Source organism: Budorcas taxicolor, chromosome 21, assembly GCF_023091745.1.
Source record: "Budorcas taxicolor isolate Tak-1 chromosome 21, Takin1.1, whole genome shotgun sequence".
In the NCBI taxonomy this organism is placed as follows: Eukaryota; Metazoa; Chordata; class Mammalia; order Artiodactyla; family Bovidae; genus Budorcas; species Budorcas taxicolor.
The window spans coordinates 27,040,169-27,112,257 of NC_068930.1; the positions used below are offsets into that span (position 1 = coordinate 27,040,169).

General features: G+C 44.0%; 1 protein-coding gene across 1 annotated transcript; it reads right to left on the reverse strand.

The window, feature by feature from the left end:
- Positions 1-19,510: 19,510 nt before the first annotated feature.
- BNC1 (basonuclin 1) lies at positions 19,511-46,493 on the reverse strand. Its single transcript, XM_052659999.1, is given in 5 exon segments — positions 19,511-20,192; positions 24,600-26,464; positions 28,844-29,079; positions 30,130-30,229; positions 46,395-46,493. Coding segments are annotated over 5 exon segments (2,982 nt in total).
- Positions 46,494-72,089: the final 25,596 nt, after the last annotated feature.

Here is a 72,089-nt window from a genome sequence, read left to right on the forward strand (position 1 = left end):
TAAAATTGGCAAAGTAAAGGCATTTCTTTTTCTTCCCCTCCTATTCCCCACCTCAAAGCTCATCAAAAGCAACCATCAAAGAGAACGTGTTCTACACTGTGCAACGGGCATAACACTTTCTATGTTTCAAAAGACAGACCAGGACTTCCCTGGTGGCCCAGTGGTTAAGAATTCGCCTGCCAACTCGGGGACATGGGTTCGATCCCTAGGCTGGGAAGATCCCATATGCTACAGGACAGCTAAGCTCGTGTGCCACAACTACTGAAGCTTGAGTGCCTAGAGCACGTGCTCTGCACAAGAGAAACCACTGCAGTGAGAAGCCTGAGCACCACAACTAGAGAGTAGCCCCTGCGCTCTGAAACTAGAAAAAAGCCTGAGCAGCAGCAAAGACCCAGCAAAGTCAAAAAGAAATAAATATTCAGAAAAAAAGAGAAAACCCGCTTATTAAAAAAAGGGAGAGAGCGAGCCTGGGAGGAAGCAGGCACTTTGTGGATTCCATTATCTGGAAGGTTGTCTGGGGAGGGGTCTGGCCTTGGGTGCAGTGTGGCAGAATTTCAGGGCATCCAGAACCAGTGACTGAGGTCCCAGCTGGTATGTGGTCTGCAGTAGTAGAAGAAGAGAGGTCTCTGCTGGGTGAGTCGCCTGTGTGGATAGGCAAGCATTGCTCCTGGCTGCGGAGCCTCCAAACCTGACTTGCTGTCTGGTTCCCCTGGCGGTTTTTATCTTCTGATAAATTCCTTTTCCAGGTACAATAGCTTGAGTGAGTTATGTAGTTAATGACCAAGAACCTCCTGATCTGAGAAGGATCAGAGACCTCAAAGTTCATTGCAAGGGGCAGTCTTCTCCAATTTTTTTTCCTTTTGGCTGCGCTGGGTCTTCGTTTTTGGGAGCTGGCTTTCTCTAGTTGCAGCAAGAAGGGTCTACTCCTCATTCTGGCGCACTGGCTTCTCATTGCAGTGGCTTCTCCTGTTGCGGAGCTCAGGCTCTGGGTGCACGAGCTTCAGTAATTGCGGCATGGGCTTAGATGCTCCACGGCATGGGGAATCCTCCCTGATCTGGGATTGAACTGGTGTCCCCTGCATTGGCAATGGATTCTTATCCACTGGGCCACCAGGGAAGTCCTTCTCCAAACATTTTTGATGGTGAAACCACTACCAGAATAAAATAGACGCACTGCAACCCCAACACATATTTATTACCTGTGATTTATATACAAATATTGGTATGGTCATGAATGATAAAACAGATTAAAGGAGAAAATTTAAACTGATGAGATTTAATTGGACTAAAAAATATTTAAGGACAGATCATTTTAATTTTACTTATTAACAGTACATATTTACTCATATAAGAATCCATGCATCAGATACTTTTTTTTTAAGATAAAATTTGGCTTTTTCTTTTTCAGTATATCTGACTAGGTTGTCGTTTTTACTCTGGAACATGGCTGATGAAAAGTTCATTTCTAATAGTAAAAGGGTTGTTATGTTGGCTATTTTTGAATTTTGCCCTCTTTTTTCATATTCTTTTCCATTACAGGTTATTATAAAGTATTCAGTGCAGTTCCCTGTGCTATGCAATAGGTCCTTGTTTATCTCTTTTATACACAGTGGTGTGTATCTGTTAATTCCAGGTTCTTAATTTACTCCTCCTACTCGCTTTCCATAAGCTTGTTTTCTATCTGTGAGTCTGTTCTTGAAACTACTGCTACTTGACTAACTCCACAGAAGTTCCAAACTCCTTCTTTGTTGCCACTTCCCCTATGTTGTTGTTGTTTAGTTGCTAAGTTGTGTCTGAGACTCTTTGCAACCCCATGGGCTGTAGCCTGCCAGGCTCCTCTGTTCACAGAATTTCCCAGGTGAGAATACTGGAGTGGGTGTTCATTTCCTTCTCCAGGGGATCTTCCCTATCCAGGGATCAAACCCACATCTCCTACATTGGCAGGTGAGTTCTTTACTACTGACTATAGAGAAAGTGGGAGTGTTAGGTCGATCAGTTCTGTCTGACTCTTTGTAACCCTATGGACTGTAACTCGCCAGGCTCGTCTGTCCATGGAATTCTCCAGGCAAGGATACTGGAGTGAGTTGCCACTCCCTTCTCCAGGGGATCTGAACCTGGGTCTCCAGCATTGCAGGCAGATTCTTTATGAGCCACCAGGGAAGCTTGGCTTTAGAAGAAAGGAGAACTAAATATTTGCTTTCCCTGCTTCCCTTGCTGCCAAGTATGGCTATATGACATGATTCTGGTCAATGATCCATAAGCAGACATCTACCAGGGCCTTCTGGGGGAACTTTTGTTTTTCTTGATGATACAGAGAAACATACTTTGTGCCACTCCTCTACTCCTCCCTGCTACCTTCAGCTCAGGTGTGGAGGCTGGAGTCAGAGCAGCCTCTGTGTCCCTCTGAAGGACCAATGGAGGAAAGGTCAAGAGAATTGCATTGCTGCTGGCCCTGGCCAGGCTAGGCCACTAGACAAACCCCAGCAGTTACTTATGCTTGAATTTCTTGATATTTGAAATAAATTCTGTCTGTTTGACACTGATTTTCTGAATTTTCTCATGTATGCTTCAAAGCATTCCTAAGTGCTACAAGACATCTCGTTATAGACTAACATTGCAGAACATTTCATGCACACACATAGAGCATGTCTCTCCATTTCCTCCCTCCTCTTGCCACTCATCCTCACTCTATTCTTTAGCAAGTAACCAGCCCCATTCAAAGGTGAAAAGTCATCAGAAAGAACAGTGCATGGCAATAGCAAAAGCAAAGTGGGAAAGGAACATAGGCAGTTGAAAACCATGCATCCCAAGAAGAATTACTCCTCTGGAATAAGGAGCTCTTAGAAATAAATAAATATAAATATCTATGAGAATATAAACATAATAGCCAGAATAAATGTTACTTAGATAAAAATGAAAAGTAAATGATTAAACAGATATTATTTTTTTAACAAAAGAAAGGAAAAAGATGGAAGAATGTTGGCAGGGTGGGATTTTTTAACTTGTATCTTTTTCTGTGTTTTCATTTACCTTCAGCATCCTGCACCTAATGAGTTTCATTATTTTGCATTCAGAAAAACCCCAATATTTAAGAAACACTGTCACCTTATTACGGGCTTCCTAGGCAGTACAGTGGTAAAGAAACCACCTTCAATGCAGGAAACGTGGGTTTGATCCTTGGGTCAGGAAGATCCCCTGGAGTAGGAAATGACAACCCATTCTAGTATTCTTGCCTGGGAAATCCCGTGGACAGAGGAGCCTGGTGAGCTACAGTCCATGGCGTTGCAAAGAGTTGGACACAACTTAGCAACTAAACAACAACCACAACAACTACTTTATTATATTCTCATGTCTGTACTCTGGTGGCTTGGATTTTAGGTCTGAGGAGACCCCTTTCTTTACCGAAAGGCATGCTGTCCTGACTGTGTTTATTTTTTTTACCCAAGGGTTGTGCAACAGCTTTCCTCTTCCGTCCCTCAGGTAGGTGTGTGGGCACATCCCACCTTGGATCCTGACCTCAAGCCATCTTTGCCAGCACAGCCCTCACCTGAGAAGCTCTGGGAGATCCAAGTGGGGTCTGAACTGTGGGCAACAGAGTTAACACCATCCCTATAAAAATTCCAATGACATTTTTTCATAGAAATAGGAAAACAATCCTAAAATTCGTATGGAACTATAAAAGACCCAGAATAGCTAAAGTAATCTTGAGCAATAAGAAGAAAACTAGAGGCATCATATTTCCTCACTTCAAACTGTGGTACAAAGCTATAATCACCAAAACCATATGGTCCTGGCATAAAAATAGACACATAGACCAGTGGAACAGAAAGCCCAGAAATAAACCCATGCACATACAGTCAACTAGTTTTTGACAAACATCAATAATATACAGTGGGGGAAAGAAGAGTCTCTTCAATAAATGGTGTGGGAAAACCGGACAACTACACGCAAAGAAATTAAACGAGACTCATAGTATAAAAAAAAAGACTCAAAATGGATTATATTCTTAAAAGTAACACCTGAAATTGTTAAACTCCTAGAAGAAAACAAGGGAGAAGCTCCTTGATGCTAGTCTTGGCAACGATTCTTTGGAATTGATTCTCAAAAAATTAAAAATAGAACTACCATGCGATCTAGCAATCCCTGCTCTGGGTGTATGTCCAAAAGAAATAAAATCACTATCTTGAGGCAACATCTGCATTCCTATGTGTGTTGTAGCATTCTTCACAGCAGCCACGACATAGAAACAACCTAAGTGGATAAAAAAGACGCATGCGTGCGTGCTAAGTCCCTTCAGTTGTGTCTGACTCTGTAGCCTGTCTGACTCCTCCTCTGTCCATGGAATTCCCTAGGCAAGAATAGTGGAGTGGGCTGCTATTCCCTCCTCCAGGAGATCTTCCTGACCCAGGGATGGAACTCAAATCTCTTATGTCTCCTGCATTGGCAGGCAGGTTCTCTACCACTAGCACAACCTGGGAAGCCCCAAAGAAGGTGTGTGTGTGTGTGTGTGTGTGTGTGTGTGTGTGTGTGTGTGTGTGTGCATGTTGTTTAGTCCAACTCTTCTGCCTGTCCGACTCTTTTGTGACCATTGACTGTAGCCTGCCAGGCTTCTCTGTCCACTGGATTTCCCAGGCAAGAATACTGGAGTGTGTTGCCATTTCCTTCTCTAGGGGATCTTTCTGACCCAGGGATTAAACCTGTGTCTCCTGCATTGGCAGGAAGATTTTTTACCATGGGGTTGCAAAGAGTCAGACGTGACTTAGCAATTGAGCACACAGCACATACTCTCATACACACACCCATATATATTCCCTTTTTCTTTTTAGCAGAACACAAAACAAAATATTAAAATCTAGTATGTGAGAACAGAGAGAAGGGCAATGAACTCCTCTGGTGGTCGTTGCCCACCTGGTTACTCCTCATACCTCCTTTGACTTGTGGGGCCCCTTGAAGTTCCTAGAGCACTCTGAAATACAGTATGAAACTGCCATGTGATAGACAGAGAAATGAGGCCTCCAGGCGTGAGAGATGTTTAAGGCCCCACAGTTAGTGAGGGGCAGAGGTGGAAGTTGAAACCAGGAGCCTGCAGGCCCCAAATGTCATCTCCACCACATTATTCCTCCACGTGTGGGCTGACTGGAGAGCAGGTGGGCCTCTGGTTTCACCTTCCTTTAAAAATTTTTTTTTATTTTAAATCATTTATTTATTTGGGTCTAAGTTGCAACATGTGTGATCTAGTTCCCTGACCAGGGATCAAACCTGGGCCCCCTGGATTGAGAGCTCAGAGTCTCAGTCACTTGGTTTTTCTTTTGGCTCTAAGGAAGGCATGTGCCAAACTGTGAGTGACAGAAGGAAGCCTGTGTGAACTTTTCCCTGAGACCAGTGCCCTAGGTGGAGGCACTCAACTCTAGGAAGCGGGTTTAACAACATTCAGGAAGCATGTCTTTTTAGCTGGATTTGGCATTGGAGGTATGCAAGTCACGAAGCAACAGTTAGAATTGGACATCGAACAAGAGACAGGTTCCAAAGGGGGAAAGAAGTACGTCAAGGCTGTATATTGTCACCCTGATTATTTAACTAATATGCAGAGTACATCATGAGAAATGCTGGGCTGGATGAAGCACAAGCTGGAATCAAGATTGCCGGGAGAAATATCAATAACCTCAGATATGCAGATGACACCACCCGTATGGCAGAAAGCGAAGAAGAACTAAAGAGGCTCTTGTTGAAAATGAAAGAGGAAAGTGAAAAAGTTGACTTAAAACTCAATATTAAGAAAACTAAGATTATAGCATCTGGTCTTATTACTTCATGGCAAATAGATGGGGAAACAGTGGAAACAGTGGCAGACTTAATTTTTTGGGGTTCCAAAATCGCTACAGATGGTGACTGAAGCCATGAAATTAAAAGGTGCTTGCTCCCTGGAAGAAAAGTTACGCCCAACCTAGATAGGATATTAAAAAGCAGAGACATTACTTTGCCAACAGAGGTCCATCTAGTCAAAGCTAAGTTTTTTCCAGTAGTCATGTATGGATGTGAGAGTTGGACCACAAGGAAAGCTGAGTGCTTGAAGAATTGATGCTTTTGAACTGTGGTGTTGGAGAAGACTCTTGAGAGTCCCTTGGACTGCAAGGAGATCAAACCAGTCAGTCCTAAAGGAAATCAACCCTGAATGTTCATTGAAGGACTGATGTTGAAGCTGAAACTCTACTTTGGCGACCTGATGTGAAGAACCGACTCACTGGAAAAGACCCTGATGCTGGGAAAGACTGAAGGCAGGAGAAGAGGATGAGGAGAAGGACAGAGGATGAGATGGTTGGATGGCATCAGCGACTCAATGGACATGAGTTTGAGTAAACTCCAGGAGTTGGTGATGGATAGGGAGGCCTGGAGTGCTGCAGTCCATGGGGTCGCAAAGAGTTGAACACAACTGAGCAACTGAACTGAACTGAACTGAACTGGCATTGGAGGACAAGAGGGGAATTTCCAAACACATTTCCCAGATCAGACAGGACTCCAGTAGCGCACAATGCCAAGTGCAAAACCAAGAAATTCCAGAAGAGGGCACTATTCACCAACAATCTGAAAGGTGGCTTGGCATCAAAGATTGGAAACCCAAACAGCTCTTTAAAAAAAAAAAAAAAGTTTGTTTTTTTCTTAGTATTCCCAGCCCTCTGCAATACAGACCAATTAAGAATCAATCACAGGTTTCTAGGCTGTAGCTTTAAAAGCCTCAGGTGACCAATAGACATTCAGTACTTTGTACATTTTTTCTGATGCCACTTTTTTTTTTTTGCAAGCCTACTAGTTTTTATTCATTTTTTCTTAATTTATTTTAACGGGAGGCTAATTACTTTACAATATTGTGGTTTTTGCCATGCATTGACATGAATCAGCCACGGGTGTACATGTGAAGCCACTTTAAAAGTTTCTTGAAAAATATGGTTTGAATGAATAGCCAAGAGTAGACCTTGCAAAGAAGGAGTTGTGGGTGAGGAGGGAGGGTGACAGGGGCTGGACTGCTTGTCAGGCAGAGATTCAGAGACTTCTTTCTTTTTTTTCCTTCTTAAATTAATTTATTTGGCTGTGCTGGGTGTTAGGTGTGGCTCGCAGGCTCCTCCTGTGTCGTGCGAGACCCTTTGCTGCAGTGCACAGGCTCTCTAGTTGAGGCACTCGGGCACAGCTGCTGGTCGCTCTGGGGCATGGAGGATCCTAGCTCCCTGTCCAAGGATTGAACCTGAGTCCCCTGTGTCGCAAGGCTGACTCTCAACCACTGGACCAGCAGGGAAGTGCCCAGACATTTCTCTTGCACCCTGGCAAAGCCATTTCCTCATGAGTAAATCAGGGTTCAAAGATGTTGCCCGAGAGCATCTCAGGCTCCTTTGTAGATGCCCCTCCCAGGATCTGAGCGGGTAGGAGGGGAGGCTGAGAGAGGCTGCCTGAGCCAGAGGTCAAGTCTATTCTCCCCAGGAATGGGATAACTCACAGGACCATCCCGTTTAGGAATGGTCTAGATCAGTGGCCCTCACCTGGGGACTATTTTGCCACCTACTCCCACCAGGGGTCATTTGGCAATCCTGGAGAAATCTTCAGTCATCAGAATTTTGGGGGTGTCACTGGCACCTCGTGGGTAGACACCAGAGAAGCAGGTGAACATCCTGCAGGGCACAGGGCAGCCCCCTACAGATAATAAAGAATTCTCCAGCCCCAAATGTCAAGAGTGCCCAGACTGAGAGACCCTAGTCTAGAGACAAAGAATTCTCGGAGCGTGGTCCCCAGTCCAAGTACGCCAGCATCACCTATTTAACTGTAGATTCTCTGGCTGTTTCTCAGACCTGTGAGATCAGAAGCTCAGAGACCCACTCATGCTTCATTCAGTGAGCCCTTGAAATGATATAATGCACGTCAGGGGCTTCCCTGGTGGCTCAGTGGTAAAGAATCTGCCTGCAGTGCAGAAGATACGGGTTTGATCCCTGGGTCGGGAAGATCCTCTGGAGAAGGGAATGATTACCCACTCCAGTATTCTTGCCTGAGAAGTCTCTTGGATAGAGGAGCCTGGCGGGCTATAGTTCATGAGGTTGCAAAGAGTCAGACACGACTGAGAAACTAAACAATGCATGTCTCGTTTGAGAAACACTTGTCCAGGGGCGATCCTGCTTGAGATTTAGGAGTCTAAGTGTGCTTCTAAGACATGTGTGTGCTTACAATCCCCGTGAAACTGTTAAAATGCACATTCTGGTTTAGCAGTCTGGGAATCTGCATTTCTTACAAGCTCCAGCTGATGCTGATGTGGCTGGTTGAGGCCCACACTTTGAGAAGCAAGGATTTGTGATACGGCTTCCAAAACCTGCCAGGTCATGAGGGAGACCTGAAGTGTGTGTGTCGAAACTTCAGATTCTCAGGCTCCCCCTCAGGCCCACTAACCAAGCCATCTCCAGAGAATGGGCCTGGGAATCAGTATTTTTTAGTAAGTGTCTCAGAAACTTCTCATGATCAAGCAGGTCTGAAAGCACTGACTTCTGACAGTAGGTTCAGGAGTTATCAGTTAACGATGTCATCTCTGAGTCCTCTTTGTTTATACTGGAAGTTCTCAACCAGGGCTGAGGAGAATCATCTGAGGAGCCTCAGAATCCTCCTAGCAAAGGCCAAAAGGCAGATTGATTACATCAGAACCTCGGAGGATGGGACCTAGGAAGTGGTACTTTAAAAAAAACAATTATTTTTAAAAATTTATTTATTTTAATTGGAGGCTAATTACTTTACAATATTGTAGTGGTTTTTGCATACATCGACATGAATTAGCCACGGGAGTACATGTATTCCCAATCCAGAACCCCCTCCCACCTCCCTCCCCATCCCATCCCCCAGGGTCATCCCCGTGCACCAGCCCTGAGCACCCTGTCTCATGCATTGAACCTGGACCAGCAATCCGCTTCTATACATGTTTCAACGCTATCCTCTCAAATCATCCCACCCTCGCCTTCTCCCATAGAGTCCAAAAGACCGTTCTTTACATCTGTGTCTCTTTTGCTGTCTTGTATATAGGGTCATCGTTACCATCTTTCTAAATTCCATATATATGCGTTAATATACTGTATTGGTGTTAAAAAATAATTATTTTTAATTGGAGGATAATTGCTTTTCAATGTTGTGCTGGTTTCTGCCATACAGAAATGTGAATCAGCCATAAGTATATGTATGTCCCCTTCCTCTTGAAGCTCCATCCCACCCCTCTAGGTTGTCACAGAGCCCTGGTTTGAGCTCCCCGAGTCACACAGCAAATGCCCACTGGCTATCTGTTTTACATATGGTAGAGTATATGTTTCCGTGCAACTCTCTCCATTTGTCCCAGGCTCTCCTTCCCCCACCATGTCCATAAGTCCATTCTCTATGTCTGTGTCTCTAGTCCTGCCCTGCAAATAGGTTCATCTGTACCATTTTTCCAGATTCCATAAATGTGCATTAATATATTATTTTATTTTTCTTATGGGCTTCCCTGGTTGGCTCAGACAGTAAAGAATCTGTCTGTAATGCAGGAGACCTGGGTTCGATCCCTGGGTTGGGAAGATCCCCTGATGAAGAGAACGGTTATCTACTCCAGTATTCTTGCCTGGAAAATCCCATGGACGGAGAAGCCTGCCAGGCTACAGTCCATGGGGTCGCAAAGGGTCAGACATGACGGAGTGACTAACACTTTCACTTTCTGATCTAGGAAGTGGTACTGTTAAAAGATGCCCAGGTGATTTCAATGTGCAACTACATTTAAGAATCAGTGCTTTACCTATGGGACTCCCAGGTGGCACAGTGGTAATGAATCTGACTGCCAATGCAGGAGACATAGGAGACACAGGTTTGATTCCTGGGTCCAGAAGATTCCCTGGAGGAGGAAATGGAAACTCACTCCAGTATTCTTGTGGGGAAAAATCTCATGGACAGAGGAACCCGGTGGGCTACAGTTCATGGGGTTGCCAAGAGTCAGACATGGTGGAGCGCACACACACATGACCTTATCTATAGCAATTATAATGTTAAAAAAAAGAGTGAAATGGAGGATGAATCTATGACACTTAAGAAACATGTTACTGCAACTAACACAACATTGTAAATCAACCCTACTCCAATAAAACTTAAAAACAAATCTCTACACAATCCAAGCAATACGGGTGCATGCTGAGTTGGTCACGCATCTCACTCTTTGCAATCCCTTGGACTGTAGCCTGCCAGGCTCCTCTGTCTGTGGCATTTTCCAGGCAAAAATACCGGAGTGGATTGTCATTTCCTCCTCCAGGAGATCTTACTGACCCAGGGATTGAACCCATATCTGCATTGGCAGGGGATTCTTTACTGCTGAGCCACCTGGGAAACCCCTCCAAGGAAAATATTTTGTATTAAAAATGTGGTATTAATTGAAATATGACTGGAGATATTCAGATAAAAATAAACTTAATCTATTAAGAATTCTCATAGAATTTTAAAATTATCAAAGAAATCCATAAAAACATATATGTGAAATGATATGTATATATAATAAACTACATTTATATATACAATTTTTAAAGTTTGAAACACACACACAAAAAGAAACATGTTAAGCAATCACAGTGCATGGCCTTTGCTTAGATCCTAATTCAGTAAACAAAGAGTAAAAATTAAAAAAAGAATCAATGATATTTAAAAACAGTCCCCAGAATACCTCAAAAAGTTAAACACATTGTTTCGATGTGACCCAACAATTCTACTCCTAGGTACATACCCAAGTGAACTGAAAATGAAAGTTTACACAAAAAGTTGTATATGAATATTCATAGCAGCATTGTTCAAAGTAGCCCCAAAGTGGAAACAATCCATCTGTCCACCAACTGAGGAGTGGAAAAACAAATTAAAATAGTTATGGCATATCCATATAATGGAATATTACTTAGCCGTGAGAAGGAAGGACATATGTTACAACATATATGAACTTTGAAAATATTGCAGTCAGTGAAAACAGCCAGATGCAAAAGACTATATTTTATGACTATACTGTATGATTCTCTTTATATGACATATCCAGAATGAGCAAATTCATAGAGGGAGAAAGCACATTAGTGGTTTCCAGGGGCCGGTGTGAGGGGCGATGGAGAGTGATTATTAATGGGTACAGTGTTGTGTTTGGGGGTGATGGAAATATTTTGGAACTAGATAGAGGTTGTAGTTGCAAATATTGTAAACATACTAACTGCCACTGAATTATTCACTTAAAAATAGCTAAAATGGTAATTTACGTTATGTGAATTTTATCTCAGTTAAAAAAAAAAAAGAATCAGTGACCTATACAATTTCCTGATAGAGTTGAAGAAATCCGGAAAATCTGGATGTGAGGGGAATTAGTTCATTCAGAATAAGCCCTAAGATAGGGTCATATTTACCCTCCCCATGGTCTATTTTTTTTTGGGGGGGGGGTTCTTTTTTAAATGGAGGACAATTGCTTTACAATGTTGTGTTGGTTTCTGCTGCACAACAACGTGAATCAGCTGTAAGTATACATCTATCCCCTGCCCCTTTCCCACTATCCCACCCGTCTAAAGCGTCACAGAGCATGGAGCTGAGCCCCATGTGTTATACAGCAGCTTCCCACTAGCTATCCCTTTTATACATGGTAGTGTACATATGTCAAAAGCTACTCTCTCAATTCATCCCACCCTCTTCCTCCCCTACCGTGTCCACAAGTCCATTCTCTATGATTCCCAGTGGTCTTTGACCCTCTGCTAGAGGAGAGAGTGAATGGTTTTTGGAAGCTTGATTGCAGGAGTAGATATGATCAGATCCCTGTGACCAAGGGCAAAGAAGCTAGTTTTCATCTGTCAGTTGAAGCTGTATTGATTTGAGTTTGCTCGCAGAATCTGGGAAGCTCAGGCTGTTTTTACATTCAAAGGCTGATGGAGAAAGTGACTGCTGAGATGAGTTCTCTTCAAGTGTGGGACTTCTTTAATGTGAATATAAACAGAAGGGTGATCCACACAGCTGCAGGTTTAGGGATGCGCAGCAAATTGACAATTAAGTTACACTGATGCAGCCACATGTCCGGAGGGGAGACAGGGCACCCAACCTCCAGAAGGGGAGGTCACGGGGAGGTCATGACCCCATGCCCTCAGTCAGATGCACACAGCAGGGAGGGCTGCTAGGGAGAGAAGTTGTACAGAGACCTCTTTTCTGGAAATTCCACCTGTATATATTTTTTTTAATTTTTTGGTTTATTGTCTGTCTTCCTTGTTGTTCAGCTAAGTCGTGTCTGACTCTTTGCAACCCCAAGGACTACAACATTCCAGGCTTCCCTGTCCTTCACCAACTCCTGCAGTTTGTGCAAACTCGTGTCCACTGAATTGGTGATGACATCCAACCATCTCCTCCTCTGTCGTCCCCTTCTCCTCCTGCCTTCACTCTTTCCCAGCATTAGGGTCTTTTCTAATGAGTAAGCTCTTCGCATCATGTGGCCAAAGTATTGGAGTTTCAGCTTCAACATCAGTCCTTCCAATGAATATTCAGGGTTGATTTCCTCTAGGATTGACTGGTTTGATCTCCATGCAGTCCAAGGGACTCTCAAGAGTCTTCTCTAACACCACAGTTCAAAAGCATCAATTCTTCAGCACTCAGCCTTCTTTATGGTCCAACTCTCACATCCATACCTGACTACTGGAAAAACCATCCCGACCTTTGTCAGCTAAGTGATGGCTCTGTTTTTTAATACGCTGTCTTGGTTTGTCATAGCTTTTCTTCCAAGGAGCAAGCATCTTTTAATTTCATGGCAGTCACCATCCACAGTGATTTTGGAGCCCAAGAAAAAGAAGTCTGTCACTGTTTTCATTGTTTCCCCATCTAATTGCCATGAAGTGATGGGACCGGATGCCATGATCTTAGTTTTTTGAATGTTGACTTTTAAGCCAGTTTTTTCACTCTCCTCTTTCACCTTCATCAAGAGGCTCTTTAATTCCTCTTTGCTTTCTGTCATAAAGGTGGAAAGTGAAAGTGAAGTAGCTCAGTCGTGTCCGACTCTTTGTGACTCCGTGAACTGTGTAGCCCACCAGGCTCCTCTGTCCATGGAATTTTTCAGGCAAGAAAACTGGAGTGGGTTGCCATTTCCTTCTCCAGGGGATCTTCCCGACCCAGGGATCGAACCCGGGTCTCCCGCATTGTGGGCAGACGCTTTACCATCTGAGCCACCACGGAAGCACATTAGGGTGGTGTCTGTCATCTGCATATCTGAGGGTATTGATATTTCTCCCAGTAATCTTGATTCCAGCTTGGAATTCACAGCCCAGTATTTCCCATGATATACTCTGCATGTATGTTAAATAAGCAGGGTGAGAATATTCCAGCCCTGATGTACCCTTTCCCAATTTTGAACCAGTCTGTTGTTCCATGTATAGTTCTAACTGTGGCTTCTTGGCCTGCATACAGGTTTCTCAGGAGACAGGTAAGGTGGTCTGGTATTCCCATCTCTTTAAGAGTTCTCCACAGTCTGTCTTCCTTTCTGGGATTAAATTCCACAAAAGCAGGGACTATGTCTACTGCATTTGGAGTTCTCTGCTGATTGAGAGCCAGAGGCCACAGATAAAGCCCTTGGTGAGGAGTGAATGCTGACAGCAGAACTGCCCCGTGAAGGTCTGGGGGCAGGGGAAGGCAAGCCAGTGAGTAAACCTGACTACCCATGGGTGCCTAGAACCGGCTCTCTTCACTCAACACCAAGAGGGAGACAGAGGGAGGTTGCCAGGGGCTTCTGAAAGTGATGACACCTGAGCTCAGTCTCCAAGGAGGACCAAGGGTCAGTGGGTCAGAGACTGGAAAGGCAGTCTCTGCAAAGAAAGGAGCAGTTGCAGGGCGTTCGGGACCTGACCAGCCTGGGGACGGTGAAGCAACTGCAGGGGAAGCACCTGGAGGGGGTCACATCGTCAGACCTTGGACTGCTGTCTGGAGGATGGGCTTGAGAGAGAAATAAAAGGAGGAGGCCGCTGAAAGACTCTCAAGAGAAGGGAGTGGAGGATCTCCTTGATGAACTGACGTTGATGGTGAACAGGAAAAACAGGGAGGATGTGAGTGTTTTTTAGAAAAATTTTTGGCTGTGCCAGGTCTTCATGGTGGTGCAAAGGCTCAGTTGAGGTGTGCAGGTTCAGTTTCCCTGAGGCATATGAGATCTTAGTTCCTGCACCAGGGACTGAACCTGTGACCCCTGCGGTGGAAAGTGGATTATTTTTTAAAGTTTATTTATTTTTAATTGGAGGATAATTGCTTTACAAGATCCATGGACATGAATCAGTCATAGGTATACACATGTCCCCTCCCTCTTAAACCTCCCTCCGACCCCCCACGCCATCCCACTCCTTGAGGTTGTCACAGAGCATGGTGTTTGAGCTCCCTGCTTCCTATTTTACATGTGGTAATGTCTAGGTCTTCATGCTACTCTCTCCATTCCTCTCATCCTCTCCTTCCCCACCATGTCCACAAGTCTGTTGTCTAAGTCTGTGTCTCTGCTGCCCTGCAAATAGGTTCATTAGTATCGTCTTTCTAGACTCCATATATATGCATTAATAATTATTTTCTCTTTCTTACTTACTTCACTCTGTATAATAGGCTCTAGGTTCATCCACCTCATTAGAACTCAGATGTGTATCATGGCTGAGTAATATTCCATTGTGTATATGTGTACCACAGCTTCTTCATCCATTCATCTGTTGATGGACATTTAGGTTGCCGGAAGGCAGATTCTTAACCACCAGACCACCAGGGAAGCTCCACATTGGAATATAGTTGCTTTACCATGTTGTTAGTTTCTGCTATACAGCAAAGGGGATCAGCTGTATGTTTACCTACCTCCCCTCTTTCCTGGATTTCCTTCCCATTTACTGTAAGCGTTTTTTTGTAGATGTATGTGTTGAGATTTGGTGACTGACTGCTGCTGTTGAGAGCAAACAGTAAAGTCTAAAAGAGGAATGATGTTATTGATGAAGACAATGCTTACGGCTGAAGTTAGATGAGTGTGTACATGCCAGGCACTATGCTAAGTGCTTTGTGTGACCATGTCATTTGAGTCTCATCATGAGCCACTGAAGCAGAGATTATTTTTGTACCCATTATACAGATGAGGAAACTGAGACCCAGGGAAGCTATTACCTGGCCAAGGTCAGTCAGAACTAAAGAGCTATGCTCGTAACCACACTCATGATAGTCCCCAGGGTTTTAGTTTGGTTTGGTCAGGTAATGGCACCACTCCCTCAATTTGAGGAAATGGAAAGAAAATGGTTGGTGGGGAAATGACAACTGAGTGGAGGACAAGTTGAGCTGGAGATGCTGTGGATTATTCTGTGGTAACCAATAGTCAAGAGGGCAGCTCTAGAGGGATCCTGCTGGGGCTGCTGATTAAGGAGGTATCAGCCTACAGAGAGCAAGTAGTCTGAGTCATGGGGATAAAGGAGCCAACTAAGCAAGAGAGTGAGGGACAGACCAGGGTACAGCAAGGAACCAGATGTGTCCTATAAACATGACCATCTGGGTGTCACTGGGAGCAACAAGTGTGCAGTGATAGGACAGCAGCAAAATCCACTATTATGGGACTTTCCTGGCAGTCCAGTGGCTAAGATTCCATGTTCCCAATGCAGAGGGCCTGGGTTCAATCCCTGGTCAGGGAACTAGATCCCTTATGCTGCAACTAAGAGTTTTCAAGCCGCAAAGTTTGCATTCTTTGCATGCCTCAAAGAAACCACAGGACACAACAAAGATTGATGATCCCATATGCCACAGCTAAGATCCAGCACAGCCAAAATAAATAAATATTTTTAAAAAATCTACTAAAGTTCTTGGCTGCACAAGGAGGAAGAAAGCAGAGTCACCAGAAGGGATTGGGGAAGAGGGGACAGAGAGTAATTTTTTCTTTCTTTTAATCATTATGATGAGAGAGATTTGCAAATGTTGCAGGCTAGAGAGACAGAACCCTTAGAAAGATGAATTTGATAATCAATGGGAGAGAGGAGTGACGGAGTGACATCCTTGAGGCAGCTGGAGGGATGAGGTGGGAGCATCAGTCTTCAAAAGGAAAATGAACACTTGAGTTCAGAGGAAAAATACAGGTTTAAATCTACCTTGAACAGGCCCTGGGAGCTTTAGAAAGGGAAGGGTTGGCCAAGGGCTCCAGCCACCGGGATTTATGTCCATTGCTGCATTTCCCATGGGCTGCTTGCAGCCAATGATGAAGCATGGCAGGGACCCGATTTTCAGGGAACCCACCTTGGGAGGTAGGAGGCTGCTCAGATGGTTCATCTGGGTTCAAGGACTTGCTAAAGGCCTGGCTGAATCTTCCTCAGGTACAAGCAGGCTCACATACTTTCACCCAACCTTCCCTCCTTCACTTGGGGTCAGACCTGCATTGTTTGCCGGCTCCTCCAGCTTTTTCCAGCTTCCTTCCTCTTTTCTCTCAACTGTCTCTTAATATAATCTGTGCATGTTTATATCTACCGTGTCTATTTAGATCTACTGGCATCTGCTTCTTGGAGGACCCAGACTAACACAGCCACCCACAGGCACACAGGTAAAATCAGAAAGCCTGAAGGACGTTCCTGGTGGTCCACTGGTGAAGACTGCATGCTCCCAAAGCAGGGGGCCCCGGTTTGATCCCTGGTTGGGAAACTAGACCCCGCAGCCCACAGCTAAGAGTCTGAGTGTTCCAACTCAAGAGTTTGCATGTAGGGTCTTCCCTGGCAGTCCAGTGATTAGGACTCTGCCTTCCAGTGCAGGGGTCAGGACTCAATCCCTAGTCAGAGAGCTAAGATCCAACATGACTTGGGGCCAAAAACAAACACAAAAACTCCACCAAAACATGAAAGAGAAGCAATATTGTAATGAATTCAATAAAGGCTTTGAAAATGGTCCACATTAAAAAAAAAAAATCTTAAAAAAAAGCTTGCATGCTGCAATGAAGATAGAAGATCCCAAGTCCTGCAACTAAGACTCAGCACAGTCAAATAAATAAATAAATATTAAAAACCATTCCCTCTGATGAGGGGCTTCCCTGGGTGGCTCAGCTGGTAAAGAATCCACCTGCAATGCAGAAGACCTGGGTTTGATCCCTGGGTCAGGAAGATCCCCTGGAGAAGAGAATGGCAATCCACTCCAGTACTCCTGCCTGGGAAATCCCATGAACAGAGGAGCCTAGCGGGCTACAGTCCATGGAGTTGCAAACAGTCAGACACGACTTAGTGACTAAATCACCAACAACATATAATGGAAAGGTAGAAAAAAGACGTGAAGAAGTTGAAAGATAATAAAAACTTTAAAAAACTGAATATTTAAGAAAGAAAAGGCAATGGCACCCCACTCCAGTACTCTGGCGTGGAAAATCCCCTGGATGGAGGAGCCTGGTAGGCTGCAGTCCATGGGGTTGCTAAGAGTCGGACACGACTGATGCACTTTCATGCATTGGAGAAGGACATGGCAACCCACTCCAGTGTTCTTGCCTGGAGAATCCCAGGGATGGGGGAGCTTGGTGGGCTGCTATCTATGGGGTCGCACAGGGTCGGACACGACTGAAGCGACTTAGCAGCAGCAGCAGCAGCTCTTTAACTGAATTTCATTTTGAGCATTGGCCATAAGGCGTATCTTTGACAGCACAGTGTTTTTAAAAATCCAGGTATTTTCCCTTGATATTTGATACCAAGCCCCTCCTCCCAGGGAAGTAACCACTTAATATCTTTGGAACTCACGACCGCTGCAGTTCCTGTGTGGACGTGGTGTGCGTGTGCATGCTAAGTCACTTCAGTCACAGCAGTTACTGATTCCCGGCCACCAGACCTCCCCTGAGTGGCAGGATCTGTCAGATTCAGTGTGTGTGTGTGATGACACACTCATCACACTCGTATGACATGCAGGATGCACTCATATGACAGGCAGGATGTATGACAAAACTGCTCTGACAAATGTCTGCCTTTTTAAACAAAAAGTGTGCCATATATTTTTATTAAATCATAGAAAACTCATTTGTATACAAATTCTTCCATTTGGGGGACATTGGAATATGAAACAGCTGTGTAACAAAACATTTCAAAGATACATCTCACTTTAAGCAGAGACAAAGTTTAAGTTGTCACATTTATTTTTTTTAAAAAATGTTGAAATAATCATTAACACATTATTGGCTTTTTTTCACCTTTGGGCCAGAGGAACGGTATCTCTTTTGACTCCCCGACTCTCATTACTCAAACCAACCATGAGTTTAAAAAGTGATTAACTTGAAAGTTTAATACAAAATCAATTTCTTTTTTGCAACCATGGGCTTTTAGGGCAAATGCCGAATTTCAGGAGATGGTCTCCTTTCACAGGACCTGTTAAGTTTCTTTTCTACAACAGCAAACATGTATAATGGTACAGAATATATTTCAGAATAAGTTAAATATTAAGACATACAGTATGGCAATAATGTCCTACTTTTCTTTCAACCATGTAAATTCCAAAGTTCATCCTAATCTTACACATCTGTAAAAGGGTGAAGACTGAGGGATCCAGTGATACTGAAAATACACAACAACTGTCAGAACCACATTCTCTAAATGCTTTGGCTGATTATATACAAATGGTCCTGCCAGCATCACGCCTGCATTCGTTCCACGGGGGCTCTAAATGAACAGATACTGGAGTTCACCAAGCAAAAACAGGTTTTGAATTTTAGGCTGTCACTCACTCTGCTTCTGAGCAGAGACTCAAAGGTCACACTGTGACATGTCTGCACTCACCCCAAATACTCACATAACATAAACACAAATTAAATACTATCAAACTTATTTTAAATTAAATTGAAGACCACTATTTTTAAGTGCATGAAGTACTCCCCGCTAGCTTCCTGAATGTGTGTTATGGAGCAAGAACATCCCAGGGAACATCCGTGTTCCTACATATTAAAGAGGCCAACCCGCTTTCTCTGAGAACTCCCTGGAGTAACACATGAGACCTATAGGGGGAAGAAAGCAATTCTCCAATCTAAATGGAGGGAGAGTCTCGGTCATTTTCCCAAACTCCAGTTTGGATTTCAGACTCACTAAGGCAGGAACTCAAAAATGTGATCTTTGGGACTGGCTCCTGGTGTCACCTGTGGTGACAGTCTGTGTCCTCAGGACACTTCATTGACCCTTAATACTACAACCTCCCTTCCAGCTCCCCTCTGGGTCCTGGGCCCCTGTGGTCAAGACACAAACCTGGCACTGTCCCAGGTGATGTGTAAACAAATCTGGGAAAACCGCATTTCTGCAAGTGTTTGCTCTATCAGTGAAAAACCTCTTGGGCTGAGAAAGATAACAGGAAACGCTGCCCCTATGACAGCTTCTCACAAGGCCTCTCTTCTGTTCATCCTGCTCTTGAAGACTATGAAGTCAACCCACACACTCTTTGCCTTCCTTGCCCCAAATGGTATTAAACATAGTGAGAAACTTTGGACTACCTTATTCCTGAATTCTGACCAGTGCTTATTCAAGCCAAGTCATCTACCGTCTTGTTACCGCAGGTGACTAGGAGAGGAGGTGAGGCTTCTGTGCAGGTTGGGGTTCTGGCTGTGTCTGTTCCGGCTGCGGACAGATGAGAACATGGTGTTGCAGCCGGGGACCTTGCATTTGTGCAGCTGGCGGAGGTGCACGGTCTTGTAGTGGGCCCGGAAGGTCCCCTTATTGCTGTATGTCTTCTGACAGAGGTGACACGTCAGGGGCAGCCCGGAAGGGAAGCTGGTGAGGCTCTGGTCAGCCTTCCCCATCAGGACGCAGAGTGGGTAGTCCTCCGCGGGCACCAGGCCTGGCCCATCACAGCTCCCGTCGCAGTCCTCCGTGAGCACAGCGCCCTCCTCGCTGGCCCCATCTGAGTCCCAGGAGGAGTGGCTGCTGCTCTCCGACTTTACGCTCGAGGTAGTGCTCAGATCCAAGACGGTGCCCTCGCTGGGCAGACCAGAGGCATAGCTCTGTAGGCCGGCACTGTGGACCTGGGCTAGTGGGTACACCAGACTGCCCATCCGGCTCATCCCCTTGAAGATGACAGACGTCTGGGAGGCTTGTGGTGTGAAGGCTGCCTCTTGGTATGTCTCCTGGGCTGTATCTTTCAGGAGGTAAGCTGCCCGGAAGGGGTCTTCACTGCTCTCCAGCGCTTCTTGGGGCAATACTTTCTGGTGGAGGTTTAGGTTTGAACTGTGTCTACAAGAGTGAAAAGGTGGTTAGCAATGGGTAGGGCTGTCATCTTTGTTGTTTTAAAGACAGTCTTTGTTCTGAGTAGAGACACTAGGTAGATACCGGGAAAGCTTGTGGCGTGAGGGAAGTGACGCTAAGGGGCTCAGGATGCAGTGCCTGTATGGTAGACACTGCCCACTGCCGTCCATCGCTTGTCCCAAGTCAGCATCTGACCAGGGGAGTTGACAGAATGTGTAGTTCTCTTCAGCTTGCACAGTTTGACTGACATGTAAGTTCCTGTACCTCATCTTTGGAGAATGGCTAGACTGCTTCAGTTAGGCCCATTCAACTGGTACACTAAAACCAGGAGATCCCAGAAGAAAGCTGGTCACAAACAGTAAAGAACTAAGCAGAGGACTTTATTTCAATGAAACCAGGAGACACGCTCTTCTAGAGCTGTACTATCCCAAATAACGGCTACTCATAAGCAGCTACTGAGCGCCTGAAAGGTGACTAGTGTCATATACTGAAATAATATTTTGAATAGACTGAATGATAGGAAATACATTACTAAATTTACTTGTTTCTTTTCATTTCTTTTTTTTTTACTGTGGCTACCATAAAACATTAAGATTTCCTATGTGGCTTGCATCATGGACTAGAGCATCTGAATGAAACATCACCACATGGAAGTTCTTCAGGTGAGAGGCTAGAAGTGGTATATATGTGTGTGAGTGTGCGTGTGTGAAATTTAGTTCATATTTGCAACATTTCACTATATACCAGACAGGAATTTTGCAAGTGCAGCACTGTGAGCACACTGCCAATCACCCACCCAATGGTTAGTCCTGAAGGGCAGATAATGAGTATCCATTATGACACACGCCTTTTACTCATAATGTATCATTTGGATGTAACTTGTCAATCAATGCTGGCCTTGCTCAGAGATCCCCTAACTTCTAAGAAGCAAAAATATCCCTTACTACAAGGGCATATTCTCAAAGGTAGCTGGAGAATTATTCTGAGCAGGGAACATACCTCTTCCAATACAGATCAGGATGCATGCCAGGGTCAAACTGGGAAAAATATCCTCACCAAAATAACAAGAAATCTCCAAAGATGTCTTCAGTGGGGGGCTGTGGGGGGGATGTTACTCCAAGTGCATGAAATTTGTTACTCAACTTCTTTTTAATCCTTGTACACTTTCTTTTTTGGGGACATAATCAGAATTATATTCCCAGATCACCCACTTTGCAAGCAGCCCTTTTCCATTGCAACTCTGCCCTGTGATTATGTCAGCGTCCTGGGTTGAAGGGGCAGGTATGTCTCGGCAAAAAACCAGACACTAGATTGACAATTAGATTCCAGGATATACAAGTGGTCAAAAAAAGGTCAGACAAACACATTTACTGGAACCCCGTACAGATGTAAGAGGGATGTAACAGAGGGATGTGATGTAACAGAGGGAACCTCTGGGTCCTGTGCTCAACTCCTGAGGATTCTATGAACACCAAAAGCTAACACGTGGGCAGCGCTCTCTCCTTCTTAACCATCCTGAGGGTTAAATGCACTTTCCAAGGTGCCATGTCCCCTAAGGCCAGTGACAACCACATCTGCAAAACCCTGGGACCATGTGCTGGGCTTTCTGCTTCCAGGACTTTGCTAATGCTGTGCCTCCTGCCCAGGTCTGCATTTCTTCACTTCAACCTCAACCTCACACTCCAACTCTCCCCTCCCCTGCTCCTGACTATGTAGCTTAGCTGATACCAGTGGGTTTCAAAGTGTGATCTGGGTACCCTGAGTGGTCCCTGAGATCTTTTCAGGATGTCCCTCAAGTCAGACTCGTCTCATAACAATACTAAGACATGATTTTCCCTTTCAGCCTCATTCTCTCACTGGTGTGCATGTTTGTGTGCTAAGTCACTTCAGTTGGGTCTGACTCTTTGCAACCCCATGGACTGTAGTCCACCAGGCTCCTGTGTCCATAGGATTCTCCAGGCAAGAATACTGGAGTGGGCTGCCGTGCTGCTACTCCAGGGAATCATCCCACGACTCTTAAGTCTCCTGTACTGGCAGGTGGGTTCTTTACCACTAGTGCCGCCTGGAGTGGTATTCCAGAGGCCACATGACATGTGCTATTTCAATAGACTGAATGCAGAAGCTGACATGAGAATCCAGTCGTCTTCTACTAAAGATACTAGCAAAGAGTAAAACAAAGCCGCTTCTCACTAAAGCTCTTGATCCGGAAAATGTAATTTTTCATAAAATTGTAATAAACTGATTTATTAAGTGATGTGATGTACGTATTAATTTTCAGTTTTAATTTCTGACAGTAAATATTGATAGATATACACCCAAACAGACATAAGTTCTTGAGGTTTTAAGAATTCGTAAAGGGGTTGTGACATCAAAACTTTTGCAAGTGGTTGGTTTAGACATAATGCCATGTAAAAATGATTTATGGGAACCATCCCTAACTTCTCGAAGAATTCGGTGAGATGCCCTCCCACGTGCCCATTATAGTCTGTATCCCCCCAGTTATAGCAGCCTCCACAGTCAGTTGTAATCACCCGTGTACTACTGCCTCCCCACTGGCCTTTGTGGGCAGGGACTGTGTCCAGAGCACTTAACACAGGAGGTGATTAAACACTTGCAGTCCAAGTACCCACAGTGCTGTGGCAGTCCCCTTGATGGGTCCTAGGAAGTGCTGTGGGCAGTAGCCGTGGCTTGAAGACAGGAAGGCAGCTTCCCTCACAGCAACGCAATTCTCATCTCTGACTCAGAAAAATGGTGGTGGACCTGGGACTGCTAGCCAAGTCCTGTTCAAGATGGTATCGTTTTAATCACAGATTCCAGGGAAAACGCAGTGCCAGTTCTAGATTACTAGAATTAGTGGTTTACATTTAGCATGCAAGATGATTTCCTGTGGTGTGGGGAGGAGGCTCGCATCTCAGATAGATCCAAAAACAGGAAAATATTAAATATGTGAAAAATAAATATGAATAGTATCTTAAATACAATATGCCTTCTAACTTAGCAGGTGATGTAGGTCAGAACAATATCATAAATAACAAGGATAATCTGACTGACAGGACTATCCCTTCTTTATAACAACAGCTTATTCATGAACAAATTCTTCTCTCAGAGTCTGGAGGAGGAGGACCAGCTCACTAATTAGGTGTCCTGGAGGTTGGGTGCAACATCCAGCAACGGAAACAGGAATTTTAACAAATATCACCCCTGCCCTATCCTCTCTGCTCGAGACAATGAGTGTGTCCCTGTCCAGGAATGTGTGTGGGAGTCTATACCTTTTCGCCCTGTTAATAAATTAGGGGCTACAATTTGGACTAAGGCAATGGGGATGTTGAGCTGCTTGAAATAAAGCTTGTTTGGACAAATGCAACATTTTAATGTTCTGTGAACCATTTAGCATCTCTAACGCTGCAGGTGAGGGCTGGTTTCATCAGAGGGCTGGTTCTCTCCCTAAAGCCTCCTGGTATCATCTTTCGGTAAGCCTCCTCTTCCCTTTACAGGCTAGGGAGGTAGGCGACCTGAAGCATGTTTCTGCAACCCGAGTTCATCAAGAAAAATAAGACAGGAATGCCAGTGCTGTGTAACCACAGTGATGAGGGGTACTCTAACCCCTAGCAGTTGGCGAGCAGTCTGATAGAAAACCCAGCACCGACAGACCTCTCATCTTTCAACTACATGTCACAGACATGGAAATAACTTGTTAATTGCCTTTACTCTTTGATAGCTCAATATTTCAGACATCTTCAATCAGGCAGTTATTCTTCTTTTCAAATAGAGCAATTAAGTAGAAATCAGAGAAAATGCTTCATTCTGTGGACTTCAGTTTGAAATGAAAGTCAGACAAGCTTTGGGAAGCTACGATCCTAACGTGAAAAGCTCCCTGCCTCCCTTGCTCCTCTAATGTGTGACCTAGTTCATGGTTCCTGATATCCCAAACCACTGGGACCAGATGTGTTTCTGAATCCAGAATTCCTCAGGCTTTAGAAAGGCAAAGTGATGCATACACTGTGATATCACGGTAATGTCCCCATAAGAAATCCATTAACATTTCTGTACTGAATATATACAAAGCCCCACACAAAGGGAGACTCTAAAAGATCAGAGAGCCTCATGTCATTTCATGTCAGGTCTTGTGACTGAATGAGTTTAAACACTGGAGCTGAAGACGCAGGGACCTGGGTCTACAGGACACTCTTCTCAGACCATGGCCCCTGGAATAGCTCAGTGTCCCCTGGGAACTTCGCAATGCAAACCTTCATATCCAGTCCCAGACCTGCTGTGACAGAAAGAGTAGGGGTGAGGCTCTGAAGTCTGCTTTAATGACCCTCCCGGTGATTCAGGTGCATATTAAAGATTAAGACCCATTGCCCTGGAAGCAAAGATCGCCGCCAGGTGTCTTACCTGTCCCTGCTCCTGCGGGAGGGGAAGGTAGCCTTGCAGCCCTCCACTGTGCACGTGTGCATTTCCCGGGAGTGAATGTTTTTCTGATGCATCTTCACACCGCAAGCGTTTTTAAAGGTCTTCTTGCAGATGTCACATTGGAAGCGATTCTCCTCCTTTGACCTCACTGATGCTGGCTGACCCAAGTGCTCCGGCTCTTTGCAATCTTCAAAACAAGGAAAAGCCATTCCTTGGGTGGACAAGGCACCAAAGAGGCCCCCAGCCAGCAGGTGCTGCTGCAGTTTGATATAGTCGGGAAAAGGCATGCAGGGTTCCAGCCTGGGTGTGAGGTGAGGTTCACGGCCATCCTCCTCTGCGTCCCGTGGCACAGTGTTCAACACTGACTTCTGCCCAGTCTCCCTCTCCAAGTTGTGCGTGGCCTGCTCAGGAGTCTGGCGGATGGCTCCACTGGACTCAATTCCTGGCCCGAGACAGCAGGGCCTCTCTTCCTCAAGGCGAGGCCTCTCGGAGCTCCCTGCTGGCGTGTGCAGCTCCTCTGGGGCTCCATCTGACTGGGGGCTGCAGGTCTCCGGCTCGTCTTCACTGACCACCTGCAGGGGCATGTCTTCGTCAGAGCTCAGAGGCTGCCCCTTCTCGTCTGCTGTCTCCACGGTCTCCTTCTCTATTTTGATGGGCATACTGGACTTGCGGGATTTCTTCTTGGGCAGGGTGTCAAATGGCGCTTCGTTGGAAGCCAGCTGTTCCGGGATGGACGAGGACAGCAGAGGGAGGGAGGGCAGCATCCCAGGGGTGTTGGCCAGCTCGGCCGGAGTGGCTGGGCTGCGGTAGAAAGGCAGGACTGGCTGGACAGTCTTCAGGTTGGGGAAGAGCACCCCGTTGTGGCTGAGGCTTGGGAAGGTGGGCTGGCTCCGGGAGTCTTCCACGGGCCCCACGTAGCTGGGGAGAGGCCGGCAGTCTGGAGGGGTCACCCTGCGGCCGGGGCGCCTGGTGCTCTCCGGGGCAGCCAGCGTCAGGCCGCTCCTCAGGTCTCTGTCCCTGTTGTTTCTGTTCATTGGCATGTGCAGCCGGGGATTGGGGTTGGCGCTGTGGCGATTGCGGCTCCTCAGGGAGCTGAACACCATGTTGCAGCCTTCGATGGTGCACTTGTGCTTGATCTTCAGATGGACGGCGTTGTAGTGGATCTTCAGCGTGCCCTTGTCATAGAAGGTCTTCTCACATGCGGTACAGAACACCCGGCCTTTCTTTGTGCCCAGGCTGTTCCTCTCAGGCTTCACTTTGGCCTCTGGGGACAGCTGTGTCCTTTCAAGCTTCGTGACTATGCTGTATGAACTGGAGTCGCTGAAGTGGGTGCTGTCTTCCTTTTTGGTGACAGCATCGGGACAGTTGAGACACGGATCTTTTTCAACCTGAAATGGGGTAGAACTGGAAGTGAGGAAGCTGCTGTCAGGGAAGGCTCCATGGACTTCCTGTTTGGGGTCCTGGCTTTGGTCTTGACTCTGCTCTAGCACATAGGGATCAGGCAGTGACCCTATCAGTGCTGGGGGCAAGGGGTTGAAGAACTGGAAAGGCAGCATGAAGGTCATGTTGTTTATGAGGTTCTCGAAGGGGTGCACGCTGCTGGGGTTTCCTTTGTCCACGGGAGTGGGGAGGCTGGCACTCCGATGGCTGCAGCTCTCGATGAAAGCCCTGATGTCGACATTGGCTGAGGAAGGTGGGATGACAACAGACTGCTCTTCTTTCTCCTGAATTGCCATGAGCTCAACTATGGACTTGGTCTCTCCAAAACGAAGGAACTGCTGTAAGGTGGCCACCTCCTCCTCACTGGTCATGATGCTCCAGTGATCCAGCACTTTTCCCGATGCATCCTAAACCCAAACCAGAATTTAAAAGGACAATTAATTTACTGTTCCTTACCCTTCCCAGGTGGCTCAGCAGTAAAGAATCTTCCTGCAATGCAGGAGATGTGGGTTTGATCCCTGGGTCAGGAAGATCCCCTGGCATAGGAAATGGCAATCTACTCCAGTACTCTAGCCTGGAAAATCCCATGGACAGAGGAGCCAGGTGGGCTACAGGCCATGGGGTTGCAAAACATTCAGATATGACTGAACAACTAAACAGCAACCACCACAACCCTTTTCTCTAAGCAAGCAGTCATGCCATGTGGTTAGGGCCTCCACTAGCATCATGGGACACTTTTGTATATATTAGAAAAAGACACCCCTGGGAGTGCTGGGCTCGATAAGTTCAGTCCTCACTCACCCCACTTTCCTAGGAAAGAAACTCTCTGTGGAAAAATAAACCACAAATGTGAGTGGTGGTCCAGAAGATAGAAATAAAATTATATCACCCAAGCCTAAGGGAAGTTTGGTGATTATTTTCCAGTCTATTTCAAACCAATTGGTAGTCTTGAATTAGGCATTCAATTTTCTCCCACTAAAATTAAAATATGTATCATTTGAACAACAGTAATTTCTTTATCTAAAGAGTATAGATGGGAAATCAGGCCTAGATATAGCTCAAGTATTTATTTGCTGCAGGTTGAATGATCTTTCCCAAGCAACTAACATCAAAATACAAATGAACCTGTATTGATCTATTGCCTGCGTTCACAAAGCAGAGCGGTAATTACACTGGAGTGTGGGAGATTTTTCAAACTCTAGCAAGACCTAACTTTTCCCAAAACTACAATAAATATTTTATCACAGAACATGTATTTGATGGCCTACTGAGATTTTTCACAGTGCATGTAAGAGTTTTGAAGATGATGAGGAATGTAACATCATAAATTTTTCATGCGCTGGAGGTTCAAGGTAATTGATTCCATATTTTTAATCCTAACACTAGAAAGCAAGATTATTAGGATCATTAAATATTGATCTATGTCATAATGTAAGAGCATAATGCTGCTCTACATAAAAGGTGGTTTCTGGCCTGCTAGGGGTCCTGCACTCGAGGTGAGCCTACAGGGTTCCAGAGGAAGCCTGCAGGTGTTGTCAGAGTCAGAGAGAAATGGGTTCACATTTCCAGTCTGCTGCATGCAAACTGAGGGACTTCAGCAAGATCCAGAAGCACTCAGCCTCTGTTTTCCCACCTGGAAAATGGGGATAATCGACCTACCTTGTGAGATGACTAGAAGAGGGACTAAGTCAGTAAATGGTGGTTTTTCGTGCTTGTTTCAAGTTTATGGCCTAGCTGAGTTGGACTGAATGTATGTGAGTCTTGGAAATACATTCATCTGCCCATCTGATTGAAATTTTTACCAAAGTCAGCTGACATTTTCTAGCATAGTGACAGGGAAGAAATGCTGTAGCTGTTTCCTATGTCAGAAAAATCCAGGAAACATGTTCTTTGCCTGTGAAAACACTTTGACAGCCTCTCTGGATAGGAAGCATAAGGTCAACCCCTGGAACACAAAAGAGAGGTGAAACCACTCTGCAAAGAAGAGAGATGAGAAAAGGGATGAAAGGCATAGGATGATGGAGTGATGCAGAGAAGAGGCAAGAAGGCTGGAAGAGAACTGGTAGGAGAGACAATGAGCGAGAGCACGCCCACAGAACTATCACAAGTCACAGAGGCCTGGGAAGGATGATCACCAATTAGGTGGATGGCAGAGGGCTTTAAAGGACAGGGAGGCATGGGATGAAACTGAAACTGTCTGCTGTGCCTTTCTGCAATGTTAAGTTCCTCAACCCCCACCCTCAGTAAAACTGGAAACCAATGATGTCGTGTGTCAGTAAATGCTCTGAGGATGATAAAAGAAATGGAGCAGTGCCAAGGATGGGGCCAACGGCTGACTGTGCGAGTGAGTGTGCAATGTTGACTGTGCAAGCTGGCAAGTGAAACCCAAATCAGAGAACATGTAATGGTCCAACTCCCTGAAGTCTAACAGATACCAGTGCCTGTGTGCTCAGTTATGTCTGACTCTTTGCGACACCACGGACTATAGCCCACCAGGCTGCTCTGTCCATGGGATTTCCCAGGCAAGTATACTGGAGTGGGTTGCCATGCCCGCCTCCAGGAGATCTTCCCAACCCAGGGATCGAACTCACATCTCCTGCACTGGCAGGCAGGTTCTTTACCACTGTGCCACAAGGAAAGCAATGGATTTCTCCCTGAATGTGAGATAGGGCTGGGGCCAAGACGAATGACAATGAAAGGGAGGGATGACTACCGGCAGCTGGAGCACTGGTGGCACTGGGTTACACCTGTTCTGCTCTCGGGGAGTGGCACCCACATCCCCGTACCTGCAGCACGTATCCTCGGATGTAATCCTGGAGGGTCCAGTCCAAGGCGTGCAGGATCTGGAGGACTTCGTCTTGCTTCAGCACACTGAAGAGCCGGTCCAGAAGGATCTTCAGGCGGACAGGGATGGCCTGGGTCCCATAGAGCATGAGGCTGCTGATGTCGAACACCACGTTGGACTGGACGATCTCCACCTGGCTTGTGGGGTACATGGTGGGGATCCTCAGCTTACTCAGAGCTGAAAAAGGAAATTGAAAAAATGTTGTTTTTCAAGATTCTACCTTTAAGAGAAAAACACCGCTTGGGAAGTAGGCTAAGGGCTTAATCTCAGTTATTTGTGCCAATGGAAAAGCCACAAATATGCAAACAATTAATAATCTTAATGGCTATTTGCCTCCACGTTATTCAGAAGAACCTCTAAGACAAAATGGAGCGCCCTGAGAGGCCTCTTTTCCCCTTTCCTGTGGCATGCCTAAGGAGTACAACAGCCACAGGTAAGGACCACACCTGGGAAACTGGTAAAAATGAGGGCGGCAGGTGTGTAATCAAGAGGATGGAAAACCAGGAAGCACAGGGCCTGGGGGAGAAGCTAGACTTGGGTTCTCCCCCAACACCTCAGATTGGGGTGGAGCCCCAGTCTGGCACCCTCCAGATGTCAGGCTTGGCAATTGAGCCCATGCTGTCCAATGCAAGTCACCAGTCAAACACAGCTGTTCAAATTTAGATTTACATTAATTAACATTAAATAAAACTAAAAATTCAGCTCGCCCGTTATGCTAGTCACATTTCAAGGGCTCGCAGCCACATGTGGCTGGTGTAGTGCTGGGTTGTCAGCACTACAGGAATAAAAACACAGGAAGTTCCTATTAAACTTGAATATAGGTTTCAGATAAACAACAAATAACTGGGATATACTTAAACCAAAAATATTAATTGGGATATACTTAGGCTAAAAAAATAATAGTTTAACTGAAATTCAAATTCAACTGAGCATTCTGATTTTTCATCTAGCAACCCTGGGCTAGAGGCTACTTACTGTATATGCAGAGAATATTTCTTTCATTGCAGAACAGCCCTGAAGCACCACTTTCTACATCTTCAGAAGGCAGTGGATAAACACTTTTCAGAGTTAAGATCCAAAGAGATAACACATATAAAGCTCTTAGCCTGTTTCCTGGCACACAGCAGTAACTTCAGATGTTAGCTGTCATTCATGGATATTAAACCTGTTCCTGAGTAACTGCGTTAGTTAGAGGAAACACTACAGGCCAAGGGGGGAAATGGTTACCGTGAGCCACCCATCCATGTCTGCACTGCTCACACTGACGGTGGTTGATCTTCCCTGGTTTGAAGCTTTGGCAGCTGCAGTTCAGAGTACAGCCAATAGCCTACAAGAGAGAACATGGGGACACCCGGGATGTTAGTGATGTGTGGAACACACACAGCATCTACAGGACAGAACACATTCCTCCACTGAGCAGCACTGGCTAAATGACCTATGCCCACTCCATGCCAGACCCGGACATGCATACTGTCCCCTGAAAAGAGGTGCAGCTCCCTGGAGACAGCAAACACACTACACAGATATTCCACATGCAAGGATAGGTTACAACCCTAGAACTCTTTATAAGAAAGGATTACAGGCAGGAAGGAGATAGCCTGCTTATTATGGAAAGGGCATGGAAAGGTGAAGAAGAGTCACATTCTCACTAAATCTATAAGTTGACCAGAACACCAACCCAGAAAGGGATACTGGGGCTGCCTTGAAACAAACAAATAGGAGAATGACCCGAACTGAGAGTGATGCACATGTGTACTTCGTTACTCCCTCCCCCAACAGGGTAGATGCTGAATATCATGACAGATCTGGGGACATGCAACGGCTGACCACACCAAGGATCATTCCTTGACTCCGCTGACTGGACTGTGTGATTGACAGCCAGATGCAGGCTGGACAAGCCCTGCACCAATGCCCAGGTGCAGGTTAAGGTGGTGGGTGTGGCGTGGGAGTGTGGAGTGTGCAAGCATACGACTGAAATGGAAGATACAGATGTAGGTGTCAACAAAGTTCTAGGGTTAAGAACAGAGGTTCACATATATTTTTAAGATGGATTTTTCAAAAGGGGATAAGAGGCTTGAGGAATGTAATCTATTATTAAAGAGAAAAAGCTCTCACTGGAGCTCTGTCAGTGAGATTTCTGGGAGGAGGTGCTGGATGGAATCATACGGTTCGAGAGAGCTTGGACAGCTGGGGAGTGCCTGGGTGTTTGCAGGCATGAGAAAGCCCTACGACTGGGGGTTTAACCTCCATGTGACCATTAAGGGACTGTGTGGCCTTGTGTGCGGACAGGGAAGGAGAGAATCTGGCCAAGGACACATTAAGGAGCATATTAACTAGCCTTCACTTAAAAATCAGTTGTTGGTAGGAGTGTAAAATGGTGCAGCCACTTTGGAAAATAGTCTGACCGATCCTCAAAAACACAGTTACCTTACAACCAACTGATTCTACTCCTAGGTTTAAGCCCAAGAGAACTGAAAACCTATGTCTACACAAAACTTGTACCTGAACTTTAAAATCAGCATTATTTACTAGCCTCAAAGTGGAAACCACCACCATATATATTGATTGATGAACAGATATTCAAAATGTGGTATGTCCATACAATGGGATATCACTAGGCAATAGGAAAGAATGAAGTACTGATACCTGCTAGAACATGTGTGAACTCTGAAAACATTTATGATAATGAAAGAAACCAAGTACGAAAGGTCACAGGCTGAATGATTCGCAATTTATGTGAAACGTCAAGAACAGGCTAATCCATAGAGACCCAAAGCAGACCAGCGGTTACTGGGGTTGTGGGGAGCAGGTAGGATGAGGAGTGACTGCTAATGGGAAAGGGTTATTTTTTTAATTGTTTTCATTGTTTTTAAAGACAGCTTTAAGTTGAGACTATATTACTAGTTCACATATCATACAACACCCATTTAAAGTAAACAAATGATTTTTAGAATATTCAGAGTTGAACAACCATCATCACAATACAATTTTAGAACATTTCCATCATCCCCAAAAGAAACCCTGTGAACAAGTTTATGATAGACATATGCTTTCATTTCTTTTGGATATATTCCTAGGAGTGGAACTGAGTGATCATATAGTAACTCTATGTTTAACTTTCTGAGAAACCCCCAAACTGTTTTTAAAGGTTTATTTTCCCACCAAGGTATGAGGGTTCTGATTTCTCCACATCCTCGCCAACACTAGTTATGGTTTGTTTTTCTATTGTAGTTATCCTAGTGGGAATGAGGTGGTATCTCCTTGTGTTTTGATCTACATTTCTCTGATGGCTAATGGTGTTCAGCATCTTTTCAAGTGCTCGGTGGCCATCTGTGTGTCTATTCAGATCTTGTGCCCATTTTTAAATTGGGTTGTATTTTTAGTATTGTGTCATAAGAGTTCTTTATATATGCTAGGTACAAGTTCCTTACCAGATATATGAGTGGCAAATACTTTCTCCAATCCTTGGATTATCCTTTTACTTTCTGCATGATATCCTTTGAAACACAGATGTTTTCAATTTTGACCAGTTTCTTTTTGAGGTAATGGAATGTTCTAAAGTTCTTAGATAGCAGTGATGCTGCACAGCTCAATGAATACAGTGAAACCACTCAGTTGACTTTTATGGTATGTGAATTGTATTTTGATAAAAATATAATTTTTAAAAATCAGCCCACCACACTATTAGAATGGTCGAAATCCAGAACACTGACAGTATCAAGAGACTCGGAGGATGTGGAGCAACAGAAATCTCATACATTGCTGATGACAACACAAAACATAAAGCAACTGTGAAACTCAGTTTGGTGGTTTCTTACAGAACTAAACACACTCTTACCACACAGCCCAGTAAACTGCATTCCTTGGAATTTAAAGGCATTGAAAATCACACAAAAACTGCACATGGATATTTATAGCAGCTTTCTTCATAATTTCTAAGATTTAGAAGCAACCAAGATGTCCTTTAGCAGGCAAACAGATAAATAAACTGTGGTATGCCCAAACAACAGAATATTATTCAGCATTAAAAGACATGAACTATAAAGCCATGAAAAGACATGGATGAAAAGTAAATGTGCATTACTAATTGAAAGAAGCCAATCTGAAAAGACTACATACTGCACGATTCCAACTATATAACATTCTGGAAAAGGCAGAACTATGGAGACAGAAAAAGTTGGCTTAAAGCTCAGCATTCAGAAAACTAAGATCACGCATTCGGTCCCATCACTTCATGGCAAATAGATGGGCAAACAGTGGAAACAGTGGCTGACTTTATTTTTTGGGCTTCAAAACCACTGCAGATGGTGACGGTAGCCATGAAATTAAAAGACGCTTACTCCTTGGAAGGAAAGTTATGACCAACCTGGACAGCATATTAAAAAGCATAGACATTATTTTGCCAACAAAGGTCCGTCTAGTCGAGGCTATGGTTTTTCCAATGGTCATGTATGGATGTGAAAGTCGGACTATAAAGAAAGCTGAGCACCGAGGAATGGATGCTCTTGAACTGCGGTATTGGAGAAGGCTCTTGAGAGTCCCTTGGACTGCAAGGAGATCCAACCAGTCCATCCTAAAGGAGATCAGTCCTGGGTGTTCATTGGAAGGACTGATGTTGAAGCCGAAACTCCAATACTTTGGCCACCTGATGTGAAGCGCTGACTCATTGGAAAAGACCCTGATGCTGGGAAAGATTGAAGGCAGGAGGAGAAGGGGACGACAGAGGATGAGATGGTTGGATGGCATCACCGACTCAATGGACATGAGTTTGGGTAAACTCCAGGAGTTGGTGATGGACAGGGAGGCCTGGTGTGCTGCGGTCCATGGGATCACAAAGAGTCGGACACAACTGAGCAACTGAACTGAACTGATGGAGACAGAAAAAAGACCAGTGGTTGCCAGGGGCTTGACAGGAGTTGGGGAATGAATAGGTAAAACACAAGAGGGCGTTGAAAATGCTTCGTACAATGATATAATGATAGATACCCAATGTTGTACATGTTTTTCAAACCCGCAGGATGTACAACAACAAGCAAGAACTCTGAGGTTAAACCATGGATTTTGGGTGATTGTGATCTGTCAATGCTGGTTCATCAATTGTTATCAACCAGTGAGGGATGTTGAAAATAGGGCAGGCTATGTCTATGTGGATGTAGGGGTTATATGGGAAATCTTTGTATTGCGTTGGCCAAAAAATTTGCTTCCATTTTTCGGTAAGAAGTTACCAAAAAACTCAAAGTTTTTGGACAGTGCAACACTCTCCTTTCAAATCTTCTGTGAATCTAAAACTGTACTAAAAAAAAAAAAGTCTTTTTAAAAAAATCAGTGACCTTACTTAAATACAGGTTAAAATTGGCATGATTTGAATGTTTTCTATAGTTTCTTTTGGATTACAATGGGCCTGAACAGAAGAACTATACAGAGATCTTCAGGTGAAGGAATAAGGCTGCTGATAACTGAGGTGCAGCAGGTAGCAACAGTGTTACCCAGTCTCTTCTAGAGGCTATGGAAAAATAGGGAATCTAGGGGAAAACGGCTTCACTCTGTACTAAGTTATAGACTGTAGCACAGAGAACTCCAGACGACCAAAACAGTCTCTCACTCTAACCATTCTCAGCTGGGGTACACCATCCCCAAAAGGTGAGAACTGGTCTATTCTTTGTATGTGTAATGCACACACATACATACATAAACAGATATACAGTAGATGGCGTGACACTAAAATTTCATTGGGGGAGGCACAGTTAGGAAAAAAATTTCCCAAGTCTCCTTAGATATGTGTGGGAGTGAATAATAAAAAAGATTGAGAAATATTGCTCTAATGAAAGACATTATATTACTTTTTCATTATAGAGTTTCTATTTGTGTATATACATAGACAAATGTATTACATACATAAACACACACATCTAGACTCATATATACATAATTATATAGTTATCTTGGCTGGAAGTGAAAGGATAAAGATGAGTGATGGTTTAATTTCTATTACACAGTCAAAATTTAGAAGAGCATCATTAGGTTAGTTTGTGGCATTCCTATGTCGTCCAGCTTCTAAACTTCTGCAACTCTCTGAACATCAGCTCACAGGTGAGCCAATCATCTATATTCTTTTTTTTTTTTTTCACAGATCTCAATAGCTACCAGCACACTAAGCACTAAACTTCTGAAATATTTCACCACCTACATTCTACAAATATGACTGTCTTCAAGGAAATTTTTAAAAGAAGAAAAGTTCTTATTTTGGATAATGTCCCTCAAGATGCATTCACTCTTTAAAAACAAGGTATCTGAACTATACAAAGTGAATTCACATTTCAAAAAACAGGACCTATCTGAATCAGAGAACGATGTCCTTGAGCACACACCTCCTCTACACCCTAAAGGGTGCTTGAAAAGCTCACTCCTTCGGACCCAGCACAGCAAAACTATAGAAGGAACAATTCCAAACTCATTTCATAGCCTAAGGTTGAAAGTAATTTTTTCTGCATCTCCTGACACTAAGTCAGGATTTCGCCAGCATCACAGACATTCTGAGCTGGGTAATTCTCTGTGATGGAGGGCTGTCCTGTGCATTGTAGGATACTGAGAAGCAACCACGGTGTCTACCACAGTAACACCTCCCCTCGTCCCCAGCTGTGAAAACCAAAAAGTCTCCAGACATTGCCAAATGGCCCCAGCTGAGACTCCGTGATCTAACGTGACTATTCAGATACAGAAGATTCTAGTTTGGGGCCTTAATTTTAATTTTAATCTATAATTCCAGTGTATGAATGCTGCTTTATTAAAAAAAATCATGTAGTTCTATATGAACTTATTTGAATAAGGCTTAATAAAGCTCATTAAACATCTATGGAAATACATTTCAGAGGAATTATTTATGAACTAAAAACAGCTGATTACAGCATCTAAGAAAACTTCCAATATTAAAGTCCTTGGGTTTTTCCACCCATCTCAGAATTCCACGATGTAGTAGAATTATAGCACCATTATCTAAAGACAAATTAACACTCCTAGAGTGAAATCAAACCAAAAATTCTAATTATAGGACGAAAAGTACTCATGTAAATCAAAATGGAAAACTGTTAAAACTTACATCCTTTCTTTTAGATTTTGATACTCATTCCATTCTTCAGAAACATAAAGCAGATGTTTACCACATTCTGAATTCATCAAGGCATGATTATGCTTTTTACGCACTCATTTTAATCAGACTATTTCTGAATTGTTATTAGTCACTTTGATGCTCTACAAATCAACATTCAAAATTCTGGCTTGCTTTTTTGTCACTGACATTTGCTCATTCATCCACCCAGAAATTACTGACACACCTAGCACGGGATGGATGCTTTAGTTATTTGCAGTCGTGGGCTGGCAAGTCTGGAAAGTTATGACCTAGATAGTAGGTAGATTTGAGGGCCCCACTTCCTCTTCTGGATACCTGTGATCTACCTTGAGCATGGCTGGATGCTGCCATGGGCCTCTTGTCAGAAAGGCTGACTGCAGTTCCTAGCAGCAGCCAGGATGGGCGTATGCACAGACATCCACTGCTGGACAGTGCGGGCCTTTGATGGGATTTGAATTATTGAGCTTGAGAACAGAAACTACCCACTTCAAAGCTATTTTCATCTGTAGTACATGCAAACATTTTCATATCACTGAAGATAAATTCAGGGGGATACTCTTGGGGGACCAGATGGAATGGGGCAGGGGAAAAATCAGAGGACTTCTGGGGACTTTCAGACTGACCATCTGAGGGGAGTCATTTGTAATCTGGCTCAGGAACATAACTGAATGATATACCAGCCAGACAGCTTTGTAGCATCAAGTTAATCTGCCTTAATAGTACCCACCAGCCACATGCGGCTATTTAAAATTAATTAAAATAAAAATTCAGTTTTTTAGTCACTCTAGTCACATTTCAAGTGCTCAGGAGCCACAGGTGGCCAGTGGTTACTGCACAGGACAGCAGAGACAAGAACATTTCCATCATCACACAAAATCCTACTGGACAGTTCTGAGTCCAACGGTGAGACGAGCTACTCTTCCAGCATCTGTCTGTCCACACAGTGGCATTCGTATGGAATAGGTGATCTCATTCAGTCTGTACTGCCTCACTGTGGGGCAGGAATTATTCTCAGGAAACTTAAATTTATGGAAGATTTGTAATCTGCACAAGGTCACACAGTTTGTGATGGTGATTATTTATCATGTGTGAGGGACTGTAGTAAGCAGTACCTATGAGCTATCTCATTTCTTACTTTAACCACCCCATTTTATAGATGAGGAAGCTGAAGAACTTCCGGGCTACTTGAAAGTGGTCTCTAATTTGGATATTGAGGGCAGATTATATCTTGGAATACCAATATTTGGTACTAACTGCATTTGTATTTATGGTTTCATTTAATCTCAACGGCAACTATAAGAATATTAAATTTTCGCATGGTAAAGAAACCCCATTCACTGAATAAATATTTACTGTTTATGAGCCAGGCTTTCTAAACTCTGGTGGCTAAAGTGTTGAATGAGAATGGTAAGTCCTTGCCCTTGAGGAGGAGGGAGACAGAATAAACAAGTAAACAGACAAAATCTTTTCAGAATAAGGCAGGTGCTATTAAAGAAACATGCAGAAAGCTTTGCTAGCAACTTTCCTGGGTGGCATAGGGAGGCGGGGTAGTGCCTTTCAAACAGAGTCATCATTAAAAGCTTTTGAAGAGAAGACTCCTAAACTGAGTTACAAGGGATGGCAAAGGGCCAGTAAAGAACTGGAGACCGAAGGCAGAGAGCAGAGCAAGTGCAAAGGCTCTGGGGCATGAAAAGAGGCTGGAGGTGTTCAGGGAACAGAAAGAGGCCAGGGCAGCTGGAGCGGAGTTACCAGGTCCATGGTAGGAAATGACAGTCAGAAAGGTAACAGAACCACTCTGCACAGGATCTCATGCGGCAGGCCAAGGAGTACGGATTTTGTCCTGAGTCTAACAGTGAGTCGTTGAAAACAGTATGAAACTATTAATATTAATATAATGTGATTTGCCTGCTAAAGTGACACCTCTGGATGCATAGCTGGGGAAACTGAGCTCCTTCCTAAACTCCTTCTCATCATACTGAGCATCTTTCTCTGAGAGACACTGCAATCTACAACTGACCTCAGTCTATATCTCGCTTCCTGTTGAGCCATACAGCCTTCAGCTCCATGTCTTGGATTCTTTGACTATAAAGCAGGCTGGATATCTGTTCCTGCCAACCTCTAAGGCTGATCAGCCACATTAATGAGGATATACAGATAGAGAGCGGAAAAGACCAAAGAGCACAGCAAAACTGCTGTTGCTACCAGGCCTATGACAGATCTTAGGTCCTCTGGGCTCTGATGATCTGACTCTGCACAGACAGAGCTACCAAAAATACCCATGATAAAAACGTCCCAAAAAGTTGTTCCATAATGAATCATCCCTGAAAGAGGCAACAAGACAAGTGAAACTCCAAACCTTGTGGCTAGCATTGGGTCTGCTATTCTGTAAGATTTCCAACTGGTATTAAGAGAATAAGGAATGAACCAATTAGAGAGCTGCACCACGCTTATTAATTACAGACACACATCCAATATCCTTTGCCTGATCTGCCTTGGTAAAGAATCTGCCTGTAATGCATGAGACCCAGGTTTGATCCCTGGATGGGGAAGATCCCTGGAGAAGGTAACGGCAACCCACTCCAGTATTCTTGCCTGGACAGAGGACCTGGCGGGCTACAGTCCATGGGGTTGCAAAGTCCAGTTAGTTGCTCATGATGGAGCAACTAACAGTTTTGGCAGCTAGATCACTAAGGACTGACGTGTGTAAGTATAAGTTGTTGGATAGAGGTTTACAGAAAGCTCTTTACAAATGGGAGCTGACTCAGCCAGGGGACTTTTTTTGCCATTCTTCCTTCTTCCCTCTTGGAACAACATAGGTGCAAACATGAGCCCAACCTTGAAATCAGGCCCTAAGGATGGCTGAGCAGAAAGGATGGCAACTATTATTTAGGAGCTTTTTCACTAAGCAGCAGCCAAGTGCCATTCCTAATTTACACACTGATCTTCCTATCGACTCTTGAGAGTCCCTTGGATAGCAATGAGATTAAACTAGTCAATCCTAAAGTCACTGGAAGGACTGATGCTGAAGCTGCTGATCCAATACTTTGGCCACCTGACGCGAAGAGCTGACTCACTAGAAAAGACTCTGATGCTGGGAAAGACTGAAGGCAAAAGAAGAGGGTGGCAGAGGATGAGATGGTTGGATGGCATCCCCAGTTCACATGGGTGAACTCCTGGAGATGGTGAGGGACATGAAGGCCTGGCATGCTGCAGTCCATGGGGTCACAAAGAGTTAGACACGACTTAGTCACTGAACAACAACTTCTATTGACTGTGGAGAAGGAAACATACAAATTACGTAAAAAAATCTGCTATTAATAGTAGAGATCACTGAGGCCAAGTTTAGAGTTTATGGTCCTCTCTTTGAGTGTGAGATTCTAAGGCTGGGCCAGATTCTCAGTTCTAAGCATCATAATTTCCCAACTTGAAATCAAAGGATCTGGTCTGATAAATCACAAATCACTTTTTAAAAGTCACTAAGCTTTGGAGGAAAAGTGATTCAGGTTGTTCCAAACTGTATTTTTAAATGTTGAATATAGACAATTGCTTTTCATATGTTTGAGTCCTGGAAATCTACGCTGCATATCAAAAACTGCCAATCTATAATACAAAACATCTTCTAAAGTGGCTGGACCACCCTTACTTTTGGGGAGAGGACTTCTTTCTTTTCATTTACAGTGACAATGCATTTCCATTCTCTCCTGGGTGCAGATCTAGCCTTCCTAGTTTGGAAAAATGCTTGATTCAAGGGTGGGAGATCTCTATCCCATTGCTCTTTGCCTCTTATACACATTTTGCACTTCTAACTTCTCTTACTAGAATTAGCTTTTTGTTGTTGTTCCCTACTTTCCCTCCTGCCATTTTTCTCTAACTTCTTCCACTTTCCATTAAATTTTTCTAACATATGCAAACCCACAGAGTTACAACTAGGATTCTAAAAGTAGTGTCAGGTATCCCAGGACAACTGGGGTGAAGGGAGAAGAAAATCCATGTGGTCCTTTTGTGTGAGGCAGTTTATCTGCTGCTGGCAGCACCATACTGAAGTCCACCTGGAGAACTCTACATGGACCAGAAGTGCATCATGCCACCGTCTTCCATAGCAGTTTGACAAAATGAAACCAAAATCTTTAGGAATTTTTTTTTTCTGTCGGGGACGGGGGAGTGTCATTATTTGTTTTTAACAAGTAATAGTTAACAGTGGGGAGCCTCGGGCAGACAGGAGGAGGAACTTCCAGTGTCTGCTCTAGGGGAGCAAGCACATGGCTTCATTGGGAAAGGAAAACCATGCATCCTGGTTGACCAAGAATTGCTGAACAGAGAATATGATTTGCTAAAAATTAGTGTGAGTCATTCAGTATTACTAGAACCTAGCAAATTCAAAAGATAGTAAAAACGAATGTAAAACTCACTGGCCACCTTTCGAGGATGCTATGGAACCAAAAAAATGGTAGAAAAAAAAAAAAAAGTAAAGAATCAAGCACGCATCCTTTTTTATACAAAATGTACTGCAGAGCAAGCAAATGGTTGATGAGGCAAAGACTCTCTTTAGAACATTCCAGTGAATAAATAAATGAAGAATTAGAATACTAGCATTCTGCAACTCTTAATGAAAAGACAACAACCAGGTCACTTGCCTCAGAGCTGGAGGATACATACTACTACATATGGGTGTTCTCGCCTCAGAAGTTCGAATCTGAATTAGATCAAGCCTTTTGGTACTGGGGATGGAGGAGTGCTTAAACTTTCCTCACAAAGATATCACAAGGATTGTGTGACATCCTTGTGTGACATCACAAGAAAACAAAACCCTAAATCCAGGCCGGGGAGTACTTCATAAGACAAATGACCCAGCTTTTTCAACAGGTAAATTACAAGGAAAAAAGTAAAATTTAAATTTGTAGATTAACAGACACAATTTATGGACCTTATTTGAATCCTGATTTGAACAAATCAATGATAATATAAACTTCAAGAGACAACTGAAGAAATCTGAACACTTAGAACTTTAACGACATTCCAAGTTATTGTTAATTTTTAGGTGCTATACAGTCAGTATACTGCATTTCTTTAAAAAGAGCTTTTTATTTTAGAGCTACATATTAAAATATTTATGAATCAAACAGTATGAATGTTCAGGATTTGCTTCAAAGGAATTCAGTGTTGATGATGGTGAGGGAAATGGGTAGAAGAAACAGACGAAATGGGATTGGCTCAAAGTTGATCACTGTGGAACCCCCAAGCACGTATCACCAAGCATTCTTAAACTAATCTAATTTTGCTTAAAATTCTAAACAACAAAAAGGGAAAAAAAAAAGATAAATCAACACTCCACCTCTCCCCTCAATTTTAGTTTTGAGTAAGATGGTGTAGAGGGAGGGAGCAATGTTATGTAGAGGCCAGAGGAGTCTTCACGCTCTCAACAGTGCACGCAAGAAACACCACAGTCCTAGGCAAAGAGAAGGCTCACCCTGAACATGTGTGTCAGGCCCAGGAGGCTGATTTCTGTCATGGGCAATGAGAGCTGACTCAGAAAGGCAAAACAGGGTCGGGGTCGGGGTGGGCTGTCCAGATGGGCAGCCACGAGTCTCTCTCTTAGGTTCATGGAATCATCAGGTTCTTAACAATGGGAAGACAAGCGTTTACTGTGAGCATGGTTCAAAGAGGGATGTGAGAAGCCTCAGAAACCGGGAAGGTGGCATCTGCAATATAAAAATGACACTGAAGGAAAACGGACAGAATCTGGTTTCTCACTGCAAGGATGGGGATGAAAAGAGAGGCTGGTCAAAGAAGACTGAGAGAGTGGAGCAGGGTCTGGCAGAGAAAAGGGCAGGTGGGAGGTAGAACTCAGGGAACGGATGTTGGGCCAGGTCTACCTGTGAGTAGAAAGCATGCGTGACACACTTGGAGTGTTCTCTTGCTGCTCAGTTCAAAGAGGGAGATGGGGAAAATACTTGTTCTTTTGATCTCTATAAATCAAAGTATAAACTCTGTGCCAAACTAATTTAACAGCTGTGCCTTTTTTTTTCTTAAAATTATTAGTTCTAAAAACAGAAAATATAAAAAGCAGAAAAATATGCAAATAAGACCATAGAAGCCAAACCAAATATTTCTTCTTTAAAAAACCACGACAACAGCAACAAAAATCTATAGTTATATAAATGGTACAGATACATTTTTTTCTCCTTCATGTTTGAGAGAGAGCTCAGTTGTGATTTTCAGAAACCTTTGATAACAAAAAATGGAAGAATGTTATTCATGGAGGGAACTTCTGGACACAACCGTCAACCTAGGGAAAAAGCAATAAAAACCAAAACAAAAAAACCCAACACATTCACACTTCAGGATAATTCTAACTACACAAACCATGCAAGTTCACCTTTTCTACTGTTGCAAAATAATGATGAAATGAACATTACTAAGTAAAATTCTGCAAACCTTTCAGGGACTTACTGAGAACTAGATTTTAAAGACTATATTAAAAAAAAAAAAAAAATCCCGAGATTTTCCAAACGAAGTTTTTAAAAAGGAAAGATCAGATTTATGTATGCCATTCTGATCACAATCTTAACATTCAGCATGGTGTTACTGTGAAACAGAGTTGTCTGTATAAAAATTTTATACTCATAAGGAATAACGAAAGAAATAATCAGAGGGCTACAGAAGGAGAACAATACTTCTGGAAGTTGATGCAGCGTTGAAAACAACTTTGATGTTTGCTAGCACCTACTGAAGGATCACACGAAGAATCTGTAAGAGTACACAAACTAATATAACTCTGTGAAAAATGTTAGCAGCCTGGATTAAGTTTACTTGAGACAACCATTTCCTCCCACATAGGCTGTTTGGACCTGGCCTTCACAACATTTTATTTGTCTCTCTGTTCTCTCACATTAGCTAACTGAAATTATCAGCCCCCATCGGCAAGGCAGAATCCTCCTGTGATACGTTAGGCTGGTTTATAATCATGAGTCCATGTGTGGACTGGAATAGCGAAAGCGGGTTTGCTTATTCACGCGAAGTTTGAGGAGACCCCAAGTTGGACCCTGGCGAAGCAGGTCTGCTCTGTTTAGACCCACCCTTTCTGGATAAAATAGGCATGTGTCTGAGTAGAGAAATGGGGCTGCATCGTAATCTTGGAATTTCCAGAATTAGGAAAAAGGGCTTCAAAGAATGACAAGAGCAAATACGGTTTTTCAGGTGGAAACCGATGTAAAAGGCAAAAAAAAAAAAAAAAAAACGAGCCCTTTCCAGATGCCTCTTCTGTGCAGATCCAGTTATCTTAACATCTCTCAGAAAAGTCATCAAAAATAAAATATCTAAATAAATGAAATTTTAAAATCTATAGACTGCTCAGAATAGTAATTTTGAAAATCTATTGACTCTCTAAATCTCAACCTCAGATATCAAAAAGATGTGCTGCTCAGCACTGAGATTTTACCTTAGCTGTGATATTTCTCCTCCTTTTAAAACAGGACTGTTTCTGACAAAAGTAACTCATTCTAAATGACATCTGTAGAGGTGAAAATTCACCCCAGGGTAAAGCACTTGTTCCTCCTGCAAGTAATTTACTTCGTGGAACCTTCAGGGCAACTCTAATGGCCACTGTCAAAATAACTTCTAAAGCCATACACAAAAGCTAAAAGACACTTATACCCCTCACCCTGTACGCTGTGGTTTAACTGTACTGGCAAACTGAACTTTTCAAATGTCTTCCTATTTATATTTATCCCTAGGCGTTCATAAATAATAAGTGTATGCTTAAACGACAATTATGATTTGTCCCACAGGGAAACCCATATGGCTCTTCTCACCCAATAGGTTGGTTCATCCTTCTTTCCAAGCTGAGGTACAGAATGCCAGCATGGGCTTGGACACAGGCCTAACTGCTGCATGGGAGAGGTGTGAAAAATTAAAATAATATAAAGGTAACCCTCTGTGCAAACTTTATGCTTCTACTGCAATAATTCCATTTGAGTTAATGTCTAGTGTGAATTATAACCAGAAAAACAGATCATCATTCCACATTCCTGTAGATATCAACAGCCAAATCACCACTTCAAACTCATTACTGATTGAAAAAGAAGCATGATGCTAAATCCTTACAGTTCTGAAGGGAATACAACAATGGACATAGATGATATTCCAAATCAAATTATGCAGATGTCTGAACATGAGTTCCTAATATATGAGCAGTACTTGTGCTAAGTGAAGATTCCACCACTTCTCAGCATTTAGCTAAAACAGAACATGTTCAACCAACTTCCTTGGTGAAATAAAAGTCAGCAAACTTCTAAGGTGAGAAATCAAATAATGACACATCTTATTCTTTTAGGTATGCCACAAAGGATAAAGCTATTCATCAAAATTTATTTTAGCAAAAGTGGTGGCTATCTTTCTACACCTATTTAAAGCAAAAATCAAATCCTGGACAATCTGTAACATTTGAAGTAATGTTCTTTTACGTGATGCACGAAACTTTATTTTGACATATTCAATTTAAAGGAAATATTGATAAATCAAGAGATTTCGGGACAACGGAGAAGCCATATTAATCACTGAACAAAACTATTAACATATAAGCACATATTCGCAACCAAGAGTCTATGAAATCTTATGCCATGAAATCCAACAGCAAATTAAAATAAGGAACAGAAGGACACCAGAAAAAGAAATGACCTGTTAAATGCTGTTTTTCAATTCACTTACTGTCAAGCCAAAATCTTTGTTGCTTTGATAAGAAGAATATGCTTTAAAAAAAAAAGGTTGCTAAATCTGCTCTATGAATCCAAAGCTGTAGGAACACATATTTCCCCCTACACACACACACACACACACACACGCATACACACCGGGACAGGGATTCCCAGGACACCAGCGGGGCCTCTTTTAGGCCCCTTAAGTGTTAACAGCAGAGGCCTGGCTGCGACCAGGCGTCTGGCCCCATTTAAACGCCCTGTCTTCAGAGGGCTGCGGTGAGCACAGCCATAAAACGAGGGGACATTAGTGAACCTTAGCGTGTCTGATCCTCCCCCCAACAACAAACTCTACTCATACAATTAAGGCTGCTAGTTGGCATTCCATTTAACTGTCAAAGTCAGGCCGGTGGCAGCCCCGCCGCCACAAAGAGATGCCTTAAATGAGAAGAACATGTTTCTACACCGCATTTGAGAAAGTTTGGCTCCGAGCTATGCGCTGATTAATATCAGATCTCCTCCTTCACTCGCCGCTCTCGACAATCTTGTCACATCTGGCTGACAAATCCTTAGGAGCTTATGCAAAGCCGGGCGGCCGCTAGGGCTCGGGGTCTGGCCCGAGGGGCAGCGGGGACTACGCAGTGGCCGCCGCCCCCTCCTCCGCCCGCGGGGGGCCCCCGGTCCACTGCTCCGCCGGCCGGGACCCTGCTTGGGAGCGCGGGAGGAGGGAGGTCGCGGCACCTCCGAGCCGGGAAGCCGAGAGCGGCCCGCGATTCGACACCGCCGCCGGCTCCGCAGCCCGGTCCGGCCCGGTCACCCGCAGGCAGCCCGTCCCCCCCAAGGGCCAGAGCCCCGTTTGTTCGGCTCGGACGTGTAAACACTTGAGCCCGACCCCGATTCCCCGGGCTGCGGCAACATCTCGCGCTGAACCGTTCCGCGCACCCGGCAGGTCAGCTGGAACGTTTATAAAAACCTGACCCTGAACCCTCGACTCTCTGCTGTCCCGGGAAGCCCCTCGACTCGACCGCGTCTCCATTTGTAGTTCTGTACAAAAGACTCCCATCCCCATCCAACCACTCCATCTCGACAGAAGCCCCCGTCACTGCCCCTCGCCCGGCTCCGCAATTCTCTGAGGGACCCGAAGGCACGCTCAGTTCTCCAGAAACAAAATCCAGGTGAAAAACGGTCACTTTAAAATAGCAGCTATGTAATTAATTCTGCGGTAAGAGCGGTTGAAACAGTCCCAACGTCCTGGACCGAACAGTGGTGGAGGTGCTGAGGGGGCGGGAAAACGCGCGCAGGGAGGACGCGGCCGCCTGGTCCCTCCCGACCCCGCACTTTCGACGCTTCGACGCGGCCCCGGGGACGCCAGGGGCCCGCCCTCGCCCGCCGACCCGGGTCTTACACCCCGAGCGCGTCGGGCGGCTCCGGGGCGTCGGGCGAGACCGGTCCGGGCGCCCCCACGGGGCCTCCCCGCCGCGGAGGCGCTCCCCTCACGCCCGGCCCCGGGGAAGGGCCGCGCCGCCGCCGCCCCTGCCGCGCAGGTGGCCTTCGGGGAGGTGGCCCGGGGCGCGCCCCCGAGAACCCAGCGGCCCCGGATCCGAGTGGCGTCCCCGGCCGCCCCACCCCGCGCGCTGAGAGGGCCCCGCGTCCGCGGAGGGCGCCGTGCTTACCTCGGCCATCCTGCGGCCGCTGCAGTGCCGGGGCTACCGGCGCGTGTCCCCGTCCCGGCTCGCCCCGCGTCCGCCCCAGCTCGGCGGGCGCCGCCTCATCCAAGCTCCGGCCGTCGGGGCCCGCCGCGGCGAAGTGGGCGGCTCCCCGGGCGCCCCAGCCGCGCCGCGCGGTGGCCGCCCCCGCCCGCCGCGCACCGCGTGTGCCCGCACGCCCGCCCCCTGCGCCCCGGGGGGCGCCCCTCCCCCTCTCCCCTCCCCCTCCCGCCGGGCCGCCGAGTCGCCCGCGGCTCAGGCGCTGCTGCCGCGCCGCCTGGAAGCCGCCTCCCGCAGGGGCGGCCCACGAACGCGCTAAATCGATGCAGCTGAGGCGAGGCCGTGGCCCCCGCAGACAGCGGAGACCTCGCCGGCGGCCGGCGCGGAGGTGTCTGCCCCCGCCGGGCTTGAAGGCACTTGTCGGGAAAGACACGGACGTGTCGATGTTTGCCTATCCCGGGGAAGGGCGAAACGCTCTGAAGTTCTCTCTCTGGCTCCCATCGCGGGCGATGATCCTGCAGCTCTGCCCGCCCCGGGGCGCACTCGGGGTCCCACCGCGGCCAAGGAGAGGGCTGTGCCACCCTCATCACCAAAAACTTTATTTCCAGAGGAAGTGGTGGTGGGGGTGGGGGACGTATCCCAGGATGTGGAGAAAGGAGGGCGCCAGGAAGGTTTATTACAACCGCTAACGGGGCAGTCCCGCTTCCTTTCTGTAGTGTGAGTTAATCAGTTCCCGCTTTACCGAGTCCCGAGGACGAGTGACTGCTCTCTAAGCCTCAGTTGCTTCCGGTGTAGAATGGGATTAAGTTTTCACCTGCCTTATGGGGTGTTAAGGACAAAATGAAATGTCCTGGGAAACCTAATAGGAACTCGGGCCCCCGTGAGGAGAAGGGGAGGCGGCCTGCGGGGGGAGCCTGGCCTTCTGTCCTGGGGACACAGCGTCCTTCACCCCTAGAAACAGACAGACATGGCCTACGGCTGCTGAAACAGGACCCAGCTTTTCTTCTGCCCCGCACTGGGGCAGACGCAGACCCTGCAGGAGAGTCTTGCCTTCTCTCCCTTTTCAGGTCCCTAAAAGAATTCTCTGAAGGCTGGACTTAGTGGGGATCCTGCCTTCTTCTCCCCCAGTTTATCCCACCTACCTTGCTGCTAGTGAAGAACTTTGAAGGAGAAAAAGGAAAAAAACAAAAAAACAAAACCTTGCACATTGTGAAAAAAGATGAGATGGAAGGGAAAAGAAGGGAGTTGCAGTCATTCAGACAGAGGGTCCTGGCTCTGAACCTCACAGACCTCTGAGTGGAAAAGGAGAGAAAGGAGCAGCTGTGGTGTCTGTGGAGGAAAGTAGGAGAATCTGGGCTTCATGGAGTAGTCCAGAGAGCTCCTGCTGCCTGTGCCCAGCAGGCTGAACACACACATCTTGTGTCCTGGTCGTGTCCTGGGTCTGCAGCGTGGTGCCCTTCCATGCAGGTATGAGGTTGCCTGACCTCCTGTGATAGCCTCTCTTTGCCCTGCCTTGGCAAGGTGTTGGCAAGATGCGTTTTCTCACATGACTGTTTTTATTATGAAGCATTGCTTTGTGAATTGCAAACCTAAACAGCTTACCTTCTGTTCATATCTTCCTTCCCACTCCCAGCATTTTGACCTTTCTCCTCCTCTCTGCCTGTTGTAATGCAATGCATCCTTCAGGACCTTTCTCAAATGTCACCGCTTCTCAGAGGCCTTCCCTGATCCACCAGCCCTCCACTCCGCCTGCTTTTGTCCTCTTCTGACCCCCAGGCACTTGCAGCTGCGTCTCTTATTGTGCTTATTACATTCTCTAGCCTGGTCGTGATGTGTCCTTGTCTTGACTTCTTTGGTCATTACTCATCTTAGTGACTTCTGTGTTACGAGTTGCTGCAGCAGACAAAGCCCAGGTTTTGGAGTTAGAATGGTTTGGGTGTAGCTGGTTCCCACAATTGGAAACCGGTTGAGGAGGACAGCTTTCTTGGCCTCACTGTTCTCATCTTTAAAAGTAGGTATGAAGTCCTGTCCCTAGTTAGATAGGTAGAGTCAAATAAGATAGTTTCTGTTCTGTAAACGCTGTTCTCCTCCCTTTCTGCTGCTCAGAAAACTGATCTTGTAATTAATTTAAATTCATTTCCAGAGAAGTTCTTGGTTTCAGCATTCTTGAATGGCCGCATAGGCTTATTATAAATACACTGAAATGTCAAAGACCCAGACAGTGGCCCAGTTAAATACATTTATTCTGTCTCATTGACAATTTTAGTCAGTATCTTTGTGTTGTAAAATTAATTTACAACTTAATTATATTTTAGTAAAACTTTTCACTAGCAGCAAAAATCAGGATCAACCTGTTTAACTCTAGTTATAGACAAGGAGGATTTTTGGCAATACACAACTTGAAAACGTGAAAATAGGCTGTCTGTTCCAACATGCACCGTTGGGATGCACATATGCATGCATGCATGCTCAAGGATGTCCTACTCCTTGCGACCCCATGAACTGTAGCCCGGCAGGCTTCTCTGTCCATGGGATTTCCCAAGCAAGAAGATTGGACTAGGTTGCCATGCCCTCTTCTAGGGTATCTTCCTGACCCAGGGATCAAACCTGCATCTCCTGAATTGGCAGGCGAATGCTTTAGCACTGTGCCATCTGGACACCTGAGGATGCACATATACATTTCTCCAAATGTGACAATTTGGACTCATATAGGGAATCAGTTAGGACTAGATGAAAATTGCTGATTTATTTTCTACAGGTTCATCGAGAACCATATACCTGATAAGTGTGACTTCTGACGTCAGCCTTCCTATTTATTCCCAGATTTGATGGACTTCTCTGCCTCTCCTTGGAAACATGTAAGCAGAAACTGGGCCAGAGAAACCACCCCTGAATGAAGAAAAGGATGCGGCACTGGCTGGGTAAGGACCATCCAGACCATGCTTCTCTTCTTCTACTGGTCAGTAATGGGCATGAGTTTCCTGTCTCCAGGCCTCAGCTTCTTTAGCTGGTGAATGGTGTACCCCAAGGGCCTACCCCGTTCTCACAGTTCTCCCTTTTGGCCTCTGTGTGCTTCTTTGCTTCAGCCTGGCCATTTCACGTTTGTGTCCAGTTTCTTGTTGTAGTGAGCATAAAAAAACGTATCTTCAATGATACCAGGGATTAAAAAAAAAACTTTATTAAAAAGGGTAAAAGTCGAGAAGGCGTAAATTAAGAAAAGCCCTGTGACCTGTTCTTATGGAGGCATAAAGCTGCTCTGTTTTGTTTTTTTTTTAAGTAATTCCTTAAAAAAATATTTTTATTTATTTATGACTGTGCTGGGTCTTTGTTGCTGCATGGGCCTTTCTGTTGTTGTGGTGAGTGGGGGCTACTCTCTAGTTGCGGTGCCTTTGCCCTTGCTTCTTATGGTGGTGGCTTCTCTTATTGTGGCACACGGGCTTAGCTGCTCCATGGCATGTGAGATCTTCCTGGATCAGAGATCGAACCCTATGTCTTCTTCATTGGCAAGCAGATTGTTTACTGTTGAGCCACCAGGGAAGCCCAAAGCTGCTCTTTTTAAGTGAGAGGCTTGTCCCTGTCCCTGAGTGAGGCCTTTCCTGGGAGGGTATGCTAGGATGGCCCACCCTGAGAACTGTTGGTGTATCCTGAGAGGCGGGGCAGCTTGAGCTGGGGTAGGCAGGACAGGTGGGGGTTGTGTGCACTGAGAGCCAGTGCCTGTGTGAGGTGATCAGTTTTTATTCTGCTTGTCATCAGCTGGGAATGTGTGCTCACTTATGCCAGATTTCCTGAGTTTTCCAGAGAAGCTGGAAATATCTTGATATTTAAAAGTTGGCAACTCATTAAAATTTTTGATAAATACTGTTTGAGTCAAACAAAGTATGATTTCGGGCTGAATCTGGCCTATGTGCTGTTCATGTGCACCCTCTGCTATATATAGTGATGTCTTCTTGGGGCCTGGGTTTGTAGTATATAGTAGATGTGCAGTAAACATTTGTAGGGTGAGTATCACTCCTGATGCAAAATGGCTCAATGCCTACCTTAGCTTTAAATGGAATTCTCAAAAAGCCACCTGGAGATTAGTAGCAACCTTTTTGTTCTGGATTCAGAGCTCACTAACAGGCTGATAAACTTTTTTTTTTTTTTTTTTTAAGATTTTTTTTTGATGTGGCCTATTCCCGAAGTCTTTATTGAATTTGTTACAGCACTGCCCTTGCTCTGTGTTTTGGCTTTCTGGCCGTGAGGCATATGAGATCCCAGCTCCTCAGCTAAGGATCGAACCTGCGCACTCCCTCATTGGAAGGCAAATTCCAAACCACTGGACCACCAGGGAAGTCTCTGGGCTGGTAAACTTTTACAGTGTTTATACACTGATGAGACTCCCTCTAGTTGATAATAGTTCTATGAAATATAGAATTGCCTCTCGCTGAAAAACTAATTCTCACGAGAAGTTTTTCTCCAGTGGGAACAAATGAACTTGAAAAAAAATTTTTTTTTGAATTAAAAAAGGGTGTTTTAAACCATGGGTCATAATAAAAAGGAAAAAATCTGCAGCTTTAGCTCTGTGGAGTTTTGGGCACCACTGATGGGAACAGTGTATGTCAGCATGGTGTGTGGGTGGCTGCCCCCCACTGTTCTGATCTTACCTGTGGCTGGAGGAGGAACTGCCCTTGGGCGGTTGGCAGGAGGACTGTGACGCCAGAGGGCTGGACAGGGAAATATCAAGATATTTTAAATATCAAGATATTTCCACCCTTCTGACATGCAGGGTGGGCAGAGAGCCGTGGCTCTGTCAGACGTCTTCGGAGGTGGCCTCACCTGAGTCCTCCACGTTCCTCAGAGGATGGTGTCGGGAAACACTGGGAGGCAAGAGTCCTATTGGCTTGGTCACCTCCCAGCCCAGACATAGACACCTGGTGGCGGCAGGTCTGGGCACATCTGGAGCTCAGCTCAGCAGTGGAACCTGACTAAGCAGCGTTCAGGCCAACTGCACCCCCCACCCCACCGCCCCCAGCTGCCTGCTGAGGGGCAGGCTGGCCTGCTGCAGGCTTGGCCCAAGTGTTGCAACTTCTTCCCTCCAGCCTCTGGGCTGCTCCCTATGGAGAGGAAGGAGATGAGGCTGTCCCAGAGGTGGCAGAGGGTTTTGGTGGCAGAGACCTGTTCCTGTTTCTCCACTTCTCACACAAGGTCAGGGACTAGGGAACCACAATACCCTGAAGGTCCTGCTCTACAGTGGGGAATACGCTGGGTCTTGTGTTGTGGGTTTGGTAGCCAAGACTGCTAAATCTCAAGGAGGGGATGTCAGAAGAAGAGTGATAAATTCTGTTGTAAATTCCCAACTGCAAACAAACCCAGGCCCGATACTCAGCTGCTTCCCTGGTCGCGTCTGCCAGTGCTGCAGTGTGTGAGCATCATTGGCACTCTCAACAATTGGGAAAGAATACTCATTTCTGACACAGACAGGTCGAATGCTTATGATGGTCTTGCAAGTGTAAGGCTTGGAGAAAATTTTGCGAGTTTGGCTACTACTGTTGTTTTGATATGTCTGGGAAATGTGAAGTTAGCTTTTCATTTAATCTGTCCTCCATGGCCTTTAAACAATTGGCGACAGTCATAAGAAGGCCTGCCTTTTGAACAGCTCATTCTCTCTTCACCAAGGCAGTGGAAAGAAAATACAGTGGACCCCTCCCTGTACACTTTTATGTAGTACTACAGTTTCAACTCTGAACTCAAGGAGCTCTTCTAAGTAAAGTTTAGAAAAAATACTTAGTTGTTGGAAATCCCTTAGATTGGCCCTTTGCATATCAAGTTGATGGATTTGGAGTGGGTTTTATCAGGAAAGGGAAACAAGTGAACATGTGTCAAAAGAAAACTTGTAAGGTTCATTATACCTTGGAATATGGCATCTTCTGCAAATTTAATGACCTATTATTCAAGTCAAAGGAGAAAATATTTGGGTTCCTATAACTGAGAATTCAAGATTAGGTCATATTGCTTTTGGAAATTGGGAAGAAAGGGTTAGGGAAGATGGACCATAGGATGGATTTTAAATCATTCTCAATTACCCACTGATATCAAACTAAAAATATTTCTTTGGGAGTATTCTTAAGGGAAAAGAGAGCTGTTGGAAAAACAAACTGAGAGTTATACATTTTAAGTTTTTGAAGCAGTAAAAACCATCTTTGAATTTTTCATATCAAATTCAGAGGAAATAGATTCCTTTTGATAGCCCTCATCTCTGAGACTGAATGAAGATTAACTAGGGGACTTCCCTGGTGGTCCAGTGTTTTAAGACTCCAAGCTCCCAATGCAGGGGGCCCAGGTTCGATCCCTGATTGGGGAACTAGAGCCTGCATGCCCCAACGAAGTTCCCACGTGCTGCAACTAGAGACCTGGCACAGCCAAAAAAAAAAAAAAAAAATTATCATCCAGAGTCTATGCATGAAAAAGGGTTGCAACAGATGCTATGATGTGATTGCCTCCTCAATCTCCATTTCATTCCTTCTAAAGCGTGTAGCAGCTGTTTCTCCTAGGTAGGGACCCAACCTGAACCCCACAGGTGATTGGTTCAGGTGAAAGAAAGTGAAAGTGTTAGTTGCCGAGTTGTGTCCGACTTTATGATTCCATGGAGGGCTCCATTCTCCATGGAGTCTTCCCAGAGAATACTGGAGTGGGTTGCCATTCCCTTCTCCAGGGGATCTTCCTGACACCGGGATCAAACCCAGGTCTCCTGCATTGCAGGCAGATTCTTTACCATCTGAGCCACCAGGGAAGCCCCAATCAACACCAAGGTATTTTCCTAGTCAGAGGGATTGGTTCTGTCGTAGTCCAATCAGCTCAAAGCTCAGTATTTTTGCTTGACGGTTATGGGAAGCCAAATTCTTCTTTCCCCATTGTCATAAAGGAGTCATATAATCTCTGATGTTACCTGTAGCTGAAGCTTTGATCAAACCATGCCCGAAGCCTTCAGCCTTTTAGATTTGTGAACAGTTAAGCCAGTTTTATCATGTAAGCCAATGTGAGTTTTTCCTCCTTACAGAAATAGAAGTAGAAAGCTTCTCTGCTGATGTAGAACTTATATTCAGTTTTACTGGAAGATTATTCTGGGATAAAGGATAAATGAAATACCAAGTGCCCTCTGTTATAACAGTCTTTGTTCAATCTATCACTCTCAGATGATAAAAGATTAGGAGAATCTCCAAACACAGACCTTAAATCCACAAATCCTGGGCAGGTGAGGAGATCCTTCTAATTAAAGCACGTCAGTTTTTCTGGTCATGCTTATCTCCTTGATCCTAAGTAAAATGTTTTCCAGAAATGCACTGACCACATACTTTAATTTTTGAAGAGATTTTTCTTCTTGGCTTTTGAGATTCAGAAGTTAGAGACTGTTGATTCTTACTGTATCTAGAACAGGGCTCTTCTGGTGCTTCTTAAATAGGGGCTCACCTATAAATGTGTATATGAAGGGATTTAAAAATATATTCTTGACTTGTAGCTTCTTAAAAGTACCTTCTTATAAAATGGCGTAATTGAAGACTTCTAAAAATGTAATTGCCAACTGCACTTGGGGATCCACTTTGTCAAACTGTGGCCTCTGACACCTTGTCTTGACACCAAATCAGTTTTGATACCGACATTTCTGAGGTGTGGCTTGAAATCCTCAAATTACCACACAAGTTTTAACAGGCCCGTTTTGTCTGTCACCAGGAGTTTAGTAATTAACAAAATGCCCCAGCACTAATGGTTTATCCAAAGGCAAGTCAGTAAGAGACATTATACAGGAAACAGACCTGTTCGCTCATGAAGGAACTTACAGAAGGAGCACCCCAGGTACACGTTATGCTCAACTTGGACCCAGTCACTGAAGCTCAGTCTGAGACTTCAGAGGGAGACCAGAAGCAAGCCCTGGGCATAGAGCCTATATATTAAAATCGAGTGACCTTCGTAACGTCCGTTCTAGGAGTCACACACCTCCGAATCATTTTCACAGCCGTGGGTATTTCGCAACAGCCTTTGTTACACACCTTCTAATCAAAGTTAGTGGTTTTCTTGGGAGTCTGAAACAGAGCACATAACAGCCAGTGAGTAACCTGCCAGTAATGCCGTGGTGACAATTCTGCTTTGTTCTGTGGGAGTGTAAGAAGCCGAGTCAGGACACCCATCACTCTTCGCGAGTGCTGAGAAAGGAAGGTCTGCAGACTCACAGAGGGGAGTGCTGTCTTTATCTGAGGTGGCTGCCAAGTCTTAAATACTAAAACATGTAGGTATACTTGAGTAAAGAGAAGGCACTGACATTTCAAAGATAACGCAATAGAAGGGAACCAAAAAAAAAAAAAAAAAAAAGAGGAACCAGGTTATTGGGCAGAGATGTAAGTTTACCCCTGAAAAGGTGACCTGTCTTAGAACCTTGCCATCCTCAGATCCTGGCAGAAGGGTCCACACACGTCCTCATGCTCGTGTTTCTGCTGAGCAGGCTTTCTGCCCAGACCTCTCCTCTCACTTTCTCTCTTCAGGACACCCCTAATGGATTGCAGATGTCCCATTTGGTTAGAAGCACGTTTCGGATACATCTGCCCTTCTTGCTTTTATGCAAAAAACACCTGCAAATCTTTATCTTTGGTTAGATTTACCACACATTTGAAGCTTTGAAATCTTGGTCCAGTGGGAAGGAGGCGTGTGTCACCACCCTCTTTCTTCAGTTGGATTCCGCAGTGGTCAATAGCCTTTGGGGGGATATTTTCATTTCTATTAATATTTAAATATAAGAGTCAGGAAGACTTTCACAGCCCAGACCTACTCAACTAGAGACCAATTCATTTCTTAAAGACTAGAATCTATGGAAAAAAAAATCTATGATGCCTGTGGATGGGCAGCCATCATGTGTGTATGTGATTTCCTGATTTTCTGAGTCTTAAGAAGGTAGGACCACAGCACCTGAAGAGGACAATAAAATGTAGGCAGACTGGTGAGGATATGGTTACAGGACCAAATGTGCCTTGAAAATGCATGTGATGTATTATTTCCAATAAGTGAGTAAGTCCCTCTAGGCCCCAAGGAAGTTTTTCAACCACTCCCTTTATTCATTCAGCTTCAGGATATTCCATCCCAGCACCCAGGGAATGACAAATGCCACTTAAATAGTTCTGAGAGAATAAAATAATAAAATCATGAACTGCCTCTGGGAGGCTGAGAAGGAAATCCATATTTAGTGTGGTTTTGCAAGGAAGAGGTAAGCACTGGCTAGCTGAACACTAGCTGTATAGCTTTCGGAGACTGGGTTTTCTACATGTGTTAAGTGATGGAGGTGGAGTAAAGTCATTTGTTGCACAAATAATTATTTTTTAAAAACTTTTTATTTTATATTGGAGTATAGCTGATTAACAATGTTGTGATAGTTTCAGGTGAACAGTGAAAGGACTCAGCCATACATATACATGTATCTCAGTTGAGTTCAGTTCAGTTCAGTTGCTCAGTTGTGTCTGACTCTTTGCGACCCCATGAATCGCAGCACGCCAGGCCTCTCTGTCTATCACCGACTCCTGGAGTTCACTCAAACTCAACGTCCATTGAGTTGGTGATGCCATCCAGCCATCTCATCCTCTGTCGTCCCCTTCTCCTCCTGCCCCCGATCCCTCCCAGCATCAGAGTCTTTTCCAATGAGTCAACTCTTCGCATGAGGTGGCCAAAGTACTGGAGTTTCAACTTCAGCATCATTCCTTCCAAAGAACACCCAGGACTGATCTCCTTTAGGATGGACTGGTTGGATCTCCTTGCAGTCCAAGGGACTCTCAAGAGTCTTCTCCAACACCACAGTTCAAAAGCATCAATTCTTCGGCGCTCAGCTTTCTTCACAGTCCAACTCTCACATCCATACATGACCACTGGAAAAACCATAGCCTTGACTAGACGGACCTTTGTTGGCAAAGTAACGTCTCTGCTTTTGAATATGCTGTCTAGGTTGGTCATAACTTTCCTTCCAAGGAGTAAGGGTTTTTTAATTTTATGGCTGCAGTCACCATCTGCAGTGATTTTGGAGCCCCCGAAAATAAAGTCTGACACTGTTTCCACTGTTTCCCCATCTATTTGCCATGACGTGATGGGACCAGATGCCATGATCTTCGTTTTCTGAATGTTGAGCTTTAAGCCAACTTTTTCACTCTCCTCTTTCACTTTCATCAAGAGGCTCTTTAGTTCCTCTTCACTTTCTGCCATCAGGGTGGTGTCATCTGCATATCTGAGGTTATTGATATTTTTTCCTGGCAATCTTTATTCCAGCTTGTGCTTCTTTCAGCCCAGTGTTTCTCACGATGTACTCTGCATATAAGTTAAACAATCAGGGTGACAATATACAGCCTTGACATACTCCTTTTCCTATTTGGAACCAGTCTGTTGTTCCATGTCCAGTTCTAACTGTTGCTTCTTGACCTGCATACAGGATTCTCAAGAGGCAGGTCAGGTGGTCTGGTATTCCCATCTCTTTCAGAATTTTCCACAGTTTATTGTGATCCACATAGTCAAAGGCTTTGGCATAGTCAATGAAGCAGAAATAGATGTTTTTCTGGAACTCTTGCTTTTTCGATGATCCAGCGGATGTTGGCAATTTGATCTCTGGTTCTTCTGCCTTTTCCAAAACCAGCTTGAACATCTGGAAGTTCATGGTTCATGTATTGTTGAAGCCTGGCTTGGAGAATTTGAGCATTACTTCACTAGCGTGTGAGATGAGAGCAATTGTGCAGTAGTTTGAGCATTCTTTGGCATTGCCTTTCTTTGGGATTGGAATGAAAACTGACCTTTTCCAGTCCTGTGGCCACTGCTGAGTTTTCCAAATGTGCTGGCATATGGAGTGCAGCACTTTCACAGCATCATCTTTCAGGGTTTGAAATAGCTCAACTGGAATTCCATCACCTCCACTAGCTTTGTTCATAGTGATGCTTCCTAAGGCCCACTTGACTTCACATTCCAGGATGTCTGGCTCTAGGCGAGTGATCACACCATCATGATTATCTTGGTCGTGAAGATCTTTTTTGTACAGTATCTATTCTCTCCCAAATTCCCCACCCATTCAGGCTGCCACATAACATTGAGCAGAGTTCCTTGTGTTAAACAGTAGGTCCTTGTAGGTTATCCATTTAAAATATAGCAGTGTGGACATGTCCATCCCAAGCTCCTTAACTATCCCTTCCCCTAGTCCTTCCGCTTGGCAAGCATAGATTCTTCTCTAAGTCTGTGAGTCTGCATCTGTTTTGTAAGTTCATTTGTAGTATTTCTTTTTAGATCCCTCATATAAGTGATGTCATATGCCATTTCTCCTTCTCACAAATAATTTTTGATACTGAGTGCTTTGTATGTGTCAGACATTTCCGGTGCCTGAGGCCACAACAGGCCCAGTCTCTGTGCTTATGAGCGGCCCCTCCACAGAACTGTCACTTCTTGGTCATGACCTGTCAATCACTGATGACCCTGGGTATTGGCTAGAATTTTCCACCCCACCTGGACCTTCATTAATTCCTGGATTTCAGTGTTCTTGTGGTCTGCCTATCCAGTAGTATGGCCCTACGATTCTTGGACCTCTCCGGGCTTCAACATCTCTTCCCTTTCTGCCATCTGTGTATTTTGGCCTATAAAGATATCTAGTTTCCTGACTCCTCTGTTTTCCCTATTAGTCTCTTCCTGGCCTCTGTCTCTTACCTATGAGTAAGAACCCCATTTCTATTACTCAGATTATTATCTCCCATAATCCATAATTCCCTGGCACCACTATCCTTCTGGAGCATCCAACAACCAAATTCTAAACCTGGATCTATACCTTAATCAGCCTCCTCAGCTTCAGCATACAGACTGAGTGTTGATGGAGTAGCAGAATGATGGCGGGGTTGGTGTCTCTACCCCAGCGCCACATTTTCCTGGAAAACTCCGCTTTTTATTCCCCTCAGTGATTTAGCCAAAATACATTTAAACACCTGTTTTACTTTTTTATTTTTTAATTATTTCTTCTCTCTCTCTTTTTATCAGGCCATACCATAGAGCATGCGGGATATTAGTTCCCTGACCAGGGATCGAACCCATGTCCCCTGAAGTGGAAGTGTGAAGTCCTAACCACTGAGCTGCCAGGGAAGTCCTAAACACATGTGTTAAAGATTTTCTCCTCCAGTGTCAGAGGGTGGTGTTCCTCTTCCCTCCCCTACTGAGACCTATTAGTAATACTTTCTCTTTGTTGTATCTTCAGACACTGAATACTAATTGAAAGATACGCTCTTTCAATTAGTTCTGTTGGTCCCAGCCTATAAACATTTTAAACTCTCCCATTTTAGGGGAAGAAACAGTTAACTGTTACAGTGAACTGTTGTATCAGTAGACTCCTCCTTCCAAATCTCCCAGTGTTCACACGCTCCATAGTCCCCTCCCATGTGGACTCTAGGTTTGACCATGTAATTTGCTTTGGGTAAAGGGTCATTGGCAGATGTGATGCAAGTAGAGGCTTGGCAACACTGAGCTTATCTCTCTTAGTTTACAGTAAGTCCCCTACATACCAACAAGCTCCATTCCAAGAGTATGTTCACAAATCCAAGTTGTTCATTAAGTCCAATGAAGTTAGCCTAAGTACCCAACTAACACAATCTACTGTATAGTACTGTATTATAATAGTAGGTTTATAATACTTTTCACACAGAAAATGTGTAACAAAAAAGAAAGAGAACGTTTTTAGTCTTACAGCACAGCACCTTGAAAAGTACAGTAGTACGGAACAACAGCTGGCACTTTTTAGCAGTACCCGCTGCATCACTGTTGCTTTTCCGCTTGCTTCTGGAAATCCTGGGCTTGAAACAAAGATACTGCACTGCTGTACAGTAAAGTACACACAAGCACAACCACTTGAAGAGGATGCACGCACGCGATGATGTATGCCAGACACGTGGACTAATTCACGTGATAGGGCATGTTCTCATCTTTGAAAGTTCACAAGTTGAAAGTTTGCATGTAGGAGACTTACTGCATTCCCTTTTGGAGCCCAGCCACTGAGCGACTTCCCTTTCATTTTTCACTTTCATGCATTGGAGAAGGAAATGGCAACCCACTCCAGTGTTCTTGCCTGGAGAATCCCAGGGACAGCGGAGCCTGGGGGGCTGCCATCTGTGGGGTCGCACAGAGTCGGACACAACTGAAGCGACGTAGCAGCAGCAGCAGCAGCAGCAGCACCACCACCACCACCACCACCATGTTATAAGGATGCCCAGACTGTTCTGCTAGACACAGTGGCCATGTGGAAGAGGCCCTGTAGCATGACTGACCAGTTTGGGAGAGAGGATCTGTGATCACGTGGACAGAGAAGCCTGGTGTCCCAACTAGCCCAAGCACATGACCCACCAGTTGAATATAGCCCAAGACTGACCACAGGAGAGCTGACCAGCAGAAGAGCTACTAGAGCAATTGATAGGATCCTGAGAAATGATATGTCTTTAAGTCATAACTTTTAGAATTATATCTGAAACAACCCTGTACAACAGAAAAACCAGAATATTCCTTTGAATCTCACACCTTCTCCACTCTTTTGTCTTCTTCTTGTCCTAGCTTTTCAGGTGGTCTACACTTGTTGCTCACTTCCTTGTTCCCATCCAACAGGCATCCTTCCACTGGTCACACTGTCCTCTGCTGTATTAGTCTCTGTGGACCACAACTTCCCTGAGTTCCACAGCATCTCATGCTCCTGGTTCTCCTCGTTCCTCTCTCACCAGATATTTTCCACGAGCTTCGTGGGTTCCTCTTTCTCCACCTGCACTTTGGATGTTCCTCAGGGTCTGTCCTCAATCATCTGTTGTTTGTACTTCACACTCTGTCTCCTTTGGTTTAGACCCTGCACTTACAGTATAAACAGTATACACCATCCTAAGCCTGTAGGCCACTATTGTGCATAGTAGTTTTTTTTCCTAAGCAAGCTTACCTCCATGTCTCTGCTCCTATCTTTCTCTTTTTTAAAAGATATTTATTTATCTGTCTGTGTTGGGTCTCGGTTGCAGCATGCAGGCTCTCTAGTTGGGTCATGCAGTCTTAGTTGCCTGGCAGCATATGAGATGTTAGTTCCCCGGGACTGAACCCATGTCCCTGTATTCAAAGGTGGATTCTTAACCACTGAACTGCCAGGGAAGTCCTTCCACTCCTGTCTCTTTTGCCTGGAATAACCTCACCAGCTGAGGTGGAACATTGCTCCCCCACCTCCCTATTGGCTAATTCCTACTCTTCCTTTAGGCTTAGTTTAAGCTCATGGTCCTCCAAGAAGTCTTTGCTGAAAGTTCTCTGTTTTCCTTTTCTAGGCTGGGCTAGATGTCCCTGTTCCTTGCTATACTCTGAGAATAGGTTTCCTTTGCATGTAACACATTTAAATTGTTCTCTTACATGCCCTCCCCATCTATTAGACTCTGCTCCTTGATGACAAAGGCCATATCTTACTAATTTAGTATCTCCCAGGGTTTAGCATAAAATGGTTGGTGTATCATCTTTGCCCAGTAATAGGTATTCAATGAATGATTGTTGAGAGACTGAATTGTAGCATCAATATCCTTTGGAATTCTGTTCCATTTTAGGTTTTCATATCTCTATTTATAAGGGAAATTGGCCTGTAATTGTGTGTATGTAAGTCAAAGAAATTTGGAGTCCATGGACATATTTGTTTTATAACATCAATTGGTAGCTTCCCATTTTCCCCAATGCTATAGAAAAGTTATTATTTTTTTTAACATGGAAATTATGTTGCTCTAAGATTTGACAGCATTCAAACCTGCTGGTCAAATAGATGGCAAATAGATGGGCAAACAGATGGGAAAATAGATGGGGAAACTTCATGGCAAATAGATGAGGAAACAGTGGAAACAATGGCTGACTTTATTTTTCTGGGCTCCAAAATCACTGCAGATGGTGATGGAAGCCATGAAATTAAAAGATGCTTACTCCTTGGAAGGAAATTATGACCAACCTAGACAGCATATTAAAAAGCAGAGACACTACTTTGTCAACAAAGGTCCATCTAGTCAAGGCTATGGTTTTTCCAGTAGTCATGTATGAATGTGAGAGTTGGACTATAAAGAAAGCTGAGTGCAGAAGAATTGATGTTTTTGAACTGTGGTGTTGGAGAATACTCTTGAGAATCCTCTGGACTGCAAGGAGATCCAGCCAGTCCATCCTAAAGGAGATCAGTCCTGGGTGTTCGTTGGAAGGACTGATGCTGAAGCTGAAACTCCAATGCTTTGGCCACCTGATGTGAAGAGCTGACTCATTGGAAAAGACCCTGTTGCTGGGAAAGATTGAAGGCAGGAGAAGAAGGGGATGACAGAGATGAGATGGCTGGATGGCATCACTGACTCAATGGACATGGGTTTGGGTGGACTCCGGGAGTTGGTGATGGACAGGGAGGCCTGGCGTGCTGCGGTTCATGGGGTCACAAAGAGTCAGACATGACTGAGTGACTGAACTTAACTGAACTGAAACCTGCTGGTCGGGCTAGAGGGTTTTTTTCTATTCATTTTCCTTTATTACTCTTCAGGTTTTCTGTTTCTTCTACCTTAGTTTATTTATTTTTAGGCAGAAATGTCCATCTAGTGCTATTTTAAATTAAATCTAATGATGTTTTAAAATTAAATAACACATAATTGTGTGCTGCTGCTGCTGCTAAGTCGCTTCAGTTGTGTCCGACTCTGTGCGACCCCATAGATGGCAGCCCACCAGGCTCCGCTGTCGCTGGGATTCTCCAGGCAAGAACACTGGAGTGGGTTGCCATTTCCTTCTCCAATGCATGAAAGTGAAAAATGAAAGGTAAGTCGCTCAGTCATGTCTGACTATTCGAGACCCCATGGACTGCAGCCTACCAGGTTCCTCCGTCTGTGGGAGTTTCCAGGCAAGAGTACTGGAGTGGGGTGCCATGGCCTTCTCCATAATTGTGTGCATTATATAATAATTTAAAATATTATAGTTATTATTATGTGAATTTTCTCAATTCTAATTTTTTCTTTTTTTCCTCTTAATCAGATTTTTCACTATGGTGTCTATTTTATTTGTTCCTTCATCAGTTTCTTTTATCTTCATTATTTTCTTAATCTTATTTTTCTTAGGATTTCTTTAGTGTTCTATATCTAGAACTTTAAGTTGAATGCTAAATTTCTTTCAAAAAATTTTTGTGCTATGATTTCAACTCTGAATGTATCATTAGCCACATTTGCTGTATGTAGTATATCCAGTTATTTTTCTGGATCATCTCTTACTATATTATCAGTATTTTTCATTGAGCCAGATGTTATTTAAAGCTTTCCAGTTCATTAATGCCTTCTGTTTTGTTCTTAAACTGTATGCTTTATTACTTTACTACACTTTGATCAGAGACTGTAGCAAATATAATTTGTGTTTGTTTGTGTATATTTTAGGGCGTGTCTTGGGAATCTTGGAAGGCTGTTTGGAAAGTGGTGCTGATTTGTGGATAGCCTAAAATAAAAGGGGTTAAAAATACTAAGGGAGAAAAAGTTACATCAACCAACTTTTCTTATGTCCTATTTTTCCTTCACCATTGCACTTACTATCCTGTGTCATAATTGCTTTTTTGTATTTAATGTCAGACTGAGTCAGGCTTATTCATCAGGTATCCCAGTTGGGGCTCAATAAATAAATTTTTTACTAAATAAATAAATATTTTTGAGTTTTCTTTTTTAACCCAACGTGAGATTCCTTGCTTTCTAAAATGGTTCCTGGTTTAATTGCTATACTTGCTCTGACTTAAGGGATTTCATTACATGCTTTTCCAGTATTTCTTTGCTATTTTTCATGCTATTTCAACACGCAAAGTATGTTCTTTTTACTTTGACTGTTTGGAAGCCAACAACTATATTGTTAAACCTAGTAATAATTTTCTTTAAACATTTTATACATTTTTTTGTTCTGTACTAAATCAAAGCTGGTATTTCTTGACTCCCTTTGGCAAAAAGAAATATTATGCTCTTCTGCGCTTTCGTCTTCTTTCTCTTCCTCTTCCCATCCTTCTAAAATATAACCAGTGTAACAAATTGTCCCAAAATGTAGTGACTTAAAAGAACAGACATTTATTATCTTGTAGAATGTGGCTTAGCTAAGACCTATGGCCCAGGGTCTATAGTAAGATGGAGTCAAGGTGTTGGTTGGGGTTGCAGTCATCCCAAGGTTTCTCTGGGGCAGCATTTGTCTCTCACTCACCCATGAGGCTGTTGGCACCCTCACAAGATCTTGTTCCAAGCTCACTCATGTGACTCTTGGCAGGCGCCAGGCCTGGCTGGCTGTTTGCCAGAGTTATCAGTTTCTCGTCACATCTATAGAGCAGCTCACAACAACATGGCAGTGCTTCCTTCAGAGAAAGCTGGCTAGAGCAAGAAATGGTGAGCAAGGTGGAAGCCAGAGTCCTTTTGTAACCTAATCTCGGAAGTGATGTCCCGTTCCTTCTGCTGTCCTTTACCAGAAGAGTGTCCCTAGGTCCAGCTCACACTGGGTAGGAAATTTCACCAGGACCTGAATGCTGGGAGGAAGGGCTCTGTGGGAAACCCCTTAGAAACTGTCTCCCACAATATAAAACTTCCTCTCTTTATTCTTTCAAAGTGTTTTTCTTTCTTTTGTTCTAATATCTCTGTCAGTTATTATTATTTTATTTGTTTTAATTGGAGGCTAATTACTTTACAATATTGTGGTGGTTTTTGCCATACATTGACAAATTATTATTTTTAAGTTGGCTTTGTCAGGTCTTAGTTGTGGCACGTGGGGTCTTGGTTGTGTTTTGTGAGACCTTTCATTGGAGCATGAATATTCTCTTGTTGTGGCCCTTGGGCTCACTAGTTACAGCTCTCAAGCTTTGTTGCTCTGAGGCATGTGGGATCTTAGTTCCCTGACCAGGTATTGAACTCATGTCCCCTGTGTTGCAAGGCAGATTCTTAACCACTGGGCCGCCAGGGGTGTCCCTATATCAGTTATATAGACGTCAGTAATATGCTTTCCCTGTTGCTTGTAAAAACCTGATGCAGATTTTAATACTTATCTCCAATTTCAATAACAACCCCTGTTTATTTTTAAATTATAGCTTTACGATTAATAGTTCCTTTACTAATTTGGACCACAGTGATTTGAATACTCTTGAAGAATCTCTGCTTAAACAGCACTGAGCTTACTAATGTTTTTGAGTCTCTGCAAATCTCAGAATGTTTTTTCTTTTCTTTTTTATGAAAACTTGTGGCTAGGAATGAAATCCTTGGGTGTCACCTCTACATAATAGTGGACTGTATAATGTTTCTCCTTTCGCTCTTTTTTATATTTATTTATTTTGCTGCACCAGGTCTTAGTTCTGGCACATGGGATTTTTCAGTTGTGGCAAGTGAGATTTTTATTAATAGTTGCAGCATGCAAATTCTTGGTTGTGGCACATGAGTTCTGTTTCCCTGACCAGGGATTGAACTTGGGCCCCCTGCACTGGGAGGGTGGAGTCTTAGCCACTGGGCCACTGGACCCACCTCTGGTGTGTCCTCTTGATTTCCAAAGTCAAGTTTTTTCCCCTCCAAATTCTGAGAGCTTTGATAATTAATTCTTAACCAGCCGTTCCTTTTTTGTCAGGAATGTTTATTCACAATTTGGCTGTCAGGTCTGTGTCCTGTTTTTAATATCTGTTGTCTTCTTTTGTTTCATATAAAATATTTTATATTGATTTATTCTGTGTTTGGTGTATCATTCTTGACATTGTCATCTATTTGAATGAGTAGATTCTCTGTATTTTTCATTCTTCTTTTATTACTTTTAATGAAGACCCAATTTCTGCTGTTATGGGTATACTTTTGTTGCATTCTTTTTATACTGACATTTTTCATTGATGGACATAATAAATTCTTTTATGTTATTGGAAATATGAAGCAGCTTTATCTTCAAGTTTACCTACTTGAGGAAGATTTTCCCTTAGGGTCTTACATATTCTTTAGTGCTGTAGAATTTTTTTACAAGTCCCATGTTCCATTTTCCTTTGAGTTTTTCTAAAAAGTCTTTGCTGTGCTTGTCTAAAAGACTTGAGGAACTGGATTGCTTTAAAAATACCGCATCCCGTGATTCATTTTAACATGGAGAGCCCTCCCTGGGACTAGTGCCAAAGGTTCAATCAAAAGGCTGCCAGTGACTCCCTTAGGAAGTTCCTGGATCTGAAAATGAAGGATAGACCAGGAATAGCTGTAGGTTAGCTAACCTAAATCTTTCTTGGAATAAGACTGGTGTATAAATCAATCATTAAATACAGGTCACTCATTCCTCCTTTGCTGAATGGCTGAACAAAGAGAATCTAGAGCAGACCAAGTTCTTTCTTATGAATGGTGGTGAATTATTTCTTTATTTTGGCTCATGTTTCAGCATTTCCTTTTGATCTTATACATCTCAGGTAACTTCTGGCCCAAAGTTACAGTCAGCTGTTAATCTGCCAATTCATTTTTCCCCTATTTTGGTTGATTTTGTTCATACCACTGTCCATCCCTTTGGGTTCACTTTTCTTCTTACTGAAGTAAGCCCTTTGGTAGTCTTTTCAGTGAGCATTGTGAATGGCACATGCTCTTAGACTGTAAATCTGAAAAAGACTTTATTTCGCTCTGACTATAAAAGGTCATTTAGCTGTGTGAAGAATTCTGAACTGATTCTTTTTTTAAAAAAATTCCATCAGAAGTCTTCTGTGATGTTGTCGATGTGTGGTTCACTGTTTATCTAACATCATTCTGTAGCAGGAAATCTATCTTGCCACTTACATAGCTTTAATTTTTTTCTTCTTATCCTTGATTTTTTTCAGTCTCATGAAGATTTGCCAAGGCATGATTTGAGTTATCTTGCTCAATATTTGATATGTATTTCTATAAGAGGAAAAATTCTCAGCCAGTATATCTTCAACTATTGCTGTCTTCATTTTTTTTTGTTTTCTTAATCCAGACTCCTATTAAATATATGTTGGAACCTCTCTATCCTGGGTTTCTGAACTGGTTTCTACCTGGGTTTCTAAACTGCTCTTCAGTTCTGTTCAGTCGCTCACTTGTGTCCGACTCTTTGCGGCCCCATGAACCACAGCATGCCAGGCCTCCCTGTCCATCACCAACTCCCAGAGTTTACCCAAATTCATGTCCATTGAGTTGGTGATGCCATCCATGCATTCTCCTCCTGCCCTCAATCTTTCCCACCATCAGAGTCTTTTCAAATGAGTTAGCTCTTTGCATCAGGTGGCCAAAGCATTGGAGTTTCAGCTTCAGCATCAGTCCTTCCAGTGAATACCCAGGACTGATTTCCTTTAGGATGGACTGGTTGGATCTCCTCACAGTCCAAGGGACTCTCAAGAGTATTCTCCAACACCACAGTTCAAGAGCATCCATTCTTCGGTGCTCAGCTTTCTTTATAGTCCGACTTTCACATCCGTACATGACCATTGGAAAAACCATAGCCTTGACTAGATGGACCTTTGTTGACAAAGTAATGTCTGCTTTTTAATATGCTGTCTAGGTTGGTCATAACTTTCCTTCCAAGGAGTAAGCGTCTTTTAATTTCATGGCTGCAATCACCATCTGCAGTGATTTTGGAGCCCCCCAAAATAAAGTCTGACACTGTTTCCACTGTTTCTCCATCTGTTTGCCATGAAGTGATGGCACCAGATGCCATGATCTTAATTTTCTGAATGTTGAGTTTTAAGCCAACTTTTTCACTCTTCTCTTTCCCTTTCATCAAGAGGCTCTTTAGTTCCTCTTCACTTTCTGCCATCAGAGTGGTGTCATCTGCATATCTGAGGTTATTGATATTTCTCCCGGCAATCTTGATTCCAGCTTGTGCTTCCTCCAGCCCAGCGTTTCTCATGATGTACTCTGCATAGAAGTTAAACAATCAGGATGACAATATACAGCCTTGACATACTCCTTTTCCTATTTGGAACCAGTCTGTTGTTCCATGTCCAGTTCTAACTGTTGCTTCTTGACCTGCATACAGGATTCTCAAGAGGCAGGTCAGGTGGTCTGGTATTCCCATCTCTTTCAGAATTTTCCACAGTTTATTGTGATCCACATAGTCAAAGGCTTTGGCATAGTCAATGAAGCAGAAATAGATGTTTTTCTGGAACTCTCTTGCTTTTTTGATGATCGAGCGGATGTTGGCAATTTAATCTCTGGTTCCTCTGCCTTTTCTAAATGCAGCTTGAACATATGGAAGTTTGCGGTTCACGTATTGGTGAAGCCTGGCTTGGAGAATTTTGAGCATTACTTTACTAACATGTGAGATGAGTACAATTGTACGGTAGTTTGAGCATTCTTTGGCATTGCCTTTCTTTGGGATTGGAATGAAAACTGACCTTTTCCAGTCCTGTGGCCACTGCTGAGTTTTCCAAATGTGCTGGCATATGGAGTGCAGCACTTTCACAGCATCATCTTTCAGGGTTTGAAATAGCTCAACTGGAATTCCATCACCTCCACTAGCTTTGTTCATAGTGATGCTTCCTAAGGCCCACTTGACTTCACATTCCAGGATGTCTGGCTCTAGGCGAGTGATCACACCATCATGATTATCTTGGTCGTGAAGATCTTTTCTTGTACAGTTCTTCTGTGTATTCTTGCCACCTATTCTTAATATCTTCTGCTTCAGTTAGGTCCCTACCATTTCTCTCCTTAATTGAGCCCATCTTTGCATGAAATGTTCTGTTGGTATCTCTGATTTTCTTGAAGAGATCTCTAATCTTTCCCATTCTATTGTTTTCCTCTGTTTCTTTGCATTGATCATTGACGAAGGCTTTCTTATCTCTCCTTGCTATTCTTTGGAACTCTGATTCAAATGGGTGTATCTTTCCTTTTCTCCTTTGCTTTTCACTTCTCTTCTTTTCACAGCTACTTGTAAGGCCTCCTCAGACAGCCATTTTGCTTTTTTGTATTTCTTTTTCTTAGGGATGGTCTTGATCCTGTCTCCTGTATGATGTAACGAACCTCTGTCCATAGTTCATCTATTATTTATTCATTTATTTGGCTGTGCCAGGTCATAGTTGCAGCACACAGGATCTTTGATCTTCATTGTGGCATGCAGGATCTTTAGTTGTGGCATGTGGGATCTGGTTCCCTGACCAGGGATCGAACCCAGGTCCCTGGCATTAGGAGTGCGGGGTCTTAGCCACTGAACCACTAGGAAGCCCCGATCTTTGTTATTTATCTTTCTATGCTCTCTTTGAGTAAATTTCCTGTATTATCTCTCAATATTCTACTTTTTGTATTCAATATAGAATATATTTTATATTAATAAATACATTTTTCAATTTTAAGATTTATTATAAGTTGTTTTTCATATTCCCCTGTTCTTGTTTCATTTCCACTTATTTTGTTGCATAATTTTTTATTCTTTTATGCATGTTACTCATTCATTTACCTCTTTGAAGATCCTGAAACAGTCATCTTAAAATCATTTTCAGGTAGCTTTTTAATTGTCATTTCATCTGGATTGAATTCATCTACTCCTTGTTTCTTTGGGTTTCCCAGGTGGTTCTAGTGGTAAGGAACCCATCTGCTAATGCAGGAGACATAAGAAACTCAGGTTTGATCCCTGGGTCTGAAAGATCACCTGGAGAAGGGCATGGCAACCCACTCCAGTATTCTTGCCTGGAGAATCCCATGGAGAGAGGAGCCTGGTGGGCTACAGTCCATGGAGTCACAAAGAGTTGGACACAACTAAAGCGACCCCTCATTGTTGATTTAAGAGTGGGGACCAGATATAGTATCATGGTGTAAAATTGAGATTAAGGTGGGACTCCCTCACTCATTAAAGAAGCCTGTAAAAAAACAGACTAAGGCTATCACCTGGACCTATGGTTCTTAAAGTAGCCACATTCTTAAGGAGATGAGAGAAACTCTACGTAGCATCCAGGACCTGAGAAAAGCCATGTCATTGCTCAGTGTTTGGATCTGTGTGGTTCTGCAGTGATCCTGGCTTTGGTTCCCCATTTCCCATGTGGTACTTTTTTATTATTTTTAAAGATAATTTTATATTTGGTTGTGCTGTGTCCTTGTTGCTGCGCAGTGAACAGGGACTGCTGTCTAGTCTTGGTACACTGGCTTCTCATTGCTGTGGCTTCTCTTGTTGCAGAGCATAAGCTCTAGGGCGCTTGGGCTTTAGAAGTTGCGGCTTCTGGGCCCTGGAGCACAGGTTCAATAGTTGTGGTGCACGGGCTTAGCTGTTTCACGGCATGTGGGGTCTTCCTAGACCAGGGATCAGACCCATGTCTTTTGCATTGGCAGGTGGATTCTTTCCCACTGAGCCACCGGGAAAGCCCCATCATGGGGTACTTTTGAACTCATCAAAAGTACCACTGCCTGCCAGCTTGTATTTCTGATAAATATGTAGCCCATGGAAGTGCTTATTTTCTATTTGAGCATTATTATACATTTTTAGTGTTCTGTTTTTTACATTTTATCTCTCACTGTCTTTTGGTTAGAGAGGGGCTTAAATTGTGAACTAAATTTTGACTAAGCCCTGATTCCAAATGTATAATTTATATTAGAAGTTCAGTATCAATCTCATATCTTCAGTGTCTCTACATTTCAATAGGTGTTCTGATTTCCAAGGACAATTTTAAAGTTCAGTTTTGAAAAGGAAGTGTTAGGTATGATTCTTTGATTTTGAATTTCTTTTATTATCTGTAGGCCACATACGCTTATTACACATTATTCTCCCAACCACAGCTTCTACCTAAACTGAAATGCCTTATGAATCTTTGAACTGTGGGTATATGTCAAGGGATGTGATCATTCTATTCAACTACCAGTTTAAGTTATTTCCAGCTCACAGTTCTTGTTTATACACATTTGGTTGGTTCTCTCAGGCAGAGATGTTTATTGATGACTTTGCTCCTGGCCCAGTGCAGTCCCCGAGCCTGGGGGCAATCAAGCACACTCGACATAGGTCAGCAGAGGCCCCTCCTGCACCCACGAGGCTCTAGACCTCAGTGCACACTTACGTCATGCTATCTGTGTCCACCAAACATTTGTGTAATGGCCAGAACAAAGTGGTAACTTGAAGGATGGGAGGGTGATGTCCCAATGACTAGGGAAAGGATTTGAGGTGTTAAGTTACTCACATCCTCTTCCTTCTATCTCATGTCACCAAAGAATATTTGCAACCCCTCTACCTCTCTTCTTTGCTTCCTTGGCCCCAGGGCACGCGCGCGTGCGTGTGTGTGTGTGTGTGTGTGTGTGTGTGTGTGTGATTTGACTTGAAAAATACAGAACAAAGTTACATACATTTCTATTATATATCCCAATTATAGTTTCAGTAGATAAATTAAGATTTTTTGATTGGAGTTTCAATATCAAACTCTCAAAAATTAACAGGATAAATTTAAAGAAAAGTAGAAGGACAGACCTGAAAAGCACCATGAACCAATTCAACATAATTAAGATCTCAAGGTATCATATAAATTTTAAACAGCTGTCTTAAACCACTATTGACCTACTCTAAAGGAAGGACTGCTGTCTAGGGTTTAATATGAATTGCTGGGAGCAATGAACTGAAGGGCATTGGGAGAGAAAGGGCTCTCGGGCTCCTATTAGGAACTGAATCCATACTCCTGTGGCCAGTAAGCAGGTGACAACATTCTGGTTGTGGGAGCCTCTAGGATCATGCAGCTGGAAGGACCAGTCCTATTCACCCAGCCTGTGCATGTTCTGGACGGGTAATGCCACAGAGTGGAGAATGCCTGAGGAAATGTGGCCAAGAGAACTGGTACTTCATCACCGATCATGTACTCATTTTGGTGGTTTAAGGTGAGAAGGCTGAGTACCTAAAGTAAGCAGCACCCACCTTAACACTCGCTCAGTGTTATTGTTGTTCAGTCGCTCAGTCGTGTCTGATTCTTTGTGACCCCACGGACCATAGCACACCAGGCTTGCCTGTCCTTCCTTATTTCCTGGAGTTTGCTCAAACTCATGTCCATTGAGTTGGTGATTCCATCCAGCCATCTCATCTCCTGTGTTCCCTTTTCCTCCTGCCTTCAGTCTTTCCCAGCATCAGGGTCTCTTCAAATAAGTTGGCTCTTTGCATCATGTGGCCAAAGTATTGGAGCTTCAACTTCAGCATCAGTCCTTCCAATGAATATTCAGGGTTGATTTCCTTTAGAATTGACTGGTTTGATCTCCTTGCAGTCCAAGGGACTCTCAAGTGTCTTCTCCAGCACCATGGTTTGAAGGCATCAGTTCTTTAGTGCTTAGCCATTTTTATTGTTCAGTTCTCACATCCATACATGACTACTGGAATAACCATAGCTTTGACTATATGAACCTCTGTCACCAAAGTAATGTCTCTGCTTTTTAATATGCTATCTAGGTTTGTCATAGCTTTTCTTCCAAGGAGCAAGCATCTTTTAATTTTATGGCTGCAGTCACCATCTGCACTGATTTTGGAGCCCCTCAAAATAGTCTCACTGTTTCCGTTGTTTCCCCTTCTATTTGCCATGAACTAATGGGACCAGATGCCATGATCTTAATTTTTTGATTGCTGAGTTTTAAGCCAGCTTTTTTACTCTCCTCTTTCACCTTCATCAAGAGGCTCTTTAATTCCTCTTTGCTTTCTGCCTTAAGGGTGGTGTCATCTGCCTATCTGAGATTATTGATATTTCTCCCTGTGATCATGATTCCA